This window comes from Anomaloglossus baeobatrachus, chromosome 4 (genome assembly GCF_048569485.1).
Source record: "Anomaloglossus baeobatrachus isolate aAnoBae1 chromosome 4, aAnoBae1.hap1, whole genome shotgun sequence".
NCBI classification, from domain to species: Eukaryota; Metazoa; Chordata; class Amphibia; order Anura; family Aromobatidae; genus Anomaloglossus; species Anomaloglossus baeobatrachus.
In genome coordinates this window covers 655,262,845-655,334,933 of record NC_134356.1, presented here as the reverse complement: position 1 = coordinate 655,334,933, position 72,089 = coordinate 655,262,845, and the positions used below count along the sequence as shown (strand labels likewise).

The 72,089-nt window shown below is 45.9% G+C and overlaps 2 protein-coding genes across 2 annotated transcripts in view; one reads left to right on the top strand and one right to left on the bottom strand.

The window, feature by feature from the left end:
• ZGLP1 (zinc finger GATA like protein 1) overlaps positions 1-21,124 on the top strand; it is a 36,588-nt gene extending 15,464 nt beyond the window's left edge. Inside the window, exon 4 of the mRNA XM_075343093.1 lies at positions 21,013-21,124. Coding sequence (XP_075199208.1) covers positions 21,013-21,124 — 112 coding nt within the window. The remainder of the gene's footprint in view (positions 1-21,012) is intronic.
• Positions 21,125-24,816: 3,692 nt separating this feature from the next.
• Positions 24,817-67,376, bottom strand: LOC142304275 (lachesin-like). Its single transcript, XM_075346497.1, has 5 exons — positions 67,165-67,376; positions 42,030-42,305; positions 34,061-34,294; positions 30,301-30,573; positions 24,817-25,010 (listed from the first exon to the last, which is right to left on the bottom strand). Exons 1-5 carry the CDS (start codon positions 67,226-67,228, stop codon positions 24,895-24,897), a joined length of 963 nt encoding a protein of 320 aa, XP_075202612.1. The 5' UTR covers positions 67,229-67,376; the 3' UTR covers positions 24,817-24,894.
• Between the last annotated feature and the right edge of the window lie 4,713 nt (positions 67,377-72,089).

Sequence of the window (72,089 nt, the reverse complement as noted above, 5' to 3'; positions counted from 1 at the left end):
TAATGTTCTACATGAGGCTGTTGTTGCGTTTCTGCCGCTAATGTTCTACATGAGGCTGTTGTTGCGTTTCTGCCGCTAATGTTCTACATGAGGCTGTTGTTGCGTTTCTGCCGCTAATGTTCTACATGAGGCTGTTGTTGCGTTTCTGCTGCTAATGTTCTACATGAGGCTGTTGTTGCGTTTCTGCCGCTAATGTTCTACATGAGGCTGTTGTTGCGTTTCTGCCGCTAATGTTCTACATGAGGCTGTTGTTGCGTTTCTGCTGATAATGTTCTACATGAGGCTGTTGTTGCGTTTCTGCCGCTAATGTTCTACATGAGGCTGTTGTTGCGTTTCTGCCGCTAATGTTCTACATGAGGCTGTTGTTGCGTTTCTGCCGCTAATGTTCTACATGAGGCTGTTGTTGCGTTTCTGCCGCTAATGTTCTACATGAGGCTGTTGTTGCGTTTCTGCCGCTAATGTTCTACATGAGGCTGTTGTTGCGTTTCTGCCGCTAATGTTCTACATGAGGCTGTTGTTGCGTTTCTGCCGCTAATGTTCTACATGAGGCTGTTGTTGCGTTTCTGCCGCTAATGTTCTACATGAGGCTGTTGTTGCGCTTCATATATAAGGTTTTGGGCTTTCGGCCATGGAGGGACCTCACCCCTCACCTTTCTTGTATTTATGACTTGTTGATGCCTCTACAGAGATCTGTCTCCAGTAATCATCATTTCTCGTGCCGCTCCTACCCACACAGTGTTTCCACACGGCGCTGGACATCCTCCCACATTCCTCGGCGTGCACGGGAATTCCCATCCAGCACATATGCAACTAACTTTTTCCACTGAATTTGTAATGAAATGTTGGAAAACATCTGCAAAACAAAGGCCGATGTCAGATCAGAGCCTCTTCTTCTTTATATTTTTATCGCTTTGTACCTAAATCCTAATATAATGCACCACAAAGCAGAGCCGGTGTGAACTGATTCAGCTCTGCCAGAGTTATGATGTAGCAGAGCTCGGTTTATCATGTAGTAATAATAATAATAATAATAAAAATTTATATAGCTCTATGAATTCCTTAGCACTTTACATACATTGGCAACACTGTCCCCATTGGGGCTCACAATCTAAGTTCCCTATCAGTATATTTTTGGAGTGTGGGAGGAAACCCACGCAAACACGGGGAGAACATACAAACTCCTTGCAGATGGTGGCAGTTGAACCCAGGACCCCAGCGCTGCAAGACTGCAGTGCTAACCACTGAGCCACCATGATGCCCATAAGACAGAATTGGTCCGCAGTAGAGCATAGTTGCTCAGCGATGTAGCAGAGCTCGTTTTATTATAAGGCAGAACTGGTTAATAGTGTAACATAGTTACCCAGAGATGTAGAAGAGCTTGGTTTGTCATAAGGCAGAACTGGCCAGTGGTGTAGCATAGTTACTCAGCGATGTAGCAGAGCTGGGTATCATTAACACTAGAAGTCCCAGAAATGTCCAGCTCTGTGTTCCAAAGGTATAAATGTTAAATGACCCCTCTCTGGGACTTCTAGTGTTAAGGCAGAACTGGCCAGTGGTGTAGCATAGTTATCCAGCAATGTAGCAGGGCTAGGTTTGTCGTAAGGCAGAACTGGTTAATTGTGTAGTATATTTACACAGCGATGTAGTACAGCTTGGTTTGTCGTAAGGTAGAGCTGGTTAATGATGTAGTAAAATTACACAGCGCTGTAGCAGAGCTTGGTTTGTCATAAGGCAGAACTGGTCAGTGGTGTAGCATAGTTACCCAGCAATGTAGCAGAGCTGGGTTTGTCGTAAGGCAGAACTGGTTAATGGTGTAGTATAGTTACCCAGCGATGTAGTAGAGCTGGGTTTGTCATAAGGCAAACTAGTCAGTGATGTAGCATAGTTACCTAGCAATGTAACAGCTGGGTTTGTCAGAAGGCAGAACTGGCCAGTGGTGTAGTGTAGTTACTCAGAGATATAGTAGAACTTGGTTTGTCAGGAGGTTCTAAGCAGGGCAGGCAAGCAGCCGGACATGGTAGTAGCATAGGTGCTGACTACCAGGATACACAGCCTGAAACTGCCTAGAAGGCCTGGGACGGTGTTGTCAAAGAAGTGCATCAGGTTGAAATTGCAACCTGAAGTGCGGAGGAACAGAAAGAAGAAGCAGCAGAAGAAGGAAGACTTAGCTCCTGGTACTGGATCCAGAGGAAGGGAGCAATAGTTTCAAGGGTAATCACATTTAAAGGGGATGTCCCCATCTAGGACATATATGACAAATTGATAGCATATAACATAAGTATCCCATCAGATGTGAGTCCTGCACCTATCTAGAGAACAGGGCCTCGGTACACACTTCATTGTAATGTATTGTGTACGGATATGCGTGGACCTTTCCTCTAACTTGAGACGGTGATGAAAATTACTCATTGCCGATACCCACATCAATCACACATTTATGACCTGTTCTATCGTAGAACATAAAGGGGTTGTCCAGTTTGGAACGTTTATGTCAGAATCACAGAATATGCCATAAATACCTGAAATTCCACCTGAGATCTGCACATCTCGGAAGATTAGGGATCTGTTGACTCTTCCACCAATTTTTGGCCACCAAAGTTGCTATAGAGTTCAATATAAGCTACATTGAAATCTATGGGAGTTATGGTAAGAGAAAACTCACCTAGATTAAAAGTCTCCCATGGGCTGTAACACTACTTCCTGGGCTGCTCATTAACCCTCATATATATTCACTGCTTCCCCCGCCCACCATCAGTCTCGGCGTGTGATTAGTTGTACTCAGACCGCGCCTCCACCCTATGTGATGACTGCGTTTGTGATTGTTTGTAATCACACACAATGTCTGCATCCCTATAGTTTAAAATAAATTGGTATAGGGTCCCCCATATTGTGATACCCAGCGCAGATAAAGCATATGGCTACAGCTTCAGCCCCCAGCCATGTAATTATCTTGGCTGTGTATCAAAATAAGAGGGACCCCTTGCGGCTTTTTTAAAAATTATTTAAATAATTTTAAAACCTGGTATGCGCTCCCCAATTTTAATACCAAACCATGATAAAGTAGACAGCTTGGGGCTGCTAGTCTCAGGCCGGGAGTCCCATGGTTATTGGGCCCTCCCAGCCTAAAATTAGCAGACTGCAGCCGTCCAGAATTATTGCATTGCATCCATTACATGTGATAATCCCGACACTTTACCTGGCTTTTCCTGATTGCTCTGGTGCAGTGGCAATCGGGGTAATAAGGGGTTAATGACAGCTCGCAGCTGCTACTAAGCCCTAGATTAGTAATGGAAGGCATCTATAAGACCCCTCCATTATTAATTTGTAAGTGAAAACAAATAAAAACAAACAGCGGGCGCGGGAAGAAGTGAATATGTATGAAGGATACTGAGTGGCCCCAGAAACAATGTTACAGTTGATTTGTAAGTATACCGCGCCTGCTTTGTTCCCTACTTTTTTTTTTTATTTTTTTTTTATTTTTACTTATCCGGGTGGCCAAATCTGAATAGTTACAAGGAAGTCCCTGAGAAATCCGTGCTGGGGGTCGGTGCACGGATATTAGGTATCCGGTATGGACCCGGAACGTTACGGTTCAGGTTCGCCCGTATAAATGTAATGTCCTGAATTAATGTAATATTGGTATTTATACTCTCAAACGCAGTGAGATAAATTATTACATTTCCCATAATTACCTCTTATGACAGGACATTTTGAATTCTGTATGTTCTTACTGGAAAGAACCCTAAAGGAGGACTGAAAAATGAAGTAAAAAAAAAATAATTTTTTTTTTAAAATTATAGATCTAAAAAATATAATAATAATGATTAAATTCCTCTATCTTTCCCAATTTAAAAAAAAAGAAAACAAAGAAAGAAAACTCAGATTTATTTATTAAAAAAAAAAAAAATAAAAAAATGAAATTGATACATCTGTATGGTGAACGTCGTGAAGAAGAAAAAAAGTGTAAACTTTTTTGGCATTTATCTAAAGAAAATGAAATAAAGGGGTTAAAACTATTATGTCAGGGGAACTGATGGGTCCAATGTACTGTGAATTCAAGGAAAGCTGAATAATCCTGTATGCAGTAAGCTCCCCCTAGGGGCGACTGCAAATATCCACTATACGTCTTTTTTTTTTTATTGTGACTTCATTACTTTTCAATATTTCCGTTTATGCATAGATCATACCGACGCTATGTATGGGGAAGTACCACTCGTTCAGCAACAGGGAAGATAATCCCTGTGTCTAGGGAAGGGGAAATGGTGATCCCTGATCAAACCTACTGCTGGTCTCTGGCTTTCCTCACCCCCTAGATAGGTTCCACACCTATGCGCCGAGCAGGATACCTGACCCTGAAGTAGACCATGGGTAAGGAAAGGATGGGATGAGCACTAGGTCAACCTCACTAAGCTCTGAAAAAGCCACAGGGAGCACACAAATGGGAAAGTATACGAAGAACATATCTCCAGGATGACTCGGGGAGAAGAACAGCAACACACAATAATGTTTCTTCAGCCTGCATCCAAGGCCTGTATAGGAATAGAACTCTATCACCAGCAAATACCAAGGAGAAGTGTGAGTATTTAAGGACCCAAGGGGAAGTGATGATGATTAGCAGCTGAAAGGTGAGGAGGTCGGCAGGGTCCTAAAAGGAAAAAAAATCTTTATTAAATCTTTATTTTTATATAGCGCTAACATATTCCGCAGCGCTTTACATACATTAGGAACACTGTCCCCATTGGGGCTCACAATCTAAATTCCCTATCAGTATGTCTTTGAAGTGTGGGAGGAAACCGGAGTACCCGGAGGAAACCCACACAAAGACGGGGAGAACATACAAACTCCTTGCAGATGTTGTCCTTGGTGGGATTTGAATCCCTTCGCTGCAAGACTGCAGTGCTAACCACTGAGCCACCACAAGACTGCAGTGCTAACCACTGAGCCACCGTTCTGAAGGAAAATGATTAACCCCAAGCAGAGAAGATACATAGGATACCATTTACACCACAGCAGGAAGAATAGAATGTGAGGGAGCAGGTTGTGTTGCCAAACACTGCGACCTTCTACAGCCAAACAACACAGGACGGTCTGTCAACCATGACTCACCCGTGACACATACAGTACTTGGCGATCTTTCGGATTTTTGTATTTTTTTTTTTTATGCAGGCATTGACATTACTCTTGTGTCCAGGGCTTCCTCCTCTGACTCCCTCTTTCATAGTATGGAGTCATGCGCTGTGTCCTTATTTGCAGCCTGCATTTTTTTGTATTCTGGATGAGTTATTGCTGCGCCCATGGGTTATTTTTAGCGGCCGACCGCTCCTGGGAAGATCTGAACTGTTCCAAGTTTTCTTTTTTTTTTTTTTTTTTTTTTTTTTACTTTTGTACATCTCCAAGTGAGTCTTGGAAATTGCTTTGTAAAACAAAATATTTTTAATCCACATGTGTAGCAGGGATTTGTAGAAACCGCTCTCATTATAATAATTACTATGTGCCGAGGGTCAGGATCCATTTATGTAAGGTATAGATGTTATGTTATTCTTTATTTATCAGGTTATTATTGTGTGGGCGGCATGGTGGCTCAGTGGTTAGCACTGCAGCCTTGCAGCGCTGGGGTCCTGGGTTCAAATCCCACCAAGGACACCATCTGCAAGGAGGACCGTGTTTGCATGGGCTTCCTCCGGGTTCTCTGATTTCCTCCCACACTCCAAAGACATACTGATAGGGACTCTAGATTGTGAGCCCCAATGGGGACAGTGTTGCCAATGTATGTAAAGCGCTGCAGAATATGTTTGCGCTATATAAAAATAAAGATTTGATTTTGATTTGAAACGCGTTACCTTTGGTTTTGCGTAAATATGTTGAGAAATTACTTCACTGTATTACATTATGTAAGCTAAAGTGACCATATGTCCTTTTAAACCCCTTCACCACCTGGCGATTTTTCGTTTTCGTTTTTTCCACCCTTTCTTCCAAAAGCTATAACTTCTTACTTTTTCCGTCAATAGCCATATGAGGGCTTATTATTTTATTTATTTTATTTATTTTTTTTTGTGGGACGAGTTGTACTTTTGAATGACGCCATTCATTTTACCATATAGTGACCTGGAGAAACAAGAAAAAATTCCAAATGTGGAGAAATTGTGAAAAGTTGAAATTCCATAATGGTTTTTTATTTATTTATTTATTTTTTTTTATTCACCGTGTTCATTATATGGTAAAACTGATGTTTTGGTGTGATGCCTCAGGTCGGTGCGAGTTCGTAGATAACAAACATGTATAGTTTTACTTTTTATCTAAGTGTTGAAAAAAAATTCAGATGTTTGTCCAAAAAGAGAATTGCGCTCTTGTCGCCATTTTCCGAGACCCGTAGCGTTCTCATTTTTCGGGATCTGGGGCTCAGTGACGGATTATTTTTTGCACCTTGAGCTGGCGTTTTTAATTATACTATTGTTGTATAGATGTGACGTTTTGATCGCCTGTTATTGCATTGTAATGCAATGTTGTGACGACCAATAAAATGTAATTTTGGTGTTTGGAATTTTTTTTCTCGCTTCGCCGTGCCCCGATCAGATTAATTGATTTTATATTTTGATAGATCTGGCATTTCTGAAAGCGGCGATATCAAATATGTATATTTTTTTTTTAGGCGTTTTTAATTGTTTTATTTTCAATGGGCAAAAGGGGTGATTTGAACTTTATTTTTTTTTTTTTTTTTTAACTTTTTATATATTTTACTAGTCATTTATTTATCACTGCACAGTCCGATCGCTTCTCGTGATCAGAGAGCTGCTGCAACAGAAATGCTGATTTCCTGCGAGTGCTGTGCTCTGTCGGCTCTCAAAGGAAGTGACATATGGCATAGTCAGGGGTCATTATCTGACCCCGCGTTGTCATGGTAACACATTAACACCCCGTTATCACGTCACTTGGGCCACCGATGGCAGTGGGGAACAGCGCGATCCCTGTTGTGGCGTTTTATATCGTGCTGTCAGTGTTTGATAGTGTGAGCTAAGGGATTAAATGGCCCACCCATGCCTGTTACCCGCACATGTCTGCTGATGAGATCCACAAACGTCCGGGGATTACCGCGGGCTCATCACTGGGGGAACACAACCAATGACGTAGTAATACGTTATTGTTCGTGAAGGGGTTAAAGGGGGTCATGTGACCAGGTTAAGGGTCCAGTTTGTGCTCTTATTTTATTTTTGCCACTTTTTTTTTTTTTGTTTTTAAAACACTACAAGTACAGAGTCGTGGGCCTTTTTATCTAGTATTAATTTTACCATCCTTTTTATATAGGGGCGTGTCTCAGGATCATCTGAGGGGCATGTCTCACAGGATCCTCTGGGGGGCGTGTCTCACAGGATCCTCTGGGGGGGCGTGTCTCACAGGATCCTCTGGGGGGGCGTGTCTCACAGGATCCTCTGGGGGGCGTGTCTCACAGGATCCTCTGGGGGGCGTGTCTCACGGGATCCTCTGGGGGGCGTGTCTCACGGGATCCTCTGGGGGGCGTGTCTCACAGGATCCTCTGGGGGGCGTGTCTCACAGGATCCTCTGGGGGGCGTGTCTCACAGGATCCTCTGGGGGGCGTGTCTCACAGGATCCTCTGGGGCGTGTGTTATGATCTATGTGTGGAGTGCCAGCTACTGAGCATGCTCGGGCAAAATCTCCTTAACCAGAGTCCAAGTCTGGAAACCTGCTCACTGAGGAGCATGTGCGAGACGTTTCCACGCTCTCTGAGGCTAAGTCCGGAAATGACTTAACTGAGCATGTCTGTGATGTGGCGGATCCTGATTGTGTCTTCTACATCAGCTGCCCTGCTGATGTGTCAGTTGTTGATTTGTCGCAGGACGCCCGCCTTCAGGATTATTATACGTGGTCATCTGACGATTACTGACGCCCTTGTTTGGGGCGGTGCTGTGATTGTTTGGGGTGGAGCTAAAGTTATTTAAGGCTCCCACCGGCGCACATGGGTGGGCACTTTTCAAAGATATTACCTCGTGTGTGGATGTCAGGCTGGACGCCATTGCTGTGACCTGGGACTGTGAAGGATACTCCACGTCTTAGTCAGGTCACCTAGGCAGGTACTGCTTTTACCGTGGCCCGATGCTGTGAGAGGGCTACTCCACATCTTCTGTGGGTTACCTAGGCAGGTACTGCTCATGCCATGGCCTGGTGCTGCGAGAGATTCTCCGCACCTTATGCAGGCCACTTAGGCAGGTAGCTTCGGACACGGTCTGTTGTAAGCACAGCATGTTCAAGGTCCTCCACAGACATTCCCTTTGTGTGCATGCCGGATGGGTATGTCGCACTCCACTGCCACTCCAGAGTCACTGAGTAGTGTTCTGAGTGTGGGTGTGTACATGGGGTTTTACTTTGAGTTGTTGAGTTGCGTAGCCTCTGTGAGGATAACATTGGTTATAGTGACTATCCTAATTTAATTTGTATAACCTCTGGGATGTGAATACAGGTTATTGTGACCCACTATATAGTACTGTGTGCTGTCAACACAGCCTATTGGGTTTATGTTTATTTTTACTTATAAGCTGTTGTGTCCACCTTGTCCTCTGGACTACTAGCAGCAGTATGCCATCTCTGCATGGTGGACCTCGGGTTGCGATTGAAGCCATTATATTCTCTTCAATCCGTTAGCCCCTAACAGTGTGTCTTACAGGATCCTCTGGGGCGCGTCTTACAGAACCCCTGGGGGCGTCTCGCTGGGTCCTCTTGGGCGTGTCTTTAGGCTGCTTCACATAATTACCCAGTGAGCCACGCCTACTTGAAAAGATCATAAAAAGTAGCACACAATAAAAAGGCCGATATCTCTGGAAAGGTATGGATGATTTAATAACACAGAAAAACAAAACATTGAAGAGGGAATAAAATATGAGCAAAACTACCCCCTTTTTTGATCTGTTGACAGGTCCTCTGTAAGTTGCAGTAGATACTGTACTGTTAGATGAGTGACAATTGGCCCCCTATGCCACGTTGTTGGAAGACACAGTCATGGATCCTGATGTGGGTCTCTATAAGCGGTAGTATTTGGGTGTGAGTCTGTAGATCTATTGTGACCCCCCTTGTTGGAGAATGCCCTATAGCTTTGTATGTGGCAACATAGGATGGGCTACGGTGACAGCAGAGAGTTGTCCATTGTACGAGCAGGTCTAGATTCATAGGCTGTACACCAAGGAACTCAAACACACGGCCTCCAGCAACAGTTGACCCCTTGATTCTTCACACCTGTCCTCGGCTCCCTCAGCATCCTCTTTTCTGCACATGCTGCGCATAGGTACCATAGACCCCTTGACGATTTGGTCCATGTGGTCAGTGTGGCGCCCTGGACAAGCCAGGGGCCACAGAGAACAACACCAACACACCCCACACTCCCGGTCAGGCACACCAAGGTCAGACACAAAACCCTTGTTGCCTTCCTCCAGGGGCTGATGTTCACATCAGGGGGTGGGCCAGGCGGTTGGCCCCGCCCACCGAGGAGTTCACAGTCCTGGAGGCGGGAAAAGCAGGTGTAACGCCCCTGTAAACGGGTCGTTACAGGGTATTAGATGTTGCCCTATTTTTCCCGGGCAGGAGGAAGAAGGGTCCCCACAACACACACTAACATCACACTGGCAGGAAGGAGTTAACAGCATTTGCAGAAGTTTGTTCTGAGTCCATGACTCATCCTGTCTCCTCAATGAGCAGGTGGCTGGACACAGGCAGGTCCCCATGACAATCAAGGGGAGGGGGGGCCTGAAGGAGTGAGTTTAGTGCAGAGCACACAGAAGTTTTAGGCAGAACGTCAGAGGCTGCAAGGGAGTGCAGACGTCCAGAGAACCGCTCCTGTTGAGGAGATGCCACGAGACCAGGGCTGATAACACCTAGAGGAGGGGAATGGAGCTGAGGACTGGGGTTCCCTGAAGAAAGTTGTACCCGGTGGCGGTTGGTGTTGTACGCTACCGGGGATGAGAGAGACAGAGAGGCGGCGAGTTCCCAAGATGCTCTATGCCACGGGGACGGCACTAACGCACCGAAAGGGAGAGACCCCCAGAACACCTCACCGGACACCCCTTCCTCCTACCTGCCCGGGACCGACCAAAGGCTACAGGCGGCGAGGACCAGCACCCGGGTGCGATGTGAAACGGACTTTAAATAAAGAACAACTGGAACCGCACACCGTGACTGCTGTGAGTAATGCCGCCGCACTGTGCCCCGGTGTCCCTGAGGACTGTTGCCCTGGGTCTCATTAACCTCCCGAGGCTTCCCCACTCCACCCGTGGGGAGCGATTTCATCCGGCTGCCCGTAACACCTGCCCCGGAGAGAGACCGCGCAGCGGCGGCTTAACACCTGACCGCAAACCACGGGTGGCGCTGCAAGCACCCCCCGTTCCCGTCCCGTACCATTTCCTGGGGAAGAGCGATGGCAAGCCCCCCCCCAGGGACCCCGTTACCCTCCTTTCGTCCCCCTTGTAACACCGGACTGACGGTCGGACTTTCCTTTTATTGAAACCCGCCGGGGGTCACGGAAGTCGGGTCGGGCCACTCACAGCCTGACCCCGAATACCACCGGCCCGGTGACCGTGTGAGCCCTGCAAGCCCCGGCGTGGGCGTTTCACAGGCAGATCAGTTTTGAGTAGAGTTGAGAGATGAGTTAGGGAAGTGAAAGGAAAAGAGGAAGTGAAGTGGCAGTTAAGCAGCCTGAAGTTGGTCCGGGTGTGTGGCCCGGACGGATCAGCAAGGTTGGCAGACGGTGGTGACCGTCTGCAGGATTGGCCTATCCGAGTTTGCTGTAAGGACCGTGGACAGGCGGTGGCCCGGCGGTACCGGACCGGTACACAAAGAGAAGTCAGCACCATCTGGCAGGGGCTTACGGACCCCGGCAAGGCTAGGAGTCGCCGTGAATTTGCCAAATCCGTCAGCGAAGGGAACCTCCTGGGTTTCCCAGCAGCCAAGTCCCGACAGAAGGCAATCGTCCAACCGAGAGAGGGAAACACAGTCACCACAAAGGCTAAAGTTCCCAGGGCCAGAGCCTGCGGGCAAAAGGGGCTCCTCCAGCCCATATCCAAGCTGGGGAGCGGGTTACCGGTGGGAGCCCATTGGAGCCGTTTACAGTACATAGGTGCAGGGAAAGGCAGTCACCATCAACTTGCCGGGAGAAACAACACCGCAGCCGTCTGTGGGACCCGTCCATCCAGTCGTGTGTTTTACCGAGAACTGTGTCCTCATCATTGGCTGAGTGAGTACCACCGTGCCGTACGGCACAGCGCTGCCCCCGCGACCCTGCACCTCACCAGGCCCCGTAACCCTCCTGCCATCCATCCCTACCCCATCACCGGGCCCCGGGACAACCAACCCCCTACCCACGGAGGGGAGAACTAACATCAAAGCTGCTCCCTGTCACCGCTCCCGGGATCCCCGTCCAGAGCAGCGGTGGTGTCACAACTTCACCACAACCGTGGGTGGCGTCACGGACAATATCAAATCCCCACAATCAAATCCCCCCCATTTTCACTCACGGGCGAGGAACGCCGCTCGAGTTCCTGGGATCCGGCCTACCGCTCGAGCCACCACCGAGCAGCAGCAGCCGGACCCGAGCAGTGGGGAGAGCGCAGCGTCCCCTCCTCCGCCCGCGACATCAGCAAAGTCAGTTCTTTATTTCAGTTGAATGTGCATCCTTAGGTGGGCTTTGGACGTTGTGACATCGCAAGCCGATGCTGCGATGTCGCACGCGATAGCACCCGCCCCCGTTGCAGGTACGATATCTTGTGACAGCTGACGTAGCGAAAATTATCGCTACGCCAGCTTCACATGCACTTACCTGCCCTGCGACCGTCGCTCTGGCCGGCGATCCGCCTCCTTCCTACGGGGGCGGGTCGTGTGGCGTCATAGCGACGTCACACGGCAGGCAGCCAATAGCAGCGAAGGGGCGGAGATGAGCAGGATGTAAACATCCCGCCCACTTCCTCCCTTCCGTATAGCTGCAGGCGGCAGGTAAGGAGATGTTCCCCGCTCCTGCGGCTTCATACACAGCGATGTGTGCTGCCGCAGTAACGAGGAACTGCATCGTACCTGTCGCGGCAGCGTAATTATGAAAAAGTCGGAGCCTGCACCGATGATACGATAACGACGCTTTTGCGCTCGTTAATCGTATCATCTAGGATTTACACGCAACGATGTCGAAAGTGACGCCGGATGTGCGTCACTTTCGATTTGACCCCACCGACATCGCACGTGCTATGTTGCAACGTGCAAAGCCCGCCTTAGACTCACATTCAGTTCAAATGTATGGCCGCACAGAGACAAGCTCTCTACACAGCAATATCAATGGCAGTCGCTGGCCAATCACAGGGCTGCAGCTGACATCAGTGTGCCGATGTGTCGGCATATGACGTCACTGCCATGGGCTAACTTGTTGACGTCACCATCTTGCATTGGTGTTATGGTGCAGAGAACTTGTCTCTTCACAGAAATACATCTCAATTGATTGTGTGTCCAAGGGCGCACATTCAACTGAGATAAAGCACTGATATCGGCGGCCACCTGGACCGGATCATCAAGGGGTCTACAGTGCATGCGGGCCACACGTGCAGGAAAGAGGATGCGGCGGTAGAAGAGGACGGAAGAATTTTTATTTTTTTTGTGTATGTGAAGAATCGCACAATAGGAGACATTACTAAAAGGTGGGGACCCATTATACATGGTACTTGAGCTGCACCCAACTGCTCATTAAGAGCATCGAGCACCCGAGAATGGTAGTGCTCGCTCATCATCTTGTACGAGTACTGAGCACCCGAGAATGGTAGTGCCCGCTCATCATCTTGTACGAGTACTGAGCACCCGAGAATGGTAGTGCCCGCTCATCATCTTGTACAAGTACTGAACACCTGAGCATGGTAGTACCCGCTCATCACTAGTTACGAGTACAGAACACCCGAGCATGGTAGTGCTCACTCATCACTAGTTACGAGTACTGAGCACCTGAGCATGGTAGTGCTCGCTCATCACTAGTTGCAAGTACCAAGCACCCGAGCATGGTAGTGCTCACTCATCACTAGTTACAAGTACTGAGCACCCGAGCATGGTAGTGTCCGCTCATCACTAGTTACGACTACTGAGCACCCGAGCATGGTAGTGCCCGCTCATCACTAGTTACGACTACTGAGCACCCGAGCATGGTAGTGTCCGCTCATCACTAGTTACGACTACTGAGCACCCGAGCATGGTAGTGTCCGCTCATCACTAGTTACGACTACTGAGCACCCGAGCATGGTAGTGCTCGCTAATCACTAGTTACAAGTACCGAGCACCCGAGCATGGTAGTGCTCGCTCATCACTAGTTACGAGTACCGAGCACCTGAGCATGGTACCATAGTAACAAACAGCAGGGCATGCTGGGAGCTGTAGTTTTCTGAAACCCCCCCCCCCTCCTGTGATTTAGCCGAGTCACTGGTACTTCGGCTGCTGAGCTCTTTGCTTTCATTAATTCTTGGCATCGGCACAGAGCAGGATCCGCGCGGTGAGCTCATTCCTGCCTTCTGAAGTCTGGTTTCTTCTGTAAATCTCTGTTTATAGTAACTGCTGTGTGTTTTGTGGTCGTCAAGAGCCCGGTTCAGGATTTCACATAGTTTTTAATCTGTGTTGCCCAAGCAGTTCATTTCCAAATATAAATACATAAGTCCCCAAAGTTGTCTGCATGGGAAAGGGACATACAGTGGGCACCATTACTACCACACTGGTGGGTTTACATTAGTGGATGCTGTATGTCACCATAACCTAATATTTCATAATATGCATCCTTAAAGGGAAACAGTCATTTAATTCCTGCTGCCCGAGCTAGGAAATAGTCTGGTTGCTTTGCATTGTTGCAGTCAGATTTATTCTGAATCTTCCTTGTAGCAATGAATCCAACCGCTGTAATTATCAGTCCCTTAGATAACTGTATGGTTTACTCACTCTACCGCTTCCACAGATAGTGTTAACGCAGCCCAACGATGACTTGTAGGAAGACAAGGAGAAACGCTGTAGTTTTCTTCTAGAATCTTGTATTAAGTACAAAGTAAAAGCAGGTGAAAAGGAATAATCTGTACAGGGTTGCAGACATGTCTCTTCAGCAATGGTTCCTCTAGACTAAACTGAAGGAGAAGGGAGGAGCATTCTATACAGAAGCCAACTAAGGGAGGTACATAAGGACAAACTTCATACAGTCTAATCTACCTAGTAACAATAAAGGAATTTCCTGTTAGGAGGAAAAATATGCAATGCAAGAATTACATACAACAGGTTGTTCCCATTCATGGGACACAACACTCCCCGTCTGAAATCATATGATTTCACAAGTCCTTCTACGATGTAAGGAGTAGATCCTGTCCCTCGATGTCACGAAACCTGTAACGAGATAAGAGACAACACAAAAAAATGCAACGTAATGCACTGAATTCAAGTCCATGCTTGGTTGATGACGCGTTGTCCTTGCGTAAAAAATGAAAAAGTAGAAAAATGTTAAACATGAATTCAAGTTCAACAAACCCATCTTCAGATTGGGGAAGCCGCAAACATGCCAACTCTTCCTCCAACCCAATAATCCAACGGTAAAGTTTTAATCCAAAGGAAAAGTTCAAGGTTCAATTGGACACGGACAGTTGTGTCTCCGTACAGCAGGGGTAAGGAACGGTACGCTCCCCGCCGTGGCAGTGTCCAACGACAAAGTTAGTTCATGTAACGTCCTCCTTTGGTAAAAGTAGCACGAGTTCGGTGACTGGACGAATCACACACATGTGCCAGCCGTGGCACGTTGAAGACTTGTAGTTGGTGAAACAGTGAGCAGTGTGAACAAGACAAGCTACGGCTCGTACCTCAGATGACCAACTTGAGAAGCACTCGAAACGATGAGATCTCAACTTCTGTTTTGATGTCACTGAAGTGTAGCGAGCGGAGACGACCGGTCTAATTTCCTTGTCGGATTCTGGTTCCACCAGCTCGTACATGTTGCCGGCGTAGTTATCGCAGGTCTCCTCGTATAAGATACTTGGAGGTGTCAGCCACATGTTATCGCCGAGTTTGGACGCAGCAGTGAGTCTCGTTCCTCGGTCGGTTGGGTTTTGTTCGGTGGGAATGTGGTGCCACTGTTCAGCATGATCTCTGTCGAGGATATTTTGCGTAATCTCGACAAAGCATTTCTCCATCTCTGGTTGTCTTTCCAAAGTGCGTTTTAGAGAGGAGGACCTTGCGGTTGCTTGCTGGGAGTTGTTTGGCAACCTTGGCCTTGGAGACCGAAAGGGTAATGGGGCTACCCAACTGTTAGAGTCGTTTTGAGAGAACTCTTTATCCATAATCTTTATGAATTCTTTGTCTTCTCTCATCGAAGCCAATTTGTTGTCTTCATTTGTAGACTCGAACGCTGTTGACCCGAAGTCGTCATCCCAGGGATGATATGCGTTTGCGCAGTCGGGAGGCTGCTGTCGCCACCTGGTGTCGCTCAGCCTCTCTTTCACCCCGTAGTGATGCGGACATGATTGAAAGTGAGTGCCGCGACCGTTTGGGAGGATGTGCGTCTTGTAGGAGGAGATCGCGTCGGGACTCTTCACTTTGCCTACGCAGACGTTTCCTATGATCACCCAGCCTAAGTCGTAGTGCTGAGCGAATGGCGCCTCGTGTGGCCCGTTGATGTGTTGGCGTACTTTGTGTAGCCGGAGGATGTCCCTTTCAATCAGAATCAGGATTTTTGCACTATGATCAAGAGGTGGGATCTTGCTGGCGATAGTTCTCAGGTGAGGGTGGTGAAGAGCTGCCTCTGGTGTTGGAATCTCTTCCCGGTTAGCCGGTATCTGGTTGCACTCGACGAGTGTCGGTAGAGGTATCTCTACGGTATTTTCCAGAGATGTTACCACGAGACCACTGGCTCTTCTTCCGCAAGCTTCTGAGATGCCGCTGCAAGTACCTAGTGTGTAAGTGTAGGCATTTCCTTTTAAACTGAACAAGTCGAAGAGTTCAGACCTGGCGAGTGACCTGTTGCTCTGGTCATCCAGGATGCTGTACACCTTCACGGCCCTTTCTGGGTGACCTTTGGGATATACCCTTACTAGGCATATTTTCGCACAAGACTTGTCCCAGAGATCTTCTCCGCAGACTGCGGTGCACGAGGAGGATACTGTGAGGTGGTTTGCAGCTTGGCCTGTACTCTCACCGCCATGACTTGTGGTAGGAGAAGGTGTAGGTGCAGGATCAGGCTGAGATGGGTGCAGCGCTTGTACGTGATCTGTGCTGTCACACTCCATACACTTAATTGTAACATTACAGTCCTTGGCAAGGTGTTCTGTAGAGGCACAACACCTGAAACATACCCCAAACCTTTTCAAGAGTTCTTTTCGTTCTTGAAGGGGTTTCTTCCTGAAGCCAATGCACTTCTTCAGGGGGTGTGGCAGATTGTGAATTGGACACTGGCGGTTTGGATTTTCCGCCTTCCCGCCTTCATTGCCCTTGTCTGGTGCTGACGTTGGTGTAGGTGGTAGAACATCGGTCTTTTTGACTGATACTGGGCCCCTACATTTTCTGTCATTTTGATGAGGGCTCTCGTACCTGGGAGCTGGTGAAGTGGAGTCGGTGGGTTCTCCACAGGTGAAGCTGGGGTCTGCCTTACGTTCCGTGATGCCATTGATGAACTCACAGAAGTAGGAGAATGGAGGGAAGGAGACTTGGTGCTCTTTTTTATAGTTTGTTCCTACCGTAGTCCACCTTTCCTGCACGTTGTAAGGTAACTTGGCGACTATGGGTTTCACCCCACGAGCGGTGTCCAGGTAGCTGAGGCCAAGTAGGTGTGTGTCTGTTTTGGCCAGCTGGAGCTCGGACAGCAGGTCGCTGAGTTCCTGGTACTTTGAAGCATCCTTGCTAGATATTTTGGGAAGGTCGTATAGTTGTTTCAGCAATGCATCTTCAATTGCTTCAGGACTGCCGAAGCCTTTCTCTAGCCTGTCCCATGCGGTTGCGAGACCAGTTGTTGGGTCGCTGATGTAGACGGATCTGAGTCTCTTGATTCTCTCAGTAGACCGTGGCCCTAGCCACCTGATTAGCTAGTCCAGCTCTTCAGCAGCTGTAATGCCGAGGTCACGCGTTGCGGTTTTGAAGGCACACTTCCACCCTCTGTAGTTTTCGGGCTGGTCGTCAAACTTTGTGAGACCGGTGTTGGTGAGTTCTCGGCGGATCATGTACCTCGCAAAGTCGGACATATCTGATTTTTCCGACGTTGGGGGCACATTTGCTGACTGTGTGGTGCTGGTTGCGTGATTCGTAGCTTCTTGGTTCGGGAACATGGGAAAGTATGGAGTGGCGTAGGCGTTTAGACCAGTGATCGGTTTGGTGTGTACAATCTCTGTTGTATACGGGGCTGGAACTACACAGTTGTTGGGAGTGTAGCGCCTTGCCAGCATGTTAGGTTGCATGTAGACATGGGCATACGGAGGTTGCTGATGCGCAGAGTGTGGCTGTGCATTGGAATATGAAGCTGGTTCAGGCTTAAAAGTCTGAGGTGCATTGGACTGACCTGGAAGGCTGGAAGCTGTAGGTGGATCAGTGTCTTGAGGCTCTGGAGAAGTGTTAGCACTGACGAGAATGTTGATGGTAGTTCGCAGTTCGTCGGATTGGCTCAGCACGTAATCTCTTGTACGCTTAAGTGAGTCTTCTGTGTCGAGATCACACAAACTGGCGCTGCCTTCTTGGCTCCCACCCAGAGCTTGCTCAAAGACCTTTAGCCTTGCCATGGCCGCCACATGTTCACATTCCTTCTGTAGGGCTTCAATTTCTGCTTCCTTGCGTGCAGATTCTGCTTTCATCTCTGCTTCCTTGTGTGCAGATTCTGCTTTCAGCTCCGCTTCCTTGCGTGCAGATTCTGCTTTCATCTCTGCTTCCTTGCGTTAAGATTCTGCTTCCTTGCGTGCAGATTCTGCTTTCATCTCTGCTTCCTTGCGTGCAGATTCTGTTTTCATCTCTGCTTCTCTCTGGGCGAAGATGGCGTGTACTTTTGTTGTTTCTGCTTCAGCGCGCGCCTTTATGAGCTGCTCGCTGAGGGTTGAGTACCTTGATGAGCCTGATTTGAGTGAGTGCCTTGAGCTCTTAATGGACCTGGATTTGTAAGATGCCGCTCCTGACATTTGCGCAATTCTTGCTTCAGTCTCGCTCACAATGTCGCGCACGGTGCGGTCTCGTTCAGCATTAAGCTGTTGGAAGTCCTGTAGTTCTTTTTCAGACTCAGACGTATTTGCTCTCAGCAGGGTAGAGGAATATTTTTTACAAATCTCTTTGTAGGACTGGTATGCTGAGTACAGTTGTTCCAGGGCTCCCATGAGCACCGGGCGCAGATAAAACAGTCACTTGTTTTTGCACTCTTTGCCACAATAATGCTGTCTGGGTAAACAGTTCACTTCTGGCTGTTTCTAGGTTCTCTTTAACCTTCCATGTTGGTTTGGTCAACCGCTTAGATCTTTCACTGTAATGTAAGTGTGAGACCATGTCTTCCTCTTGTTGCTTTAAAGCAGGTAGGGAAATTTGTTCTCTTTGACTCCATCAGGAAGGGTAAATGCTGCTCTGCACTGGTTGTCATGGAGATCAATACAATGTTGCAATCTCTGCAGTCTGTTTTGCAGGATGTATTTGCAGAGTCTCTGGCTGCAATTTACAATTAGCTTATGGGGGATTCTAGGTTTATAGCTGCACACAGTTCTGATAACAGGTTAATACTTTACAGGGCACTTTGTCTGAAGCTGCTATAAAGTTTTATGCTGTGGCTTGTTATCAGCCCCTTCGGGTAAGGCTACTTTCACACATCTGGTTTGAGCAGTGCGGCTCAATCCGGCTGTGAAAACTATGCAACGGATGCGGCGAAAACACCGCATCCTTTGCATAACTTTTTACATGCGGCCCGTCTGTTTTTTTTCCGGTTGCGGCATGCTACTGAGCATGCGCAGTGGAAAAAACCGCATGCGGCATCGCGCCGCATCCGGCTTCCATAGGTATGCATTGAAAAATGCGCCGCACCAACCGGCCATACACGGTGTAAAAACGCAAACTCCAGATTTCTGCATCCCGAGGATCGGGCAGCATGAATTAGATGACCGGTTTCTTTTAATTGCATCCATGTATGTAGCCATTCAGTGAAGCTACTCTCTCTTCCCCTATCACAGCAGGAAGTCACAGCACAACCCCAATATACAGTTGTGATTTATGAATTATTTTTGATCTTAGGTTGATCTGATCTTTTGTTCCTTTTATAGCAAATACCCCTCTCTCCCTATGAAAATAAACCTGCTGTAGCGCTAGCGTCTCTGCAGAGACGCTGACTTACTTCCCACCGCGGCCGGGTCATATCCTCACCCTGCACTGTCCTGGCCATCCATGTGTGCTTCTGCCTCCTTCCCCTCCCAAGCCCTATACATGGCACTAGTGTTCCTGGGAGTGCAGCTAAGATGGGCGCGCACACCGGCCCTCCTTTTTTGGCGTATAAGCTGCAGCCACCACCACCGGGCTCTTATATACAGCATTCTAACATGCTGTATATAAGAGCCCAGGCCGGGAGTATAACCTAAAAAACACTTTATAATACTTACCTAACGGTCGCGCGGTTGGCCAGATGGGCGTCTCCGTTGTCCGGTGCCGGCACCGCCTCTTTCGGCCATCTTTGTCCTCCTTCTGACTCCTGTGTGCAGAACGCGTCTACGTCATACACACTCGCCGGTCCTGCGCAGGCGCACTACAATACTTTGATCTGCCTTGCTCAGGACCTGAATGCTGGCGAGTGTGGATGACGTCGATCACGTCATGCACCGCGGCTAGAGAAGGAGGAGGACGAAGATGGCCGAAAGAGGCAACGCCGGCACCTGAGCACGGAGACGCCCATCTGGCCAACCGAGCTACCGTTAGGTAAGTATTATAAATATTATAAAGTGTTTTGTATGTTCTCACAGCGGCCTGGGCTTTTATATACAGCATGTTAGAATGCTGTATATAAGAGCCTGGTGGTGGTGGCCACAGCTTATACGCCAAAAAAGTGGTGACCGGTTCCCTTTAAAGAGCTGGCGTGCTATTTCCAGGAAATGCCTCCTAGCCTATGGCTGAAGGGCACTGTGTAATTAGGGCATCCTCCCATTAGGGGAGGTGCCTGCACAACGCATCTAGTTAGTCATTCTTCATTAGGTAATGAAATAGGAGTGTTATTATTTGGCCATGCAGTGAATGGCGGCACAAATATGTGGGGAAGGGTACTACGAGGTAACATACTAATATTTAATAATAAGTATATCACTGTTTTTGCTGTTGTGTCTATGTTTTATTTATTTCTTTATTTTATTAATTTAATTTATTTTTATTTATCTGCAGTTTATTATATCCTTTTTTGTTGAAATGGGTGATCCAGGGCTGTGTGAGTGTCTTAAATTGCTGCAGTCAATCAGCAGCGACTGACTGGTTGCAGTGTTCACATTTCATCTGAACTGGAAGGACAATGTGGCCCTAATTCATCAAGACCGGCCTTGTTCTTGATAAGAAGTCATGTGGGAGTAATTTTATAGGCTCATGTGTCTGCTCCTTGCCGCAAAGCTTACTGATGTCCGGGACTGGAGCCGACTGTAACTGTCGTAAAAACGCTTTGAGAGGTTGCAAAATGTTTGCGCAACAAAATTTTGAGACTTTTCAAATTTTTTTTTACACCAGAGGCGTTATCGCTTTAATGAATCGAGGCCTCTTTTTCTTCTGATTGGACAAAGTGTTAATTCTGTAGCTGCTCATTGGCTGTTCCATTTGTGTAGCTCCTCCCCCCCTGTTTATCAATTGCCAGGAGTTGATACCAGCAGGATTTGCATCTTTGGGTATGGACGAGTGGTCCAGGATTATCATCTTTTTATACTTTTTTCAAATTTGAAGGGGATTTCCAATAATGGATAATACTTTTTTAACTTGACTGTTTACTTTTCATCATATTTAACAATGTCACATAACTATACACACACTACTGCTTCTGTAATCTTTCAGGTACAAAAAATATGGTCTGAAATGTGGCCAATGTTGGAATATCCCAAAAAAAGATGGGAAATCGTGCTACAAATACTGTGGATGTGGTGGCACATTCGGAGGACCTCTATAATATCAGGTAACTTTTGTTTTCTGTACCCGAGCCCGTGCCGTACCCTAGAGATTATGCAATAGCAACTCAAAGAAGACCATAGTAATTTTTTATTAATTTTATTTAGGTGTCAGACATTTTATCTTATTGGATGTTTCGAAGACAAGCCAGTGCAGCATACAAGGGGCAGTGTCTTGTATAACAATATTTCTGAAGGCAACCTATAGTTGTCTGTACTGAGAAGGTCATAATGGTGTTCAGTTCTGTAACCTACTTTGATATTGCAAGTGCTGCCTGAAACCATATATCATGAGACGACTTTAAGACCCCCACACCAATGATCAGAGAGATGTTGATGTCTGCAATGACCTTTCATCAAGTTTTTCATGTTAAAGATTAAAGAATTTGGCCTCTCCATTGTTGAGATATGAACGGTCAAAGTATTTAGCACCTAACCAGTTAATTTTTTTACAGTCAAAGTGGGCGTTACCAGAGAGATTTCACTGGGGGGCGTGTACTTCTGCCTCTGTCTGACTTTGACCAATCATAAGTAGGCAGTAACACACTGTAGAAAGTAGAACACGCCCACACAACAGGACTGAAAACACTATGCTCTACCCACTGTGGAGGGGATGACATGCCAGAGAATATAATTGTGATTAATGGACAACTTTCAGCTCTCATTTCTTGCCGTCCGTATAGGGGGAGGGGCAGTACTGCCGAAATTCAATTTCATTATAGATAATGATGAGTGAATAGTAACTATTCGGGTTCTGATTATTTGTAACGACTCCCAAAAGTGCTATTCCAGTATTCGCCATGAATAATGGACCTAATGCAAGTCAGTGAGGATCCCAAGTATCTTCACGAAAAAGGGTCGGTTTCCCCATTGTCCAAATCCAAGTGTGAGTTACCAGAGAGATTTCACTGGGGGCGTGTACTTCTGCCTCTGTATGACTCTGACTAATCATAAGTAGGCAACAACACACTGGAGAAAGTAGAACACGCCCCCACAATAGGATTGAAAAAAAATCTGCTTTCCCCACTGACGTGTCAGAGAATAGCACATCTGAGTGTGATTATGGACGACTTTGAGATCTCATCTCTGGCAGCCCGTGTGGGGGGAGGGGCAATACTGCAGAATCTGAGTTTCATTATAAATAGAGATGAACGAACACTAACTATTCGGGTTCCGGATTATTCATAATAAATCCCAAAGTACTATTCCAGTACCTAATGCAAGCCAATGGGGAACCTGAGCATCTTCAATAAGAGTGCTCGGGTTCCCCATTGACTTTCATTAGGTTCTTTATTCGTGATGAGTCCCGGAATATTACTTTGCGATTTGTTACGAATAATCCGAACACGAATAGTTAATATTCGCTCATCGCTAATTATAAACCCTACTAGTAGCTCTCCTCTCAAATTCAAATGAGCTTTATTGGCAGCACCAAATGCACATTAGCATTGCCACAGCAAGCAAAGTGCTACCAACAATGCCTTCCTGCCCCTCCCCCCTCACTGCCTGCCAAAGATTATTATTATTATTATTATTATTATTTATAGAGCACCATTGATTCCATGGAGCTGTACATGAGAAGGGGGTTACATACAGAATACATATATAAGTTACAGTAGACAGACTAGTACAGAGGGAAGAGAACCCTGCCCTTATGGGCTTATATTCTATGAAATCTATTAATCACACTCAGGTCTGCTGCGCTCCAACACACATCATCACTGAGTGAGGAGTGAGGAGAGCAGACTGTTTATCAGTACTATTACATGGGCGGGTTCTTCTTTCCCCAGGATGTTGCTGCAGCCTATCAGCATCAGAATCAGGAATAAGTACACGCCCTCAGTGAAATCTCTCTGGTAACGCCCACTCGTACTTAAAAAAAATTAACTGTTTGAGTGCAAAATGCTTCGATTGCTAATATCTCTGCAACAGAGAGGCAAAATTTAAAAAACAAAATGTAGATGATAGCTGTTAATCAGGGCAGTGAGGAGAGCAAAGTGTTTGTCAAAGCTGTTAGGGGGCGTGTTTTCTTCCCTCAGTGTGTTGCTGCAGCCTATCAGCATCAGAATCAGGAATAAGTACACGCCCTCAGTGAAATCTCTCTGGTAACGCCCACTCGTACTTAAAAAAATTAACTGTTTGAGTGCAAAATGCTTCGATTGCTAATATCTCTGCAACAGAGAGGCAAAATTTAAAAAATGTAAATGAAAACTGTCAATCACACTCTGTTATGCTGTGCTCCAGCACATCATCAGTATAGTAAGGAAGGCAGAGTGTTTGTCAATGCTAATATTGGGCGAGTTCTTCTTTCCCCAGAATGTTGTTGCAGCCTATCAGCATCAGATAGAGGAATAAAAACACGCCCCCAGTGAAATCTCTCTGGTAACACCCACTTGTACTTAAAAAAAAAAGTAACTGTTTGAGTGCAAAATGCTTTATTTTTGCTAATATCTCGTTTTATTCTCTGTGGCTACTATTATATCGTGTGTCCAGTTCAACATGAAAAATTTGGTGGAGGATCCTCTAGAGGCAACATTTGCATAATTGTAAGGAAGTACTCCATCTTATTGATGATCAAAGAGTTTAATTAGTAATTCTGAGTGGAGTCTTCCACTCAGATACAAAAAACAGGACTTAAAGGGGTTGCCCACTACTTTTACATTGATGTCCTATCCTTGAGATAGGTCATCAATGTCTGATCAGCTGGAGTCTGACAGCCGGCACCCCCGCCGATCAGCTGTTTTAGGTGCCGGAGGAGGCAGTAGGAAGTGCTCAGTTCTGGGGCTGCCCTGCCTTCTGATACCGGTCGCCGGCTGGTACTGCATATCTGCCTCCTATTTATTTGAATGGGGGGGGGGCGGATGCGCAGTACCCGGCCGCGGCCACTATCAAAAGATGGGGCAGCTCTGGACCTGAACACTTCCCGCCTGCAACGAGGACGGCTGATCGGCGGGGGTGCTGTATGTTGGACCCCGACCGAACAGAGAATGGATGACCTATCCTAAGGAGAGGCTATCAATGTAAAAGTAGTGGGCAACCCCTTTTAACATGTCTGTGTTATTTTCCATATTGTGGCTCTGCAGGATAGTTGAACACCCGCTTCCAGCTCCCCCCACAAATTGATTGATAAAGGGCACAGGACCAAGATGGGGGACATTTTTTTAGCAAGTGTTGTCTAAAGTGAACCATTTAGACCTCTGGGTACTTCTCAGTAGATTTCTATATACCCCGCTATAATCCACTATTGTAAAAAATGATCTTTCTTTTTCTGTCTTAGGAACATGATGGCTGCCGGGAACTTTTGAGGCATGATTTGTGTTCTCTTGCTGCTGTTTTACGTATGTTTACAACAAAAAAAAAAAAGAGGAAGAAAAGAAATAACATGGCAAAAAAAATAAGTAAATAAAAAGTTTCATATCTGTTAATTCTACAAATAAAGTTAATTTATATTGTTATAAATCTGCTTATTTTTCTTCTGTTCGGACACCAAAAAAACAGAAATATCACCCTGCTAAGTCATGGGCCATGTTTAGGAATTCAGCTCACCCCTATTCCTTAAATTGGACCCCGCTGCAGTAAAAAAAAAAGTCAATTTTTTTAACCTCCTGCAACCCCCCCCCCCTTTATATCCAGAATTTATGCTCCACAGATCAATACTGTTCTTCCCATACGCGAAAGAGAATCTTGCAAAACATTTTAAAGGAACGTTTAATTCCATTTTGTAGAAATAGTGCACATCGCTCCGTATGTCAACCGATCATAACACAAAGGATTAAAACAAATAATAGACGCTTGTATATGTCAGCACCGCTAAGAGTCCAAAATACTCCGGCCTCGTCTTCTCAGCGCCGCTTGGTTTGGATACTTTACCAAGGTCGGTTTCTGGAACTGAAATATAATGAATACATTAGAATTTGCACTGTGAGAGAATACAATCCATTTTGTTCTTATAGAAACCATCTGGTCTTATAACTGGATGATGTTATAGGGCTCAGCTAACACTGATGGGCGGGGAAGTTTCACATTTCTACACACACCTCTGCGGCTCTTATTGGTGCATAGTTCTGAGGAGTAATTTCTTTATTTGGGGTACTATATAAACTGGTCACACAGTGTAATAAAGCAGAAGCTTTCAGTACACCACAAAGCATGTGTGCTGTAATGATTTCCCGAGCGCTCATAAAACAAATCTTACTGTCGCTCACAGCAAAATCTAGTTGTCTGCCACTCTGTACTCCTCCAGGTTTCAGTGTATGTTATTCCTGCATCCTCTCCACTATTTCTTGCATTTATTATATTCTGCAGCTACATTGCTTCTTGTGCACACATCCGCATTATCTTACTGTTTGAAACAAGTCTGTGTAGCAAGATGGGGCAGTCTACTGCACAGCAAATAGAACTTTGTGTAAACACTTTTGTAAATGATGCTACATGTATGGGTCTGTACTGTGTATTATCCCTGTACTGTGACATCACTGTGTGTATTATCCCTATACTGTGACATCACTGTGTGTATTATCCCTGTACTGTGACATCTGTGTGTATTATCCCTGTACTGTGACATCACTGTGTGTATTATCCCTGTACTGTGATATCACTGTGTGTATTATCCCTGTACTGTGATATCATTGTGTGTATTATCCCTGTACTGTGATATCATTGTGTGTATTATCCCTGTACTGTGATATCATTGTGTGTATTATCCCTGTACTGTGACATCACTGTGTGTATTATCTCTGTACTGTGACATCACTGTGTGTATTACCCCTGTACTGTGACATCACTGTGTGTATTATCCCTGTACTGTGACATCACTGTGTATTACCCCTGTACTGTGACATCACTGTGTGTATTACCCCTGTACTGTGACATCACTGTGTGTATTACTCCTGTACTGTGACATCACTGTGTGTGTTATCCCTGTACTGTGACATCACTGTGTGTATTACCCCTGTACTGAGATATCACTGTGTGTATTATCCCTGTACTGTGACATCACTGTGTATTACCCCTGTACTGTGACATCACTGTGTGTATTACTCCTGTACTGTGACATCACTGTGTGTATTATCCCTGTACTGTGACATCACTGTGTGTATTATCCCTGTACTGTGACATCACTGTGTGTGTTACCCCTGTACTGTGACATCACTGTGTGTGTTATCCCTGTACTGTGACATCACTGTGTGTATTATCCCTGTACTGTGACATCACTGTGTGTATTATCCCTGTACTGTGACATCACTGTGTGTATTATCCCTGTACTGTGAAATCTCTGTGTGTATTATCCCTGTACTGTGAAATCACTGTGTGTATTATCCCTGTGCTGTGACATCACTGTGTGTATTATCCCTGTACTGTGAAATCACTGTGTGTATTATCCCTGTACTGTGACATCTCTGTGTGTATTATCCCTGTGCTGTGACATCACTGTGTGTATTATCCCTGTACTGTGATATCACTGTGTGTATTATCCCTGTGCTGTGAAATCACTGTGTGTATTATCCCTGTACTGTGATATCACTGTGTGTATTATCCCTGTACTGTGAAATCACTGTGTGTATTATCCCTGTACTGTGACATCTCTGTGTGTATTATCCCTGTGCTGTGACATCACTGTGTGTATTATCCCTGTACTGTGACATCACTGTGTGTATTATCCCTGTACTGTGACATCTCTGTGTGTATTATCCCTGTACAGTGACATCTGTGTGTATTATCCCTGTACTGTGACATCTCTGTGTGTATTATCCCTGTACAGTGACATCTGTGTGTATTATCCCTGTACTGTGACATCACTGTGTGTATTATCCCTGTATTGTGACATTATTGTGTGTATGATCCCTGTACTGTGACATTATTGTGTGTATTATCCCTGTACTGTGACATCACTGTGTGTATTATCCCTGTATTGTGACATCACTGTGTGTATTATCCCTGTATTGTGACATTATTGTGTGTATTATCCCTGTATTGTGACATTATTGTGTGTATGATCCCTGTACTGTGACATTATTGTGTGTATTACCCCTGTACTGTGACATCACTGTGTGTATTATCCCTGTATTGTGACATTATTGTGTGTATGATCCCTGTACTGTGACATCACTGTGTGTATGATCCCTGTACTGTGACATTATTGTGTGTATTACCCCTGTACTGTGACATCTCTGTGTGTATTATCCCTGTACTGTGACATTATTGTGTGTATTACCCCTGTACTGTGACATCACTGTGTGTATTATCCCTGTATTGTGACATTATTGTGTGTATGATCCCTGTACTGTGACATCTCTGTGTGTATTACCCCTGTACTGTGACATCACTGTGTGTATTATCCCTGTACTGTGACATCACTGTGTGTATTACCCCTGTACTGTGACATCACTGTGTGTATTATCCCTGTACTGTGACATCCCTGTGTGTATTATCCCTGTACTGTGATATCACTGTGTGTATTATCCCTGTACTGTGCCATCACTGTGTGTATTATCCCTGTAATGTGACATCACTGTGTGTATTATCCCTGTACTGTGACATCACTGTGTGTATTATCCCTGTACTGTGACATCACTGTGTGTATTACCCCTGTAATGTGACATCACTGTGTGTATTACCCCTGTACTGTGACATCACTGTGTGTATTATCCCTGTACTGTGACATCACTGTGTGTATTATCCCTGTAATGTGACATCACTGTGTGTATTATCCCTGTACTGTGACATCACTGTGTGTATTATCCCTGTACTGTGACATCACTGTGTGTATTATCCCTGTACTGTGACATCACTGTGTGTATTATCCCTGTAATGTGACATCACTGTGTGTATTACCCCTGTACTGTGACATCACTGTGTGTATTATCCCTGTACTGTGACATCACTGTGTGTATTATCCCTGTACTGTGACATCACTGTGTGTATTATCCCTGTAATGTGACATCACTGTGTGTATTACCCCTGTACTGTGACATCACTGTGTGTATTATCCCTGTACTGTGACATCACTGTGTGTATTATCCCTGTACTGTGACATCACTGTGTGTATTATCCCTGTAATGTGACATCACTGTGTGTATTACCCCTGTACTGTGACATCACTGTGTGTATTACCCCTGTACTGTGACATCACTGTGTGTATTATCCCTGTACTGTGACATCACTGTGTGTATTACCCCTGTAATGTGACATCACTGTGTGTATTACCCCTGTACTGTGACATCACTGTGTGTATTATCCCTGTACTGTGACATTACTGTGTGTATTATCCCTGTAATGTGACATCACTGTGTGTATTATCCCTGTAATGTGACATCACTGTGTGTATTATCCCTGTACTGTGACATCACTGTGTGTATTATCCCTGTACTGTGCCATCACTGTGTGTATTATCCCTGTAATGTGACATCACTGTGTGTATTACCCCTGTACTGTGACATCACTGTGTGTATTATCCCTGTACTGTGACATCACTGTGTGTATTATCCCTGTAATGTGACATCACTGTGTGTATTATCCCTGTACTGTGACATCACTGTGTGTATTATCCCTGTACTGTGACATCACTGTGTGTATTATCCCTGTACTGTGACATCACTGTGTGTATTATCCCTGTAATGTGACATCACTGTGTGTATTATCCCTGTACTGTGACATCACTGTGTATTATCCCTGTACTGTGACATCACTGTGTGTATTATCCCTGTACTGTGACATCTCTGTGTGTATTATCCCTGTACAGTGACATCTGTGTGTATTATCCCTGTACTGTGACATCACTGTGTGTATTATCCCTGTATTGTGACATTATTGTGTGTATGATCCCTGTACTGTGACATTATTGTGTGTATTATCCCTGTACTGTGACATCACTGTGTGTATTATCCCTGTATTGTGACATCACTGTGTGTATTATCCCTGTATTGTGACATTATTGTGTGTATTATCCCTGTATTGTGACATTATTGTGTGTATGATCCCTGTACTGTGACATTATTGTGTGTATTACCCCTGTACTGTGACATCACTGTGTGTATTATCCCTGTATTGTGACATTATTGTGTGTATGATCCCTGTACTGTGACATCACTGTGTGTATGATCCCTGTACTGTGACATTATTGTGTGTATTACCCCTGTACTGTGACATCTCTGTGTGTATTATCCCTGTACTGTGACATTATTGTGTGTATTACCCCTGTACTGTGACATCACTGTGTGTATTATCCCTGTATTGTGACATTATTGTGTGTATGATCCCTGTACTGTGACATCTCTGTGTGTATTACCCCTGTACTGTGACATCACTGTGTGTATTATCCCTGTACTGTGACATCACTGTGTGTATTACCCCTGTACTGTGACATCACTGTGTGTATTATCCCTGTACTGTGACATCACTGTGTGTATTATCCCTGTACTGTGCCATCACTGTGTGTATTATCCCTGTAATGTGACATCACTGTGTGTATTATCCCTGTACTGTGACATCACTGTGTGTATTATCCCTGTAATGTGACATCACTGTGTGTATTATCCCTGTACTGTGACATCACTGTGTGTATTATCCCTGTACTGTGACATCACTGTGTGTATTATCCCTGTACTGTGACATCACTGTGTGTATTATCCCTGTAATGTGACATCACTGTGTGTATTATCCCTGTACTGTGACATCACTGTGTGTATTATCCCTGTACTGTGACATCACTGTGTGTATTATCCCTGTACTGTGACATCACTGTGTGTATTACCCCTGTACTGTGACATCACTGTGTGTATTATCCCTGTAATGTGACATCACTGTGTGTATTATCCCTGTACTGTGACATCACTGTGTGTATTACCCCTGTACTGTGACATCACTGTGTGTATTATCCCTGTACTGTGACATCACTGTGTGTATTATCCCTGTACTGTGACATCACTGTGTGTATTATCCCTGTACTGTGACATCACTGTGTGTATTATCCCTGTACTGTGACATCACTGTGTGTATTATCCCTGTACTGTGACATCACTGTGTGTATTATCCCTGTACTGTGACATCACTGTGTGTATTATCCCTGTACTGTGACATCACTGTGTGTATTACCCCTGTACTGTGACATCACTGTGTGTATTACCCCTGTACTGTGACATCACTGTGTGTATTACCCCTGTACTGTGAAATCACTTACCGATCTCCATTTCATTCACGACAATTTTCTGTTTTAGCATCTGGATTCCGTGCTTGTTCTGAGCGATGCAGACATAGAAGCCGTCATGTGCCCTCTTCACGTCCTTTATCTGTATGGTCCGGTTGTCCTGCTCATATTGGAGCTGGGCTGTGGGAGTGTGCCAGCTGTAGGACGGAGGGGGCACAGCGTCCGCCTCACAAATCAGAGTCAAATTTTCCCCTTCCGCTACAGAGGCCGCTGGCTGAACGATGATTAGCGATATTCTGGGCTCATCTGCGTGTAGGAAATATACAAGACAATGTTATAACTGAGGAAGGGGCCCAGAAGAAAATCTGTCATTCTCTTTTTACTCCTTTTATAGACCCTCTACCCTTGTAACACTCTAATGTAAAATAGTAAACAGGACATCGGTAGGAGGGAGATGAAGCTGCAGATGTAGTTTTTCACTAAGTGCTACAATGCAACAGCACAAGGAGGTAGTGATCTGGAAGAAGAGAAACCATCAGAAGGCAGGAAACAGTATTTCTGGTCATTATAGGACATGTACACTACTTTTTTCACCAGTATTCCACTCTGCAGACTCCAATCTACAATTTTCAGTTGCCTCTGAGCTGGTGGGTGGAGACTACCTGTTATGATGTCTTCCGTACACAGTACACACAGACTTCTGTGGTCATTATAGGACATGTACACTACATTTTTCACCAGTTTTCCACTCTGCAGACGCAAATCTACAATTTTCAGTTGTCTCTGAGCTAGTGGGTAGAGGCTACCTGCTATGCTGTCTCCCATATACAGCACACCCAGACAAGAGGGATTCCTACTCTCCTGTCTCTTCTTGACACACGTTCAGGAGACTGGAGGACAGTATACAGCATCTAGCTATGATCCCAGGACTGAAGTGAGATAAAACACTTACTAGAAATCAACAGCACAGATCTATGTGAGCATCTGCACTTCACCTTGTGCCCTCCATTCCTTCGTTGACTGTAATCTGATCCCTCAGTGACCTGACAGGCCCTCTTATTTTGAGTAAAACTTAGCCATATTTTTTTTTTTTTTAGCGTGAATGATGAGTTGAAGCGGCGGAAAGAAATGGCTCATAAGTGGAGAAAGAAGCTGATTTTTTTTTTTTTTTTTAGCAGATATATTACAAAAATTTCTCCTATTTGTTTGTATTATTGATGTATTTAAAAGACAGTGACCATTGGAATATACCGTGTACATACCATGGTCTTATTTTACTATTCGGATATGTGCACACACTGCATATTTGGTGCAGAAATTTTCTTCCTGAAATCTGCACCTTCTGGCTGAAAAAAGTACCAAAAAAGACATGCGTTTTGGTGCTTTTTTTGGTGCGCTTTTGTGACATGCTTTTTTTTAAATTCAGTCAATGAGTGAAAGTGCTAAAAAAACCCGCACAAATGACACACTGCTTATTTTTTCCTTGCACATTTGCTGCAGAAAATAATCTGGAAAGTGTGCACAGGACTTCAGAATTCTCATTGTCTTTCCTGGCATGAAGATAGACGTGCATATTTGGGCCACAAACTACACCAAAACTGCACCAAAATCGTAGCTTAAGGCTATGTCCGCACTTTGCTTTTTTACCTGCTTTTCCGCTGCTTTTTCAACTGCAGCGTTCAGGCTGTGTTCTCAAGTTGCTTTTTTCCCCATGCTGTTTGAAGCGTTTTTGCTTGCAGATTTGTAACAAAACTGCAAGCAAATGCTGATGGCAGCAAAGTCAATGAGAATCCTGAAGTGTAGTGCACACGTTCAGGCTTTTTTCCTTGCAGATTTGGTGCAGAAAATAATCTGCAGAATGTCAATTTTTTCTGCATTTCTGACTGTTTTTTACCATTGAAAGCAATGAAAAAAAAAATGCATAAAAAAACAAGTTTTTGCAGCTGCATTTTTCCTCCCAAGAGATGTAGATGTGGTGCAGAAATTTTTGCTACATGTACACAGACCCTGAGGGTTTTTATCTCCTAATCCTAATGTAGTACCCCTGAAGCCATCAGGAGCTACAAGGTACTGCATCCTGTCAAAGATGCGGGGTCTACTCCCAGGGACCCAGAAGACCAGTGCCGGTAACAGCAAAACACATATATAATCTCTGTTTTTCCCCATTCCCAAAGACTAGTGCCAGACTAGGGTTGGACCCAATGGATGGACACCTAGGGGTGGAGCCGATCCAGTCCACTAGACTACAACCAGGGAGGAGGAGTCAGAAAGTCAGTAAGTGGAAGTGAGAGGAGACCGACGTAACCGCACTAACAGGAGAGTGTAACGGTGACCTGAGGGCCCAGGCGGTTGGTTGCCGGTGGAGTACGGTGGAGTATTCCCGGAACCATAGCACCAACGGGGTACAGGACCCTAGGTCAGGAAAACGCTCCAGGCAGACCTGATAAAATCTGCACAGTGAGGGGACCATCCAGGACCTCACTGTCAGACTGACACAGTAGCAATGGGAGAACCGGGGAACAGGACCAGAGAAACCATCCCCACAGGGTTCACACTATCTGTTATATGGACTAAGGGGCACTTTGCACACTACGACATCGCAGGTGCGATGTCGGAGGGGTCATGTCGAAAGTGACGCACTTCCGGCGTCGCACTCGACATCGTAGCATGTAAAGCCTAGATGATACGATTAATGAGCGCAAAATCGTCGTAATCGTATCATCGGTGCAGCGTCGGGGAATTCTATAATTACACGGCTGCGACAGGTACGATGTTATTCCTCGTTCCTTCGGCAGCACACATCGCTGTGTATGAAGCCGCAGGAGCGAGGAACATCTCCTACCTGCGTCCGGCAGCTCACGCCGGCTATGCGGAAGGACAGAGGTGGGCGGGATGTTTACGTCCCGCACTTCTCCGCCCCTCCGCTTCTATTGGCCGCCTGCCGTGTGACGCCGCACGAACCGCCCCCTTAATAAGGAGGCGGGTCGCCGGCCAGATCGACGTCGCAAGGCAGGTGAGTCCATGTTCGCTACGGCTGCAATCACAAGATATCGCTGCTGCGACGGGGGCGGGGATTATCGCGCTCGGCATCGCAAGCATCGGCTTGTGATGTCATTGTGTGCAAAGTGCCCCTAAGACTGAAAGAGAACCAGGAGGGAACCCCCCACGAGACGCTTCAAGCCACGGGGACCCACCAACCAGAGACAGGTGCAGGAGAAAGAAGCCACCAGGTCACCAAACCGGCACTGGGACTAAGGGGACCAGTGGTCAGGACCAGCCTTCCTCGGGTGACCAGCCATAACAACGCTGTGAGTAAAGCAACCAGTTACACTGCAATCCCTTGTGTGGCCTAAATTCTTTCCGCGCCCCACAACATCATCTATACCCTGGGGCCTGGCCCTACTTGCAGAGGGCCCAACATCCAGGCTGTCACCAACACCAGCCCCAGCGGTGAGAACTGTGCAGCGGCGGCTCCACTAAATAGCCACAACCCGCAAGTGGCGTCACGACAAAAACTTTTATTTCATCTCTCCTGTAAATATTCCCCCTTTTAAAAGCGACCCCCAGGGTCACGAAACCGGGCAACGACCACCAAGTGACACCTCCTCAGCAATACATCGCCCGGGACCGAGTACCCCATAGCCCTAGGGCGACACACTAACAGTATTGCATTTTGGCATTTGCCATAAGTTGAGTGACTGGAAAGGAGACCCATAAGGATTTAGGTGAGGGTGGGTGACACATCTAGATGCCCCCCTCGCCCATAGCCCATTTCCTTCTTGCAGACACTCACATTGCACGGACACCGTCACTCTCTTAGACACCATGTCAAAGTTTGTGGCTCTGCAGTAGAATTCGCCGGACATGTTTGAGAACGCGGTGAACGTCTCTCCTTCCATGAATGCCATGGAGTCCTTCACACAGGTGACGGTGGGAGGCGGGTGTCCGGTGGCCTTACAGTGGAAGCTGTTTTCTTCTCCTTCTATCCAAACCACCTTATCCGGACAGTCGGTAAACTCCGGTTCAGCTGGAAAAAAAGAGAGAATAGGTAGATTAGAAGTGTTGTCATGGGGGCTTTAGAGCAAAAAAACCTTTTAAATATTATTGATGAGCGAGCACTACCATGATTGGGTGCTTGGTACTCGTTAAGAGCAGTTGGATGCTTGGATGGGCACGACTTGGGTACCCGAGTATAATGGAAGTCAATGGGGAACTAGAGCATTTTCCAGAAAATCATAGTGGCATCCATTTTTCTGTAGCACAGGACACTGTAAATGATTTTTCAACAATAGCTGCTGAGGAATACCAAACAGATTTCCCTCGTCCCATTTTTCTGGATGAGAACGGCACCGATAATTTATGCGTAAAGTTAAAGGAAAACGCAATCCAAAATTTTGGAATGCCTCCAGAATCACCGGTAATAACCCAAAAATGCCAGTTTTTGGGCATTTTTTTTCATATATATATATATATATTACATATATATGTATAAATATATAAGCAAGAAAGTCCCAGTAAAATTGGTACCAATGACCAGTATGTCCGCTATGCTATTCTTCATGCAACTAATAAGTAAAACCTCAAATTCCACATACAGTTTCCTATATTAACAATTGTAACGGACCGTGAAAAACGCAGGACATGCGGGTGTGATCCTCTTTTGCACACACAACTTATTTTCGGCGAGTCTGATCTGAAATATGGATCTAAGTAGTAATTGCTGCAATTTTTGTTTTAAGCGCAGACCATTGGGGCATGTATAAAAACGTTTGTGAACTGCCAGATTGACTTCCATCGGTCCTTGTTGCAGTTCATATGCTATACATTTTGTGTACAGCATTCGGACTGATTACTACGCTCATCTGAATCAGCCCTAAGAAGTGAGGGAATGGAAGGTTCCAGCACTCATGGTGCTGGCAGAGTGCTGAATAAATGGAAATTCCTACCCAAAGAGGATGGCAAGTTACATAGCAGGAGAATTGGGGCTGTTCCTGGTAATAAATTCCTTGTACAATCCCTTTTAGGCAGAAGCTCATCATAGGCTCTTCTGCTTCGGGGACCCTTCATTTGGACTGATTAATACTTTAATACACTTGTCTGAAACAGTCCTAAGAAGTGAGGGGAAGGGAGGTTTCAGCACTTATAGTGCTGGCAGAGTACTGAAAAAGCGAAAATGCCTACCCAAAGAGAAAGGCAAGTTACAGAGCAGGATACCATAAATTGGTGCTGTTCCCGGAAATATATTCTTTCTACAATCCTTTTTAGGCAGAAGCTCATCATAGGCTCTACTGCTTTGGGGACCCTCCATTCAGACTGATTACTACACTTGTCTGAATCAGCCCTAAGAAGTGAGAGAAAGGAGGTTCCAGAACTCATAGTGCTGGCAGAATGCTGAAGAAAAGGAAAGACCCATTCAAAGAGGATGATAAGTTAGGCTAGTTTCACACATCCAGCTTTTTGCCGGTTTGTCGTATTCGGCGCACGCCAGTACAGTGTATACAGTACAATGGCAGCGCCGCAACTTCCGAGTCACATGCTCCGGTCACATGACAGCATGTTACCGGCTCTTGTCGCGCTGCCATTGTACTGTATCACACTGTACTGGAGTGCACCGAATCCGGCAAAACGGCGAAAAGCCAGATGTGTGAAACTAGCAATCGCGTACAAGATTTCTCCCGTGCCTCCCCCATACTCTGGAACGCTCTACCTCAGCATATCAGACTCTCCCCTACCGTGGAAAGCTTCAAGAGGAAACTTAAGACCTATCTCTTCCAACAAGCCTACAACCTACAATAGCCCTCAGTCCAGTACCCCACTGCACAACCAGCTCTGTCCTCACCTATTGTACCATCACCCATTCCCTGTAGACTGTGAGCCCTCGTGGGCAGGGTCCTCTCTCCTCCTATACCAGTCTGTTATGTACTGTTAATGATTGTTGTACGTATACCCTCTTTCACTGTAAAGTGCCATGGAATAAATGGCGCTATAAAAATAAATAATAATAATAATAAAATAATAACTAGCCTTACAGAGCAGGAGACTCAGGGTTTCCTTGTACAATCCCATTCGGACTGATCACTACACTTGTCTGAATCAGTCCTAAAAAGTGAGGGGGAGGGAGGTTACAGCACTCATAGTGCTGGTAGAATGTTGAATAATTGGAAATGACTACCCAAAGGTTCCAGCACTCATAGTGCTGGCATAATGCTGAAGAGGAAATGCCCATTCAAATAGGATGGCAAGTTACAGTCCATTCGGACTGATCACTACACTTGTCTGAATCAGTCCTAAAAAGTGAGGGGGGAGGGAGGTTCTAGCACTCATAGTGCTGTCAGAATGCTGAATAATTGGAAATGCCTACCCAAAGAGGATGGCAAGTTACAGAGCAGGAGAATCAGGGCTATTCCCAGAAATAAATCCTTTGTACAATCCATTTTAGGCAAAAGCTCATCATAGGCTCTTCTGCTTTGGGGACCCTCCATTCAGACTAAATACTACACTCATCTGAATCAGTCCTAAGAAGTGAGGTTCCAGCACTCATAGTGCTGGCAGAGTGCTAAAGAGGAGGAAATGTCCATTAAAAAAGGATGGCAAGTTACAGAGCAGGAGAATCAGGGCTTCCTTGTACATTACAAATTTTACACTGGGGCGCAGGATTAATGTTTGGATCTGGTACAGATTGTACAGCATGGTGTCCCCCCTCATCGTGTCAAGTGACGTCGTCTGTTCTTAATCCAACCACCTCATCAAAATCTTTACAAGGAAAAGCCGAGTACCCGGTGAGTCTTGGCCTTTTTCGGATACAGCGAGCTTTCTCCACACTGCATGTGAACTAAAGAAATCCTAAAATAACAAAAAAAAAATAAAAAGTCTGCAACAGATGAGAAACTGGTCTGCAAACGAGTTGTGTATGAGTCATGTACTCTGCTCCTGCCAAGATTCCCCCACACATGGGCCGCTGCCTGGCATTGTAAGGGCCCGGAGCAGAGAATAGCAGCGTTGTGCGCGACCTAAGGGGGAGCGTTCAGGGATGGAAGTAAAGGGGGGGCCGGAGCATCAGTCACACCCTAGCCTGATACCGTAGGGGCCCCAGCCGCCCCTCTGCCACACACATAGAAGTCATTATTAGAAAAGGTTAGATGACCTGTTCTAAATATGCACAACGCAAGCCCATTGATTTCAAAGTGAGCAATGCAATACTTAATTTCTCCTGTGGTGGCGCTGCAGAGGCATTTCACACTTACCAATCAGCCTGGGCTGCACAGTATAGATGTGCACAATGGTTCCCAGCAATGGTTAATACACGTGCACCCTTCTACATGAGGATTTCCATAACAGAGAATGCCTAAAACCCCAAAACAGGTGTTTTTGTTTTTTCTCTTTGTGCTTTAGTTTTGTTTTTTTTTTCTTTCTACCAAGAACCATAACTTTTTTTTTCTGAGGTCTTGTTTTTTGCTGGACGACCAGTTTTGAATGACACCAGTCATTTTACCATATAATTGTGCTAATAACGGGCTAACAAAAATTCATATGTGATGACATCGTGGTGGAAAAAATGCAATTCCGCCATTGTTTTTTTTGTTTTGTTTTTATGGTGTTTATTGTACTGTGAAATTGACCTGGAAGCTTAAAGGGAATCTGTCAGCAGGTTTTTGCTACCTCATCTGATTCCAACGATGTATTATATAGTTTACTGGGTGTAGTGGTGATGACAGAATCAAAGGTTTTAGATTTAGTTCTGTATATACAAAGTCTATAAACAATGAGTTGCTAATCAAGCAGGGGGCGAGCCGGACTAGCTGACCTAGTCTGGCAATTATAATCTCCTACAGAATCATTTTAGGATTCACTTAGAATACTGGGTGCAGCGGTGATAACAGAATCAGACTTTGCAAATTTAGCTCTGTATATACAAAGTGTATAGACAATGATTTGCTAATCACAGCAGGGCACAAACCGACTAGCTGACCTCTAGCTGACCTAGTCCGGCAATGATAATCTCCTACAGAATCATTTTAGGAGTTACTTAGTTTACTGGGTGTAGCGGTGATGACCGAATCAGAGCATTCAGATTTAGCTCTCTATATACAAAGTCTATAGACAAAGAGTTGCTAATCACAGCAGGGGGAGAGCCGGACTAGCTGACCTCTAGTTGACCTAGTCTAGCAATGATAATCTCCTACAGAATCAATTTAGGAGTTTCTTAGTTTACTGGGTGCAGCGGTGATGACAGAATCAGAGCTTTCAGATTTAGGTCTCTATATACAAAGTCTATAGACAATGAGTTGCTAAGCCCAGCAGGGCGCGAGCCGGACTAGCTGACCTCTAGCTGCCCTAGTCCGGCAATGATAATCTCCTACAGAATGATTTTAAGTTTTGGAAGATTGGACTTTTAGCATGAGACGATACCAAATATACTTTTCTTTCGATTCTTTATATATTGTTATTCCTTTTCTGCATTTACCTTATTGTTTTGTCCCTTTAGGTGACTTTAACCTGCAATTCCACAATATTTTGGTTTCATATAGGAAAAATGATGTTCTCTTATGAGGCTCAGCCTATTGCTGGGCATGAAGGGAAGTATAAAATGGCAGTAACAGGGGTCTTTAGGAGGGTCAATGAGAGCGAGCAAACAGAACCAATAGGAGGGTCGTCACAGGGGGCTAATGAAAGCACGCACACCAACAGTTATGTTATTGAAATGTCATGGTCAATGATTGACAGCAGCATTTAAATGGTTAAAAAGCGGCAATTGGAGCAAGCGCCATTCATTGCTGTTAAAGGCAGATGTTGGCTGTGTAATACAACTGGCATCTCTTGGCTATGGTGCAGGCTCACCTCCTGAGCCCGCTCCATATATACGGACCTAGTGTAAAACATACTATTATCGTCTCTGTTTGGAATGCATTTAATAAGTTGGAATTGGAGCTGCCTCTAATTGAAACAGATACTTGTGGGTTCCAACAGAATAGCACAGCCACGTTACTGTTGTATGGGGAAGGCTCATCTCCTGAACCCGCTTGATACATAGGGACCTAATGTAAAACATACAGTTTTACTCTATGTTGGGAATGGGTTTAATCAGTTGGAATCAGAGCTGGCTGTATTTGATGCAAATACTTGTGGGTGCCATCTGTATAGCACAGCCACATTACTGCTGTATGGGGCATGCTCACCTGTTGAGCCCGCTACATACATGAGAACCCAATGTAAAATATGCTATTGAGTTCTATGTTGGGAATGGGTTTAATCAGGTGGAATCGGAGCTGGCTCTAATTGAAGCAGATACTTGTGGGTGTCATCTGTATAGCACAGCCGCATCAATGCTGTATGGAGCAGGCTCACCTCCTGAGCCCGATCCACACATAGGGACCTAATGTAAAGCATACTATTATGTTCTATGTTGGGAATAGGTTTAATCAGTTAGAATAGAAGCTGGCTCTAATTAAAGCAGATACTTGTGGGTGCCATCTGTATAGCACAGCCGTATCTTTGCTGTTTGGAGCAGGCTCACCTCCTGAGCCCGCTCCATACCAACACTGTGCTAGATGGCCTGTATGTGATCACTTCTGCTGGGCATCCTTGAAAAGCAAAATACTTCGTGGGACCTCAAGGTTGACATTTATTTTGGAAAAGGTCTGTTCTAATATATATATATATATATATATATATATATATACAGGGTGGTCCAAAAGTAGATGGACAGTATGTGTGGGTTATGAAGGGGGAGATTTATCAAGCATGGTGTAAAGTGAAACTGACTCAGTTGCCCTTAGCAACCAATCAGATTCCACTTTTCATTCTTCACAGACTCTTTGGAAAATAAAAGGTGGAATCTGATTGGTATTTTTAAATATAATTTTATATATAAATCAAAGTAAATGTTATTGTTTTCTGTCCACCTACTTTTGGACCACTCTGTGTGTGTGTGTGTGTGTGTGTATATATGTAATACATACATATGCATATATATATATATATATATATATATATATATGTGTATGTATATGTATGTATATATATCTATATCTAATATACAGTATAAGAGACAGACAGACAGAGACAGATGGGGAAAGAGACAGACCGAGACAGACAAAGACAGACAGGGAAAGAGGCAGACAGAGAAAGACAGAGACAGACCTGGAAAGAGACAGATGGGGAAAGTGTCAGAGTTCCGGGATTTCCAGTTTTCTTTTGAAGGATCTTGCCCTTTGTTAACATGGAGTTTTCTGTTCTGTTGCCCTACTTCCTGTTCATCTGTTTAAAAGCCCGCCCCTAAGCTTTGTCTAGTTGCCTGAGTATACTGCTTCCTGTGTACTCCTGCCCTGCTGCTCTCATCTCCTGATTGCTGTTTGGATCCGGTTGAAACACCTGACACCAGCTCTGGACTTCACCTCTCATCCAACTGTGCTCGGACTCCGTCTGCCGTCTCTGGTCGGCACTTCTGCCCGGTCCCTTCTGTTCATATCCACCCTAGGACTCACATCACGTACGGACATTTTTTGGACTATACCTGTTGCCCTTTTGTCTCCCGGCTGCTGTACATTTGGGCCTTCTGGGGTGATTGCCAGACAGCCCCTGTATAGGGGTTCGCTCCTGGTGGTCTCCCTGGGGGAGTCCAGTGCGTGGCCCCGGGAAGTCCCCTTTGCTCTGAACCCAGCATGTATTTACTGTGTTTATGTGTATATTCTGTTCTGTGTACATATTGCGGTTACATATTATTGTGTATATTCTGTTCTGTGCACATATTGCGGTTACATATTATTGTGTATATTCTGTTCTGTGCACATATTGCGGTTACATATTATTGTGTATATTCTGTTCTGTGTACATATTGCGGTTACATATTATTGTGTATATTCTGTTCTGTGCACATATTGCGGTTACATATTATTGTGTATATTCTGTTCTGTGTACATATTGCGGTTACATATTATTGTGTATATTCTGTTCTGTGCACATATTGCGGTTACATATTATTGTGTATATTCTGTTCTGTGCACATATTGCGGTTACATATTATTGTGTATATTCTGTTCTGTGCACATATTGCGGTTACATATTATAAAACGTCTTTTGCACCAAGAACCCGTCTCTGGTTGTCATTGCCCTAACGCAATCGAAATCCTCAGTACATACAATAGTATTACAGAAAGAGACAGACAGAGGGACAGAGACAGACAGGGAAAGATGAGACAGCCAGAGAGACAGACAGATAGATGGGGAAAGAGACAAACCTTGATAGAGACAGATGGGGAAAGAGACAGAGAAATAGAGACAGACAAAGAAAGAGACAGACAGGACAAGACACAGACAAAGAGATGGACAAAGACAGACAGGGAAAGAGACGGGAAAAGAGATGGGGAGACAGACGGGGAAAGAGACAGACCCGGAAAGAGACAGATGGAGAAAGAAACAGAGGGATAGAGACAGAGAAAGAAAGACAGAAAGAGACAGGCAAACCTGGAAAGAGACAGACGGGGCAAGAGACAGACAGACACAGAGATAGAGACAGACTGATACAAAGACAGACAGACTGCGACACATAGACAGAGACTGGGAGAGAGACAGACAGACAGTTACTATCCTGGGCAACTACTGGGTACTACAGCTAGCATATATATATTAGGGGCGAAGAGGGAAGTAAGGGCATGTTGCCATCTTTGTTTTGGGCACTTAATAATCTCCCCATTACAGAATGGTTGATAGTAGTATAAGTGGACATGGACCACACGGGATCCTCCTCCGCTTGGGTTACATACTCTGAATGTTCAGCCGCTGGGGTTTGCTCTTGGTCCTGAAGTGCGCCTCGCATGATACCTCCACCTCGCGCATGTCTTTGGTGACGTCCAGTGTGCAGGTGACATTCGGTAAATTTCCCGTGTGGGAGACACAGTTTGTGAGATTCTCCTTGGCGATGATCTTTAGTTCCACCTCCATACATTGGCACTCGCTGGCTGGCAGCATGCAGGTCACCTTCGTCTCATTACTGGTTTTTGTCCTGTCTTCCAAGCCTACTATGGGAATGGGAAGTAAAGCTGTTGGAACAAAAAAAAAATAGATATAATGAACATAAAGTAATAATACTAAAAACAGCTCCGTAAAATCGAATTCTATTTAGTGATTAAAAAGAATCTGTCAGCAGGTTTTTTCTATGTAGTACGAGAGCAGCATATTGTATGGACAGGGACCCTGATTACAGCGATGTGTCACTTACTGAGCTAGGTGCAGCAGTTGTGAGTTTCCTCTTATGCAGAGCTCGGAAAGCTGAGCTGTGTATAACTCCGCCCACACCACTGATTGGCAGCTTTCTGTGTACTCTGTATACTGACATAAAGCTGCTTATCAGTACTTGTGGGCAGAGTTGGACTAGCAGACACAAGACACCATACTGTTTTTATTGAAACAGCAAAACATAGACAAGTAAGTGACACATCGCTGGAATCAGGGTCTCTGCTCCTACATAATGCTGCTCTCAGATTACTCTGCCACATTCTAGGCCATTTTTGCTCTTTTACACCCAGGGACATTTTCATTTTTTTTATAACTTATGCAGATTTTAAAACTATTAAGATTCAAATTTCTTTTTGGCTACTTTTTTTTTCTTTACATTTTTTTTATAGCACCAGGGGTTATATTATATTATAATTGCATTTTAAAATAATGGGAACCTGTTAGCACCAATAAAAAAAGGCATTCATCTGCAGATAATAGTGGCAATCTGTAGATAAATACCATTTTAAACCTGTGCAGCATTGTAATTGGAAGTGCAGCTGCAGGGAGAAAATTAAGTTATAGTCTCCTTGCAGCTGCTAATGGGAACCTGTTAACACCAACAATAAAAGGCACTCACCTGCAGACCTAGTATTTAGTAGCAAACTGCAGCTAAATACCATTGTAAACCTGTGCAGCATTGTAAGTGGAAGTGCAGCGGCAGTGAGAACATTAAGGCTATGTGTCCACGCTGCGGAAAATGTGCGGATTTTGCCGCGGATTTCTCGCGGAAAAGCCGCGGATTTTCCGAAAATCTGCAGCAGCGGCACTTCCAAGCCATTTCAATGGCATTTTGGAAATGCTGTGTCCATGCTGCGGATTTTTCCGCGGCGGATTTGCCGCGGATTTTGATCCGGAAAAATCTGCAGCATGTCAATTATTGTTGCGGATTTTGATCCGGATTTTGGCTTCAGAATTGGGGAAAAAATAAATCCGCATCAAAATCCGCGGCAAATCCGCGGCAAAAAAAAGGTGCGGATTTGCCGCGAAAGTCGCGGATTTTCATGCAGAAAAATCCGCAGCAACATTCTACCGTGGACGCATAGCCTAAAGGGAACCTGTCACCACTTTTTTCGACTATAAGCTGCGGCCATCACCACCACCGGGCTCTTATATACAGCATTCTAACATGCTGTATATAAGAGCCCAGGCCCCTGTGAGAACATAAAAAACACTTTTTATAATACTTACCTAACAGTCGCGCGGTGGGCCTTATGGGCGTCTCCATTGTCCGGTGCCAGCGCCTCCTCTTTCGGCCATCTTTGTCCTCCTTCTGAAGCTTGAATGCATGACGTGGCTACGTCATACACTCGCCGATCCTGCGCAGGCGCACTACAATACTTTGATCTGCCTTGCTCAGGGCAGATAAAAGTGCGCCTTCTCAGGACCTGAATGCCGGCGAGTGTGTATGACGTCGGACCCGTCATGCACCGCAGCTAGAGAAGAAGGAGGACAAAGATGGCCGAAAGAGGCGGCGCCGGCACTGGACAATGGAGACGCCCACAAGGCCCAGCACGTGACCGTTAGGTAAGTATTATAAAGTGTTTTTTATGTTATACCCCCGGCCCAGGCTCTTATATACATCATGTTAGAATGCTGTATATAAGAGCCCAGTGGTGGTGGCCACAGCTTATAGCCAAAAAAAATGGTGACAGGTTCCCTTTAAGTTGTATTCTCCTTGTAGCTGCTAAGGCCGGTTTCACACATCCGGCTTTTTGCCGTTTTGCCGGATGCGGCGCTCTCCCGTACAGTTAATACAGTACAGTGACAGCGCAACAAGCGCCGGTCACATGCTGTCATGTGACCGGCGCATGTGACCCGGAAGTTACAGCGCTGTCATTGTACTATATTCACTGTACGGGAGAGCGCCGCATCCGGCAAAACGGCAAAAAGCCGGATGTGTGAAACCGGCCTAATGGGAACCTGCTAGCACCAACAAAAAAAGGCATTCTCCTGCAGACATAATAGTGGCAATCTGCAGGTAAACAACAACACAAATCTGTGCAGAATTGTAATTGAAAGTGCAGCTACAGGGAGAAAATTAAGTTGTATTCTCCTTGCAGCTCTAATGGGAACAAAATTAAGGATTTCACCTGCAGACATAATAGTGGCAATTTGCAGGTAAATACCATTATAAACTGTGCAACATTGTAAGTGGAAGTGCAGCTGCAGGGAGAAAATTAAGTTGTATTTTCCTTGCAGCTGCTCGCTTGCAGTCATTTGGGCGGCAATGTGGAAGTGAATAGTCAGTGCTCGGTGCACATTGAGTGCGCTGTAATCACTCCCTTGACTGTGTGCTGAGCAGAAGAAGGGATTACGGCCGTCATCCGGCTCAGTGCTCCTGTCTGGACCCTCTACCCCTATTTCCACGAACACCATGGCTGCTTTTTATTGACATACCTGGATGAATAAAAGAAGAAAACTTTCACGACTGAAGTGTGCCGCTGTTCTTCTGTGTTGCTGAATTGATGACTGTGTGTCATTACAGCTACCTGCACCACTCTGATGACTGGAAGCCAACGGCTGCAGGGAGAATATAACTTCATTTTCTCCCTGTAGCTGCACTTCAAATTAGACACCTGCACATATTTTAAACACTATTTACCTGCAGATTACTACCATAACTGTAGGTAAAGGCTGCTTTGTTTTATGATTGGTTATATAGGTGATATATGGTTGTGTCATCAATTACGGGATTAAAAACTGTGCATTGGACAAGCAGTGGTGCAGTCTTCTTTCGTTTTGTTTCCTCTTTGGCTTTTTTTTTTAATTTTTTAAATGCTAATTAGACCAGTTACAGGGGAACACGTTTCTTCATCCTTTTATGGTTTCCTAGGTTGTGGGTACACAACCCCCACCAGGTGAGCACTCAGTGAATTCAGCAATGTTGCTTTCCTTACAGACCTTATAGTGTTTGTCTTTTTTTTTTGTGTCTTCCATAATCTATATATATAGCACTTACTGAGCAGTGTGGATACACACCAGGAAGGGTGAAATCTTAAAAGGAACCTATAGTGGGCAGTGGTTGTCTGCGTACACCCAGCACTGACTGACAGCCAGGTCTACTGTGTCGACTGTCAGTCGGTGCCAGGGGATCGGTTACAGCTGCCACTCACTATACGTGCTGGTGACACCCAGATGGATGGAAACCAAAACACTGCCGGCCGCGGGGCTCGAAGCCCAGGCGCCAGAATATTCGAAACACTATTAACCTGCAGAATAACTCTATATCTTCAAGTTAATAGGGTTTTTTTCACCCGACGGGTTTTAAAGGGAGCCTATCTCTGCCCCCTCTGTCTCTGCTCCCTGCTTCTGCAGCTACAGATCGAGTAAAGGGTACTTTACATTGTGCGACATCGGTAGGGATCTCGTTAGCGATGCGAAAGTCTACTTTCAAGATCGCACATGCGTAAAATGACCTATGTGCGATCTCGAAAGATCGCACTTGCGATCTAGAATTTCACATCGCTAACGAGATTGCTAGCGATGTCGCAGCATGTAAAGTACCCTTTAGGACATTCATAAACACCCTTGCGGAGTCATGTGTTGACCATCTAGACATCTAAAGAACAGGTTTGCTCAGTTAATTCGTTGTCATAGCCCCACATTCCTTGCAACATAGTACTACATGTCAAAAGAGGTTTCCACACACCAGCTGTATTTGTAATTCCAAATTTCTTTATAGATTCAGGAGGATATCCCATTTCATAAAGTAGTGATTGATGTTCACACCCAAATACTCCGCTATACCATACGATACGTTTTCCAGGGCATTGCCAGGACTTGTTAACAGAGAAGGATGGTTACACTGCCTCTGTCTTATTAAAACCATGCACTAGACGAGCCCTCGGGTCAAACATATCGTTACCGGTAGAGTCTTGTTATACCCAGTGATACATTTGATAACTAGCTCTACATAATAGCATCTTCTTATGTATGGCGTCATTGATTTGCTAGGTTTTGATGTACCCATGGATGTCCCATGCTCTTCGTTAGTGTATCTAATTAGTTCTGCCTCTCTGACACACATTATGACCCCATAACTTATTAGGGCTGGGGTGACAGACAGTTCTGTGGTGTCCGGCTATAGAAGGTCGCAGCGTTTGGCCGCGCAATCTGCTCCCTGACCTTCTATTCTTCCTGCTGTGGTGTATATGGTATCTTGCGTATCTCCTCTGCTTGGGGTTCATCCCTTTCCCGTTAGGACCCTGCAGAGTTCCTCACTCTTTCAGCCGTTTTTATCAGCACTTCCATTTGTGTCCTTAAATGCCCTCATTTCCTTGTGGTCTGTGATGGTGATAGCTCTAACTACCTACAGATCCTGAGTGCAAGCAGTCAGCTTGCATTCATCTGAAGTAACTTTGTTGCATGTTGGAGTCCCTCTCCCTGAATCTTCTTGGAGATAAGCTGTTTGTTATTTGCCCTTCTTTGTTTTTCCTGTGTGTCCTTTAGCTCCTAGTGGGATTGACTAAGTACTCATCCTATCCATTCCCAACCTAGGACCCAAATCAGGGTCAGCCTAGGCTCAGGTATCCTGCTTGGCGCATAGGTGCGGAACCAATCTAGGAGGGTGAGGGAAGCCAGGGCCCAGTCGTGGACTTGGTCAGGGATCACTATCTCCCCTTTCCCTAGACACAGGGTTTCCCTTCCGTTTCACCATTAGCTGGTACTTCCCCGTACCTAGCATGATAGCTGGCATGATAGCTGGTGTTTGGATCTTGGCAACATGCTACTAGGATTTCGAGGGACCATGTTCTTGCCCAAGGTCATCTTTTATAGTGTAGTTTCTTGCAAATTATGATGGCATTGTGGCTCACAGTGTGACATTGCTATCATCTAAAGCTATGGCAGCAAATTTTACCAAAACCTCCATGGAGTATGTATGTTGCCACAAGGTATATGGGTGGGGGGGTGGGGAGAGGGTTTCCCCTGTGGTACTGTAAGAAATTTCCCCTAATTAGTGAAATTAATATAAAAGTTGTAATGGAAACAAGACTTGAGTCAAGCCTAGGAAGGCTTTCAACATATTTAAGAAGAAAATTACTTATTAGGCATATTTTTAGAAATAAATACTTGCAGAATTAGTTACGTGACAGAGCATTGAACATTTTTCCCCACAATTTTATATGAATCAGTGCCAAAAAAACCTTCAATGGAGCTAAAATTGGAGACATATGGCAGTATAGTATAGTGGCACAACATCAATCTACGATAAGGCTTAATATGCACATGATATTGCTGAAACTAGAGTTTAAATTTTTCCCAGATCTTTTCCCAGATAATACCTCCTCACAGTACCATTAGCTATTGTGCCCATAAAAGACCATACTACTGTGTAATGTTGATAGATATAAGAAGGATACAAATGATTTTGTAAAAAAATGAGGTCTCCATGGCACTAGAAATTAGTAAGCATAACAGACTGAGTCGTAACATGGAAACATTTACAAAGCCATGCTAGATTTTCCCAGAATAAGGTATATGAATATCCTGGATTTCTATTTAAATTGCTGTGGAATAATGGAGACATGATCCATCCATTGTTTATGATGACAGATTTCCACTGCCTGACTCACACCAATCACACACTGTTATATCTTCCTATCACCTGTTCCAAGCAATGTCCAAAAGGGTTGGAACAGACCCCATTGCGGTCCCTTTTGAATGTAACTTGATACTTTTCATATTTTGTTAAATTCCAGTGTTGAACTTTCCCTAGAAGATACAAAGCACACAAAAGGAAAAAATCAGGGATGGACTGAGTGTGATTTAGATACTTTGGCAATAAAACTCATGGGCCTTAAACCAACCATAATAATCGTGACTCAATGAAGAGAGGTTGTGCTGGAACAGGAGTTTTTATATAAAAGTGCTGCACCTACATTATAACAAGTGCTGAATCTTACCTAACAGTTGTGATATGGGCTTATTTCCATCACTAAGGAAATCCAAATTGGTCAGTATGTACATCTGTCCCTAATGTTCCCGTATTGGTTTCCTGAATGCCAGATCTCAGTGAGTGTGTTTATAATCTCATGTGACAATGTGACATAGTTTTCAAGTGGATTTTCTAAATTTGGAAGCAAAGACCTCAAATGAGTTGTCCAACAAAGGACATTTATTACTTATTACCACAAATTGGTAATGTTTGATTACTGACTGGGTCACAGTTGGGCCCTGCATACATCACTAAAACAAGGGCTCTCAAAACCATTTTTTTCCACCCAACACAGCTAACGTGAGGAGGGGTTTCAATGCAGTAGTAGTCATGTATTTGTGACGCCCTGGCCTATCAGGTCGTCACAGGGTATTGTACAATCTGCCATCCTGTGCAACATCCACCTCCTCCTTGGTTAAGGGTCCCTAACCATTGGTGTTGCCAAGAACAGCTAATCAAAATCCTAGGAACACTCTGCACCACACCCACCCGACACACCAGTGGACAGCCTGAGTGGAATAGGGTCGCCCACTTGGGGGGTTGGTTAAGGGAAGGTCAGGAGTATCAGGAGACAGTTAGTTGGAGAGTTGAGTCTCAGAAGGAGAGGTCACAAGGGAGTTGACCAGTGACTCTCAGAAGGAGAGGTCACTGAGCGGTGAAGTGTTGGAGGAGAGAGAGAGGAGAGGACAGGAGCTGGGCTCCTTGAGACTACTAGGTGGCAGACATCAGTCTGGTCCTGGTAGGAGCTGGACCCCGGTCACAGGGGATCGTGATAAGGGGCACGGACTGTCGAGGAGGACATCCGGCAGCCTTGTGCCATCACCAGGCAGGGGCCAGGGCACGATGGGGTACGTGGACCCTAGGTCAGGAAGAAGCTTCAGGCATCTTGACAATTTACCCGACGAGGACGGAGCCTTCAAGATTCGTTCTCCACCCGCTCCAAAATCGGCATAATAGCGCAACGAGAGGGATAGGACTTTCCACTCCTACGGTCCAAAAAATCCCAAGCGTGAACCCTGAGAGCAAGCTCACCCAGTTACCCATACTGGTGAGCGGGACCCGACCAGTTTCACACTGTATGAACCAAACAGAGAAAGAGGTGCCAAGGCAAAGGTCACAGACTAACAGGCAACACCAACGGGTAAGGGATTCAGGCGTGCTCCCTCCAAGTGGCAGCGGTGTCCAGAACTTTGGTTTACCACAGGTGTCGGTGTCAGTGTTATTGGACTGAGTACACAAACAACCCCCCTACCGTCCCAACGGCACCTCCCCGTCGCCTTCATCGAGTCCCGAGGCATTCCCCCTACCCGTGGAGGGGTTAAACATCTGGCTGCCCACACCACCGCCACCGGGTGCTCGCAACTGCAGCAGTGGTAGTCCACATTACCACACACCACGGGTGGCGTCACGAACTTCAAACACACTCCCCCGTGTAAATATCCCCCTTTAATTCCAAGTGGTCGCGCGACCCCGACCCCTGGGTTTGGAGATCACTCGAGCCACCGTGGATCCGGATCCGAGCAGCCAGGCTGCTGACGCGGGGCGGCACATATTTACCCTGCTAATCCATCCAATATCTAGGGGGCTGATGCAGCCGAATGCCCAGTACTGTTTCCACTACTTCCTCAGGCCTCCTTCATTAGTTTTCATACGTATTCATACGTTCCAGAGACACTGACATATGCAGACCCATTAAAATCAATTTCATCTTCTCCATCATGGTTGCTATCACTGTCTGTCATTTTTGTTCACTATGATTCACTATGATTATTATTAATAAAAACATTTCCATTTGGATTATTTATTTCTCTGGTCCCCTTTTGTTCAGTGGTTCCTCGTATTTATATGTATGTATCTTTCTGGGGTAGTCACTGAGTTTTTTGTTTTTCCATTAAAATCAATGGGTCTGTGTATATATCCATATTTTTTCATGGGCGTGTGTCCGTGTTCATTTGTTCTGCTCAGAGACAAGTCCGATTTTCTCCGGCATCACTGATGTCACATAGACCACACACTGATGTGCTCCGTGTGACATCAGTGTGACACGTACCAGAGAAAACACGTGTTTTCGAAATAATATTATTTTTTTATACTCACCTGTCTCCAGCGATGCTGTCTTCGGTGCTGCTGTCATGTGATTCCAGACCCTCTCATTATGCTGATGAATATTCACTGCACTGTGGACCCGGAAGCAGCAGCAACGGAGACAGGTGAACAAAAGGTTCCTGATCTCCGAGTGCTATCACAGAGAACACACATGTGCCTTCAAAACAGACAGTGAAAAACGTCCTTTTTTATCATGGATGTGTGAAGGGGGCCTCAAACATTGAATTGAACAGTGGTGCTAATATGTCGTCAAGGTGCAATTCAAACTCTGTGGTGAGGAAGTGTGCGGGGATCTCTATTCAGCCATTTATCGCCTAGCTGGGGGACAATCGGACCTCAATAGAATGACACAGAGGGGCTAATTTGGGCATTTCCTCTGAATAAAGGGAATATCTGTCAGCTTCAGCATTGGAAATGCAACATCCAAAATACAGTTTGTCATTACCACCCCCCCCCCCTTATATTGTGGCTACATTATCAGTGCCCCCTTTAAAGGTTTTATTTACAAATTTAGTATAATCTCTTTATAAATGACAATTTCTACACCTCTCTGATATATTTAGGTATAATGCATCATTATTTTCAAGAAATTTGTTTGCTATCAGTGAAGACTTGGGCTATATTCACATGTTGAGATATGAGATAATCAACCGATATGTACGCCAAATTAATTAATGCAATTCCCAAAAATAATATAGAAAACTTATCAAAGAAAGGGGAGACTTTGTTAAAGAAAAAAATACAATTGTATTGGAAAAGTTGTATAATTTTCTACAAGAAAGGCTCCTTTTTCTTTGATAAGTTTTCTAAAAGCTATGAGATTTCACAAAACTCATGCATGTATTTTTCTCTTTATAAGACGCACCCCATATTTAGAGGTAAAAAAGGTTAAAAAAAAAATAAAAATGGGATCCGTCTTATACTCCGGTGTTGTCTTAGTGTTGTCTTACTGGAGGGGGGCAGCAGTGGTGGTGGGTCACAGGAGGCAGAGGTTCTGCTGGCACACGCGGCGGGTCAGTGGCTGCAGGTGCGGTGGGTCAGTAGCGGCAGGTGTGACGGGTCAGTGGCGGTAGGTGCGGCGGCCATACGTCGTGGCAGGTGCGGCGGGTCAGTGGCGGCAGGTGCGGCGGGTCAGTGGCGGCAGGTGCGGCGGGACAGTGGCGGCAGGTGCAGCGAGTCAGTGGCGGCAGGTGCGGCGAGTCAGTGGCGGCAGGTGCGGTGGTCAGTAGTGGCAGCAGCGGCGGGTGAGTGGTGCAGCAGATCAGTGCGGTGAGTGTCCCAGTGTGTCCGTGGTCCCGATTCAAATGATGGCGCCCAGAGCGGCGCATGCGCAGATGGAGCTCTCATCCTAGGGCTCCATCTACGGTATTTGTTTTTTTCCTCCCCTTGTCTTTGTTTTAAATCTGCATCACGTCGATTTTTTTCAGCATTTTTCAGTTTTTCTTTTTTTCTTTTTTTTTTCCTGACTGAATTAAAAAATGGCAGTGTTTTGGTTTTTTTTTAGCTCTGCAGCACGCCCATTCTTTCAGCATTTTTTCACCCCTAGGCCCTGTGCGCACTAGAAAGTGCCTTTTTCTTAAGTAAAAAACGGACCCTCTGAAAGAATCCCACACCCGCGTTTTTGCTGCGGATTTTCAGCAAGTTAGTCCCCGCGGTTTTACCATTATCTATGGCAAAAACCGCAAGTACCTTAGGAAAAGAAGTGACATGCTCATTAATTCCGCAGCGGAAAATCCGCGGGTAAATCTGCGGGTATAAAAAAACGCAGTGTGCGCACAACATTTTTTAAAACCCATACGATTTGCTGGGGAATGACTGCAGCAATGTTAGACACATTTTCTGCAGCAATTCCGCGGCAAATCTGTGGCAAAATCCGCGGCAAATACGCAGCATGCGAACAGGGCCTAAGAAAACAATGAGAAAAAGAAAAAAAAGAACCATGCATTTTTGGTGCATAGAACAAACATACTATAGACAAGGGACATATATAATCTGCACCCAGAAAAATGCAAAAAATCATGGATTTTTGTAAACTGATTCTTTACTGCCAAGACGCCAGGTTTTGCCTGCAAGAAAAAAAAAAACGCTGCAAAAACCCAACATGTGAACATAGCCTTGTATATTTTCATAAGCTGCAAACTCCTATCTGATCCTGCTCTCTGCTGAGAAATGGATGCCGCTGTCTCCAATCTGGACAGTATTTTTTGCTACATTGGCAACAATTGTACTACTCTCTGATATTTGGCTGCAATGTATCATCTCTGAGTCCAACTCCATTGACTGGATACATATGTATCCACTTTTCAGCTTAGACATGCAGGACTGTGCAGGGTTCCCTGTCTCTGAAATTAAAGGGAAATTGCCATTGGATTCATTCAGCCTGAACCACGGGCAGCATGGATCAGAGTCGGCAGCCAGATACATCATACTTCGAAATGCTGCAGTATTTCAGAGAAAAAATTGTTTGAAAAGTCGGCTGAGAGCTAGAGTGACACAGACAGAAGAGGGCCGCTGTGCAAGAACAGTATATGCGCACTTTGGAGTCCAATAACTCATCATACTGCACAATTCCACCTGTTTTGGAGGTGAATATGGACCCTATTCTCTTTTGGGCCACTGTGCGGCTCCATAGGTGCACCAATGATATGTCCACCCCTGAGTGGGAGACCCGACTAGCTTGGTGCAGACCCCGCTCACCTTCAGTTGATTGTCCAGTATCTCCCTATGTACATGTGCCGCCCCCGTGCCAGCAGCAGGGCTGCTGGGATCCGGATCCGCAGTGGCTCGAGAGGTCTCCGGACCCGGGGGTCGCGCGGCCAATCGATGTAAGGGAGGGACTATGTACAGGGGGAATTAGAAAGTTCGTGATGCCACCCACGGTGTGTGGTAATGTGAGGGACCACCACTGCCATTGGGGAGCCCGGTGACGATGGTGCGGCAGCCTGATGTTTAACCACTCCGTGGGTAGGGGGTTTGTGTCCCGGGGCCCGTTGATGATGGATGGTGAATGGGTGCCACTGGGGTAGGAAGAGGGGTATTTCAGTGTACTCACTCAGTCCAGGAATAGCAAGACCGACAGCTTGTAAACCAGAATTCTGAGCACCCCTGCAGCTTGTAGGGAGCACGCTTGCTTCCGTGCCCTTGGTGTTGCTGTTAGCCTGTGGCCCTGTCCTTGGTACCTATGTCTCTGTTGGACCAGTGGGTATAAAATTCTTCAGGTCCCGTTCACCCGTATGGTTAACAGAGTAAGCTTGCTCTCAGAGTTCACGCGTAGGATTTCTTTGGACTGTATTGGGAAAGTCCTATCCCATCGGTGCGCTAGTACCCCGATTTTGGAGCGGGTTGGGGATGACTCTGGAAGTCTTCAACACCGTCGGGTAAATTACCGGAATGCGTGAAGCTACTTTCTGGCCTGGGGTCTAAGTACCCCGTCGTGCCCTGGCCCCTGCCCGGTGATAGCTCAAGGCTGCCGGCCGCCCTCCTCAGCAGTCCGTGCCCCCTGACACTACCCCCTGCGACTGGGTTTCAAGCTCCTACCAGGCCCAGACCAACGTCTGCCACCTAGTACACAGAAGCTCTGCTCCCTGCCTGTGACCTTTCCCTCTCAGAGAGTCACTTCACCTCCTCTCCTTTCACTCTCCACTGCTCAACTCAACTGTCACTTTCCTCACTTTCCCTCACCAACCCCCCAAGTGGGTGGCCCTATTCCCTTCAGGCCCCCAATGGTGTGTCTGGTAGGTTAAAGTGGGAAGTGTTCCTAGGATTTTGATTGGCCAAGCTGTTAGCAACACCAAAGGACCAGGATCCATAACTAAGGAGGAGTGGATACCGTGCAGAAGGGCAGATTGCACAATACCCTGTGACGACCTGATAGGCCAGGGCGTCACATACATACATGAGAGAGAACTGAAAATCTGCTGCTGCCGAGTGGGGAGTGTGAGAGAACAGAATCCATTTTGGGCTCAGCTAACACTGATGGGGGGAAGTCTCACATTTCCGTTCACACCTCTACTGCTCTTATTGGTTCATAGTTAGGAGGGGACTTGTCCTTTGTCTGTGATCCTATATACGAGTAAACTGGTCACCTGTACTAATAAAGGAGAATTCTTTGAGTACACCATACTAAGCAGTGTGTGCTGTATTGATTTCCCAAGCTCTCGTAAGAGAAATCGTAATAATTTGGAGATCAAGAGGCAAAGGAGTATGTTACGCTCACAGGAGAAACCCAGCCGGGGCCACATCTAACTATAAGTCTCTCCCTATATTTCTCAACTGGCTTTTTAAAAACGATGATTCTGATTCATTAGGATTGGCATTGCACACACCAGTTTTAACGAAGGGGCTTGCTGGAGTACAATGTGCCGAATTCAATAAGAAGAGCACGCCGCTTAATGAATTTGTTGGATTTTTTCAGTGGATGGTGTCTCCATGTGCCTCGCCAGAAATGCTACGCCAGTGAGTAACTCTTGATGAATTAAGCGGGCGGGCGTCACCATTCACCATCCCACCCATTCTAGTGGAGCTGGCAGGGACTGGAGTGAAAATGCCAAGAGTCATACATTTTTGGGGGGGAACTTTGTGCTGACTTTGATGAATCGGCTTCTATGTTTTCTCTGAAACTTTGCAATACAATATTTCCTAAAAAAACCCATACCAGCCTGCAGTCACGTAGTCAAGGTCATATTCATTCTGCCTGTATTTCGGGCAGCACAGATCTAATCATAGGATGTCTAAATAAAAGTGTTCTCATCCTCTGAATACAAACTAATATCATTAAAATGGCGAGGAGTTAAAGGGAACCTGTCACCAGAATGTTCGCTGTTAAACTAAAAGACTCCCCTTCTGCAGCTCCTGGGCTGCATTCTAGAAAGGTTCCTCTTGCTACTGGCCCCCCTTCAGACCTACATAACAACTTTATAAAATATTAACTTTTGCTATGGTAATGAGGTTTGCTGGCCCCGTGGGCGGGCTGTATTTCGTCTGTTATCCCCCTCCTGCCGCTGTTCGCCGTCCCCCAGTGTTCATTTACATAGATGAAGCCGCCGCCCTCATCTTCCGCAGCGCTTTGGGAGTCTCGCGCATGCGCAGTGGCACTATCGCGGGACTGACCACTGTTTTCAAAACGCGAGCGCCGGTGATGTTATTGTACAAGCGCGAGATTATGGGCAGCGCTGTGAATGTCATCACCAGCGTCATCCAAGCACCCGTCCATAATATCGTGCCCGCGCCTTTACCTCTGCCTCTACCGTTATGCGCTTGCGCTGGCCATTGCTTATTTTTATCATCCCCGTTTACCTTTTTTTGAAAACAGTGCTCAGTCCCACACACTATGACACACAGATGGTTTTTCGACTTTGTTGTTGGTAGGGTCCATGGAGACCATTATTAACTTGAAAAAACCCATTATGCTGGCCACATATGTATGTGGCCAGCATAATGGGTTTTTTCAAGTTAATAATGATGTCCTATAAAAACCACTGTCTCTGTGTCGATACAGGGCATCTATACTTAAAGCGATGCCCCATATGGCTAATATGGGGGAAAAGATACAAGTATGGTGTCATCTCAATTTATATGATTGGTGAGAAGCTGCACTGTGGGGTGATCTCCATGGACCCTACCAACAACAAAGTCGAAAAACCATCGAAAAGTCGTCCCCCCAGTGAAAAGACCATACTCAATAAAGGCAACTAGTCTGTTCTATACAGAAGAGATTAGTCAGGAGAAAACATGTCTACTACGAGTCCGAAGAAGGGATTCTCAAACCTTCATGTGACAAGTGTGTGGTGCCCCTCTAGTGATCAACAAGCACTACCATGCTCGGGTGCTCGGTACTTAAAACGAGCAAGTTGGACGTTCGGATGGGCTCTACTCGAGTACTGAGTATAATGGAAGCCAATAGGAGACTTGACTATTCTTTCAGAAAAATGCTGAAGTTTCCCATTGACTTCCATTGTGCAAAGTACTCTAGTCAATCACGTCCGAGCGTCCAACCTGCTCGTTTTGAGTACCAAGTATAATTGAAGTCAATGGGAAACCCCGAGCATTTTTCTGGAAGATCTTCCATTCCACTCGGTACACGAGTCAAGCTCGTCCGACTCTGACCTGCTTGTTTCAAGCACTGAGCACCAAAGCATGGTAGTGCCTGCTCATCACTAGTTACTACTACCGAGCAATCAAGCATGGTAGTGCTCGCTCATCACTAGTTATGAGTACCGAACACCCAAGCATGGTAGTGTTCACTCATCACTAGTTATGAGTACCGAGCACTCAAGCATGGTAGTCCTCGCTCATCACTAGTTACAAGTACCGAGCACCTGAGCAGGGTAGTGCACACTTATCACTACTTACGAGTACAGAGAACTCAAGCACGGTAGTGCTCACTCATCACTAGTTACTAATAACGAGCACCCAAGGATGGTAGTGCTCACTCATCACTAGTTACTAGTACCGAGCACTCAAGCATGGTAGTGCTCGCTCATCACAAGTTACGAGTACTGAGCACCCGAGCATGGTAGTGCTCGCTCTTCACTAGTTATGAGTACTGAGCACCTGAGCAAGGTTGTGCTCGCTCATCATTAGTTATGAGTACCGAGCACTCAAGCATGGTAGTCCTCGCTCATCACTAGTTACAAGTACCGAGCACCTGAGCAGGGTAGTGCACTCATCACTACTTATGAGTACAGAGAACTCAAGGACGGTAGTGCTCACTCATCACTAGTTACTAATAACGAGCACCCAAGGATGGTAGTGCTCACTCATCACTAGTTACTAGTACCGAGCACTCAAGCATGGTATTGCTCGCTCATCACTAGCTACGAGTACTGAGCACCCCAGCATGGTAGTGCTCGCTCTTCACTAGTTATGAGTACTGAGCACCTGAGCAAGGTTGTGCTCGCTCATCACTAGTTATGAGTACCGAGCACTCAAGCATGGTAGTATGGCGCCCCTGAGGCTTCCGTCGCCACAGAGGTGCTGCACCTCATCCAGAGGTGTGGTATCCCTTCCCAGGGTAAGGAAGGGGTCATTCACCGGTACACACGACACACGCTCACAGACTCATCACAACACTCCACTAAACCGTGGTTAGTGCCTAGTGCAGCTGGATTTGTATAGTGGCTAGCACCGTCCCCGAAGCCAGTCTGGGGGTGGAGCTTAGTGGGTGAGGTGTCTGAGGTGAGTGGGCGGAGCTGAGTTGACAATTGTAAGGGTTAGTAAGTGGTGTGGCGAGGAGGCGACCGGAGAGTAGAGACCTGGGAGTCCTGCTTGACCAGGGTGACACAGAAGAAGGGATCCTAGAGACACGGGAGTGTGGGAGGCACCCGTGGGCTTGCTCCACAGAACACCGGGTGGCAGGATCTAGCCGCAAAACGGGGACCCGATCCCTAGACTGAAAGAAACTAACATACTCTTTAGGAACATCGGGGGCCTGGGTGGCTATAAACATCCAGGGCCGAAAATCAGCACACAAATCCGCTGGAAGGGGGCCACAGAGGATCAGGGGGCCAAGCAGGCAGAAAACCCATTGAAGGTCCGTGGCCCCTGGCTCAGGGCACTGTGTGCGGAGGCGCGGGAAGGAGGGCGAGAGTCAGCGTAGTATGGACGACCAGGAAAGGCATATCTAAGGAGTGCACCGGTATTGACCTCTGAGCTGCCCAAGATCGGCGGGAGCCCATCACGCTGGATCCCAGCATACCGCGGGTGATTGCCGGCTTTCTGTACATCTGTGGAACTGGTATCGTGAGTAAGGACTTTGACTGCAACCCCCAGTGTCGTCTACGTCCTTCCTGCGCCCTCTCATGATCCCGAGGCATCAAGCTCTACCTGTGGGGAGCAATATCACCTAAGCTGCGCCATCAACTTCTGCCCTTGGGAACACACAGCGCAGCGGCAGCCCACATAGCTGCAGTACCACAGGTGGCGTCACGAACTTATACTCTTAATTACAACTCCCATCATCACAATCATCATCCTTTTATTGAAGAAAGACACCGCCAGGGTCACGGAACCGGGCCACGCCGCCGTGACATCATGGGACTAGTCCGGCCCTGTAACGAGGCCCTGGAGCTGGGCATGTCAGTAGTGCGTACTGATCACTAGTTACGAGTACTGAGCACCCAAGCATGGTAGTGCTCACTCATCACTAGTTACGAGTACCGAGCACCTGAGCATGGTAGTGCCCGTTCATCACTACCTACCATATCAAACTTATGCTGGACCACCAGAAAAACATTTGTGGGCCCAGGCTTTGGCATGTGGAACAGTAGAAGACAGTCCAGGTGGAAGCTGAATGTGCTTCATTTGCTGCTGCTGAGTGTCTTAATTATAATAAAATCAAGAGGTAAGGGATCTAAAAGTAATTTCCTCTGGTTGGCCCAAAGCTCCTCACTCTGGGGCCAAGTTCACATAAACGTATTTCATGGTCTGTATACAAACTACAATGTCGGGACTGACTGCGGGTCTCAGAACTAGAACTTACAACCTAATACTGTAGACTCGTATGAAGCTGTAAGTTTGGGTTAGGAGAACCACTGTCAGTCTGTTCCATATACAGTCCATGAAATACGCTCATGTGAGTTCGGTTGACGCTGACTGCATACACTAGTGTTGGCTTTTTGTGAACCTAGTGCACCAAAATAGAAGGAAAATACATTTTTCTGCAAAACGATGGACAAAATAAGGGCTCATTCACACATTAGTTTTTTCTTGAGTGCTATAAATTTTTTCCCATAGATAGCACTCATACCTGTGATAGTCTAAGGGGCTGTTCACATGTCAGAGATTTTTTTTTTTGCTGACCAATGCAAACTCATGGAGACATGTCCAATATTGACCCGATTGATGGCTCAAACTCGGCCTGTGAAACAATCCGACCACACTTTGAATCCATCCAGGTGTTTTCCACTTTTTTAGTGCCTGATAGACAGGATAAGGCGGAGAAACTTATTTTTTTCCTCATCAGTGAAAAAAAATTGTGAAACTCTGAAAAAAATCATTGGTGAAATTCGGTTCTTTTTTTTCGAACGTCAAGAAACTGAAAGAGGCCTAACTCATACAAGCCAACTCAGAAACCCATCTGAAGGCTGCAATGTTTCAGGGTTTTTGCCCCTCATCAGTTCAGAGCAGAGAACTGGTTAACCGAATGAATAGCTGACATTCTTCTAACCCATCCAGATTTTTTGGCCCCTATTTTCTCAAAACTTTTTTAGACAAATACGGGGGTCAATCAGCCTGAGAAAAATGCTGCCAGAGGTTATAAGAAGTGAGCTGACTATTCTTCAGGCTTTTTTTGCTGGGAAGATGTTACACAAAATATAATACATGTCAATAGTAAAGATCAAAACACACCACGAAAAATCCTCAAAAACCAAAACACCTCAGAAATGACCAAAAAACATACAAAAGACACTTCGAAAAAATTAAGGAGGATGTTTCATGAAGTGCCTTCTTGAGAAACTGGGAAGGTTTCTCCACCCAAAAAAGAAATTGTGAGCACACATCCTAGGGGGTTCCACTTGGAATCCTCCTGAAAAAGGGGTAAGAAAAAAAAGCTCCAAAGAATGAACATAATGCACAGCAAGGTCAAAACGATTTGTTGTGCATATATTCTTTTGTCACTTCTTTTAACCTCTTAGGCTATGTGCGCACGTTGCGTCGGAGTACCTGCAGTTTATTCTGCACGTTTTCCTTCCCTTGGTTTTTGACCAAATGGCTTTTGACCATTTTTTAGCGCTAAAAACGCATGCGTTTTTACCGCGTTTTTAGTGCGTTTTTAGCGCTTTTTACCTGCGTTTTCACCTGCGTTTCTGCAGATGCGTTTTTGAGATCAAGACACTGAGAAATAAAGTTGAATTAGTCAAAAAGAATGAAAAAAGAGAAAAAAAGTATAAAATTAACTTTCAATAAAACTATATGGGAAATTATCATTTTTAATGAGAAAATAGTCGTTATGCACATTTTATCAGAAAAATAGGTAAAGTTTCTAATTTTTTAACATTTAAATTTTCGGTTATTGTGTGTGTAAAGGAACATTAGAACCCATTAAATTTTGTCCAGAAAAGCATGCGTTTTTGGAGCCAAAAACGCAGTGGAAAATCAGGTAAAAAGCATGAAAAACGCAGGAATTTTGATTTTGGTTGTGTTTTGCCATTTCTCATTGACTCCAATGTTAAGGAAACGCTGCAGAAATGGCAAAAACAACTGACATGCTGCTTCTTTTTCAGCATGGTTTTTGACCACAAATATGCAAATTAAACGCTGCTGAAGAAAAAGCAAAGTGCAGACAGGATTTCTGCTTTTCCCATAGACTTTGCTGGCAATCAAAAACGCATGCGTTTTAGCGCAAAAACGCTGCTGCTAAAAACGCTGCAGAAACGCGCAAAAAAATGCAACGTGCGAACATAGCCTAAAGGTCATGTTCACACATTGAGTATTTGGTGAGTTTTTACCTCAGTATTTGTAAGACTAAACCAGGAGTGGGACAAGCAGAGGAAAAGTATAAGGGCTGCTTCTCACTTGCGAGTTTCTCGCAGTAGAGCAATGCGAGAAATTCTCGCATTGGAATCGGACACGTTAGTCAATGATTCAGCTCACATTTGCGATTTTTTCTCAGTCCAAATCGGACTGAGAAAAAAATCGCAGCATGCTGCTTTTTTGCGAGTTTCTACTGCGAGTCTCTCCAATGCAAGTCTCTGGGAGCGTATAAATAATCGCATGTCACGGGACGGCACTCACACCATCCTAGTGACATCCAATTTCTAAATACATTTCTCGCATGTTTCCTAAAACACTGGAAATGAGTGATGTCTCACAATGTCTGTCAATCACTATTCTCTGTCAGTCGGTCTCTCCCTCTCGGTCTCTATTCTCTCTCTGTCGGTCCGTCACTATCTCTGTCCCTCTCTCACAGTCTGTCGGTCATTTTCCCCTCCTCTCTCATACTCACCGTTCCCCGATCCCCGGCGCGGCGCTGCACGGCATTCACACTGCTGCGGCGGCTTTTACTATTTTGAAAAAGCCGGCCACTCATTAAACAATCTCGTATTCCCTGCTTTCCTCGCCCACAGGAGCCTATGATTGGTTGCAGTGAGACACGCCCCCACGCTGAGTGACAGGTGTCTCACTGCACCCAATCACAGCAGCCGCTGGGCGTGTCTATACTGTGCAGTGAAATAAATAATTAAATAATTAAAAAAAACTGCGTGCGGTCCCCCCCAATTTTAATACCAGCCAGATAAAGCCATACGGCTGAAGGCTGGTATTCTCAGGATGGGGAGCTCCACGTTATGGGGAACCCCCCAACCTAACAATATCAGTCAGCAGCCGCCCAGAATTGCCGCATACATTATATGCGACAGTTCTGGGACTGTACCCGGCTCTTCCCGATTTGCCCTGGTGCGTTGGCAAATCGGGGTAATAAGGAGTTAATGGCAGCCCATAGCTGCCACTAAATCCTAGATTTATCATGTCAGGCATCTCCACGAGATACCTTCCATGATTAATCTGTAAGTTACAGTAAATAAACACACACCCCCGAAAAAATCCTTTATTAGAAATAAAAAACACTAACAAATTCCCTCATCATCACCAATTTAATAAGCCCGAAAAAGCCCTCCATGTCCGGTGTAATTCACGGACCTCCAGCGTCGCTTCCAGCTCTGCTGCATGAAGGTGACCGGAGCTGCAGAAGACACCGCCGTTCCTGTCACCTCCACACGGCAACTGAAAACAGCCGCGCGATCAGGTGAGCTGTCACTGAGATTACCCGGTGGCCGCCACTGGATCCAGCGGTGGCCGCGGGTAACCTCAGTGACAGCTCAGCTGATCGCGCTACTTACCTCATTTGCTGCGTGAAGCTGACAGGAGCGGCGGTGTCTTCTGCAGCTTCGGTCACCTTCATGCAGCAGAGCTGGAAGCGACGCTGGAGGTCCGTGGATTACGCCGGACATGGAGGGCTTTTTGGGGCTTATTAAATTGGTGATGATGAGGGAATTTGTTAGTGTTTTTTATTTCTAATAAATGATTTTTTCGGGTGTGTGTGTTTATTTACTGTAACTTACAGATTAATCATGGAAGGTATCTCGTGGAGATGCCTGACATGATTAATCTAGGATTTAGTGGCAGCTATGGGCTGCCATTAACTCCTTATTACCCCGATTTGCCAACGCACCAGGGCAAATCGGGAAGAGCCGGGTACAGTCCCAGAACTGTCGCATCTAATGTATGCGGCAATTCTGGGCGGCTGCTGACTGATATTGTTAGGTTGGGGGGCTCCCCATAACGTGGAGCTCCCCATCCTAAGAATGCCAGCCTTCAGCCGTATGGCTTCATCTGGTTGGTATTAAAATTGGGGGGGGGGACCGCACGCCGGTTTTTTTAATTATTTAATTATTTATTTCACTGCACAGTATAGACACGCCCAGCGGCTGCTGTGATTGGGTGCAGTGAGACATCTGTCACTCAGCGTGGGGGCGTGTCTCACTGCAACCAATCATAGGCGCCTGTGGGCGGGTAAAGCAGGGAATACGAGATTGTTTAATGAGCTGCCGGCTTTTTCAAAAGAGGAGAAGCCGCCAGAGCAGTGTGAATGCCGTGCAGCGCCGCGCCGGGGATTAGGGAACAGTGAGTATGAGAGAGGAGGGGAAAATGACCGACAGACTGTGAGAGAGGGACAGAGATAGTGACGGACCGACAGAGAGAGAATAGAGACCGAGAGGGAGAGACCAACTGACAGAGAATAGAGATTGACAGACATTGTGAGACATCACTCGTTTCCAGTTCTTTAGGAAACATGCGAGAAATGTATTTAGAAAATCGCATGTCACTAGGATGGTGTGAGTGCCGTCCCGTGACATCCGATTTTTTACACGCTCCCATAGACTTGCATTGGAGAAACTCGCAGTAGAAACTCGCGAAAAAGCAGCATGCTGCGATTTTTTTCTCAGTCCGATTTGGACTGAGAAAAAAATCGCAAATGCGAGCTGAATCATTCACTAACGTGTCCGATTCCAATGCGAGATTTTCTCGCATTGCTCTACTGCGAGAAACTCGCAAGTGAGAAGCAGCCCTAATAGAAACACGGGCACCATTTCTGCATCTTATACCCATTACTGGTTTAGCCTTACAAATACTGAGGTAAAAAACTCAATATGTGCAGGTGGCCTTATAAGCATATCTCCCAATTTGTAGGCCATGTGCACACATTGAGTATTTGGTGAGTTTTTTACCTCAGTATTTGTAGCCTAAACCAGCAGTGGAACAATCAGAGGAAAAGTATAGCAGAAACATGGCCACCACTTCTGGATTTATTACCCACTCCTGGTTTAAGTTTACAAATACTGAGGTAAAAACTCATCAAATACTCAACGTTTGTATGTGGTGTTATAAGCATACCTCTCAATTTATAGGCCACGTGTACACATTGAGTATTTGGTGAGTTTTTTACCTCGGTATTTGTAAACCAAAACCAGGAGTGGGTAAAATATTCGGACATAGTGCTCGTGTTTCTATTATACTTTTCCTCTGATTGTTCCACTCCTGGTTTTGGCTACAAATACTGAGGTAAAAAACTCACCAAATACTCAATGCCTACATGTGGACTTATAAGCATACCTCACAATTTTTTGGCCTTGTGCATACATTGAGTGTTTAAAGCATTTTTTACCTCAGTATTTGTAGCAAAAACCAGGAGTGGGTGATAAATCCAGAAGTGGTGTCCAATTGTCCATATTTCTATTATACTTTCCCCCTGATTGTTCCACTCCAGGCAGTGGCTACAAATACTGAGGTAAAAAAAATCACCAAATACTCACCGTGTGTACATGGACTTAAGGTCCCAAAGCCATGGAGCCATAAATGACCGGACTATTCTTCTGGCAGCTTCTGCATGGAAGCCACCACTATTTATAAGGCCTCTTTCACACATCCATGTCTCCGGTACGTGTTTGGTCCGTTTCCTCACGTACCGGAGACACGGGCACATGTAGACCCATTAAAATCAATGGGTCTGTGCTCACGTGCGTGTTCTGCCATCGACCGTGTGTACGTGTGGAGCATACGTGTGTACGTGTGCTCCACACGTCAATATGTCCGTTTTTCTCCGGCATCACGGGTGTCACGCGGAACGCAAATGGACCACAAGGAGGTGTTCCGTGTGACACGCACCGGAGAAAACACATGTGTTTGAGGGAAAAAAAACAACCTTTACTCACCTTCTACAGCCCTGCTGTCTCTGCCGCTGCTGTCACTTGCTTCCGACCGCCGCTCATTATGCTCATTGAATATTCACTTCACTGCAGCAGAGGGGAGTTGGCAAGACCGGAGACCGAAGATCAGCACCACGGACAGCGACACCTGGGACAGGTGGGCAGAAAGTTCCCGTTCTCCGTGTGTTATCACGGATAACACACGGAGAACACACGTGTGCCACAAACACGGCTCACGGAGGGCAAAACGCACCTCTGACACGTCCTTGAAAAACGTGCGTGGTTTTTCATGGAAGTGTGAAAGAGGCCTTACATAGAATGTGGAAAAAAGACACCACAAAAGCGTCCAAAAAATGTAAAAAAAAAGATGTTTGAGGAAAAAACACTGAAAGCATTTTCCAGAAGTGTCTTATGCTTCTCCCAAAAATGTGAGTACACTTATGTTTACTGGGCACCCACCCCCTGAAGATTAGGTTCCCGCAATGAGTTTTTAACGCCATGAATTTTCATTGCCCAAAAAAGCGTGACGTCTTACAGTTCTAGCAAAGTGGATGGGGTTTATAGAAATCTTCAGACCACTGTCTTTCTTTTCGTAAACTGACCTGCAGTGACTGGAGTGCACAGCGTGTCAGCTTCTTTTACGAATATGTTGAATTTTATGTGGGATTTGTCCCATAGACTTCCATTAGCTGAGGAAAATTCGCAAGTAAAAAACACATATACCGTATTTTTTGTTTTATAAGATGTACTGCATTATAAGATGCACCCCAAATTTAGAGAGAGTAAAAAGGTAAAAAAAGGGGTCCATCTTACAATCCGGTGATGTCTTACGCGGGGGGGGGGAAATGGCAGCGGTGGTGGAGCTGGGTCACAGGAGGGCAGGGGCAGTGGTGAAGTAGGGAGGTACGGACTTCAAAGAAATGGCGCCCGGAGTCAGCGCATGTGCAGATTGAACTATTGGCTCAATGACAAGCCAAGATCTCATCTGCGCACGCGCCATTTTCCTGAAATCTGGTGGTGGGAGATCAATGGGCCAGAAGTGGCGCGTGTGCAGAAGAGATCTTGAGCCAAGAGCTCCATCTGCGCATGCGCCGACTCCAGGCGCCATTATTTGAAGCTCGCACTGCCAACAGAGCATCTGGGGCAACCGCCGCACTGCATCGCTCTACACCACACCACATAGCAAGCACAGCACCCACAGCCAACACAACACCCATAGCCAGCACAGCGCCCGCAGCCAGAACAACCACCCGCAGACAGTACAACCCCCCACAGTCAGCACGCCCCCCCGCAGCCTGCACAGCCCCCCGCAGCCTGCACAGCCCCCGCAGCCAGCGCAGCCCCTGCAGACAGCACAGCCCTCCGTAGCCAGCACAGCGCCCGCAGCCAGCACAGCACCCGTTCTCCACTTCCCGGTAAGATACATTCGGATTATAAGACGCATCCCTCATTTTCCTCCCAAATTTTTGGGTGAAAAAGTGCGTTTTATAATCTGAAAAATACGGTAATCCACACAGGACTGTATAAAAAAAGTTTTATCAAAGTAAAATAGCAGTGAATGTCAAAAAACAAGACATAGCAAGAAAAGACAAAAAAAGAGTGAGAAAATGTAATAAAAATGCACTGAAAACTGCAATGAAAAAAAAAAAATCAAGTAATCTAATTGGTACAGAAATGCTGCACAAGATTTGCAATATCAAAAACTCACCAAATACTAAGCATGGGAATACAGCTCAAGAGTTCTGGAGGAATTTTTTTTCTTAAGTGTTTTGTTTTTTTTTTATTTTTTTTTTTATTTTTATTGAACAGTGCCTAGTTTGGAGAGGTTTCCCTTCGGATCTGCTTTGAACTGATATGCACTTTCCTCCTTTTTTTATCAGCAAGCACTTTTCAAGCATAAGAAACCCTGAAAAAACTTCTGATATGAAGAGAAAAGTTTTTTCTCAAGCATTTGAGAAGCAAATCAGCTTTAAAAAAAAAAAACTCTTTAAAAAAATACTTGGTGTGAACATTGCATAAAGATGTTATAAATAATTGGAGTCAGATCCCTGGATGAGTGTCATTGATGGTCTGACTAGGGTGAGTACTAAGTGGAACCAGCCATGTACCAGGGAGGTTTCTTTTTTACTTTAAGCCAACGTCGGCTTTTTTCATCTTTTTTTTCCTCATTCCCACAAAACAGTCTTTTAAGAAACTTGAGAAGTTTCGGAATTTCTCGTTCATAGCTGTACAGACTGGGAAAGACCTGCAGGATTAAGAGGTTCCGATACCACAAAGTTACCAAACAGATCGAAACCTGCTCATCTGTCATCTGGAAAATTATACTCCCATCATAAAGTAACCCCATAGGCTCTGCAAGCCAGAAAAAAAACCTACCGTGTATTCTGCAGATCCTGAGAATGGAAATAATGATCAGGGGCCAGAGACAAGACACCTCCATGGTGAGAAGATTGTAGAATGTCTAGAATGTCAGACGAGAACCTGTTTGATGGCCGTCAGAGGTCGATCAGGACGATCTGCTGGTCTCGGCGTATTCGGGAGGTTCCAGTGCTGCCGGCTACGGAATAAACTGCTAGTAAAACTGTTGGAAGAGGTTTATTATGACACGTGTTATGATGAATGGGTGGGATTGTTTAGAGCAACAGTAACCATTTATGGTACATAGACAGAAAAGCTAGAGGGAGATGTTGTGTAATGAGTCACATAGGACTGTTATATGGAGTATAAGGAGGAGATATAGGGAAGATATATGGAGTAGGAGGAGGAGATATAAAAGAGGCTATATGGAGTAATAGGGGACGATATAGGGGATGATATATGGAGTAATAGGAGGAGATATAGGGAGGATATATGGAGTAGGAGGAGGATATATGGAGTAGGAGGAGGAGATATAGGAGAGGCTATATGGAGTATAAGGAGGAGATATAGGGAAGATATATGGAGTAGGAGGAGGAGATATAGGAGAGGCAATATGGAGTAATAGGAGGAGATATAGGGGATGATATATGGAGTAATAGGGGACGAGGGGACGATATAGGGGATGATATATGGAGTAATAGGAGAAGATATAGGAAGACTATATGGAATACCAGGAGAGGATATATGGAGCGTCTCCTCGAGCAGTGGAGGCGCGAAAGCCAAAACCCCGCCCCTGTAGAGGAGGTGCCAGAGAGACACTAAGGGGGGGCGGATGGCGTCCGGCCGCATGTGAACCGCGGCTGTGGAAGCAGGGACGCCAGGACTCTGCAAGTATTTGGTTCCTGGAACACCGCTGCGCGAGATATCCCGTCCGTCCGGCACCGCTGATGACGACGGCCCTGGCAGTCCACCCGGCCGCGATGAAGATGACGACGGCTCCGGCAGTCCGCCCGGCCGCAACGGCTGCGAAGCACCCATCCCGTTAAGGAATCTGGGCCCGTTCCTGGACTGGGGTTAAGGGGTGCTGCCCACTTCTTGGGGGCAGCATCAGGGCCAGGTTATTTGGGTGGGTGACTGAAGGACCCGTTCCGTTGCCGTTATTAAAAGTGTTTTATTGCTGTTGCAACGGTTGAAGTGTTATGCCTCCCATATGGGAAGATTTGAAATGTATACTGTTTGGTGTTTGTTTTTATATCTTTTCAGTTTAAAAGAGAAAAATAAAACCGGTGATGGACGGGCAGCCCGCGGACGGTCTGCATTTTACTAAGGGGGAATGTGGCGCCCTGGACAAGCCAGGGGCCACAGGTAACAACGGACACACACCCCTTCCCCCAGCAGTTCACAGCAGACATCCCCAGTGAGACCTGATTCCTTCCCTCGGGTTCAGACAGACACACTAGGTGGGCGGAGTCAAGCAGATAGGCACGCCCACCGAAGAGTCTGGCTGGCCTGAGGCAGGAAACTAGAGCAGACAAGTCCAGGCAGAGGAAGAGAGAGGAGGTCTGCAGAGAGGCAGACGAAGAGTGGGGCCTAGGTTGGAGCCTAGGTCCCTCGTGTAGCCAGTGGGGCAGACGGTAGTGGCCGTCTGCAGGAGCCGGGAAGACAGTCTTGGTGGAACCGTAGGTAGCCGGGACAGGGTAGTGGCCCGTCCGGTACCGAACCGGGGAGCCAGCTGGAAACCGGAGCGCAGGAAGAGCGTACACGAAGGTGCAGGAAAGGACTTACACTACCAACCTGGGGTCACGGGAAAAACACCGCAGCCGCCTCTAGGACCCGTCCATCCAGCCGTTTGACCAGAGACTCCGTGTAAATTACTGAGTGAGTGGCTGAGTGAGTACCACCGTGCCGTGTGGCACAGCGCTGCCCCCGCGACCCTGCACCTCACCAGGCCCCGTAACCCGCCTGCCATCCATCCCTACCCCATCACCGGGCCCCGGGACAACCAACCCCCTACCCACGGAGGGGAGAACTAATATCCAGGCTGCTCCCTGTCATTGCTCCCGGGATCCCCGTCCAGAGCAGCGGTGGTGTCACCAATATCACCACAACCGTGGGTGGCGTCACGGACAATAAATCCCCAAAACCAAACCTCTTGTCACTCACGGGCGAGGAGCGCCGCTCGAGTCCCCGGGATCCGGCCCACCGCTTGAGCCACCACCGAGCAGCAGCAGCAGCAGCTGGACCCGAGCAGTGGGAGAGCGTAGCGTCCCCTCCTCCGCCCGCGACATAGTTACCAAGTTTATGTTCAGTAAAACTATGTGGTCTCCCTCAATGAACTGTGTACCATCTGGTCCTGGCCGGCCAAAACCATTGGCAACATGTGGCCTGCAAAGGTGTATCACCTCCGGAGTGCAGCACCACACACCCAGCCAGGACCTCTATTTTCATGTAGTATGCTGGGATGCAGCAGACAATTACCTCGCCCATGACTTCCACCCCGCGCCACAAAGGAGAAGTGACTTGAGATGCTGCCACACGGATGCTGCCTGGAACCATGGCAGAACGTCCTTGAATTTCTGTATGTGTTGGATTTTTTCATATGGAAAATCCTTCATTTGAAAGTACTTTAACTCTATGTTCACAATAGTTGGGTTTTTTTCTGACGTATTTTGAGCGGAAAGCGCCAAAAGAGTGATGGCAAAACACTGAAAAGAATGGTGTGCACGTATCCTAAAAAAAAGTGCACAAAACATCCTTAAGATGCTGAGTTTTCCAGTAGTTCTTGCGGCTGACCCTTGTCTCCCAAGTTTTTTCTCTATGCTTTCAATTATATATGTATACGGTAGTGGATGGCTTGAAAATGAAGCCGCCCCCAGAATGAACATTACTTCTTTTATTCACTTCAAGGTTTCCAAGTCCTGGAGCAGGTAAGGCTGCTTTCACACATCCGTTTTTTCCTGTGCGGCACAATCCAGCGCTTTGCAGAAAAACCGCAACCGTTTTTTTTTGCCGCCGGTTGCGTTTTTTTGCATAGACTTTCATTACTGCCGGATTGTGCTGCATGGGCTTGCGTTCGGTCCGGTTTTTGCCGTATGCGGCAGATTTAGCCGATGCGGCGGCCGGATGGAACGTTCCCTGGCACGTTTTTTGTGCGGCAAAAAAAAACGCATCGCCCGCATCCGGCCGATGTGGCGCATTTTCCTATACATGCCTATGGACACCGGATGCGGCACGATGCGGTAAAAACGGCATCCGGCCGCCGCATGTGTTTTTTTTCCACTGCGCATGCTCAGTAGTGTGCCGCAAGCGGCAAAAACCGGACGGGCCGTATGTCAAAAACATATGCAAAGGATGCGGTATTGTCACCACATCCGTTGCATAGGTTTTAGAGCCGGATTGGCCGGCTCTGCTAAAACCGGATGTGTGAAAGCAGCCTAAAAGACACGACAAAGGACGAAACATTTGCACAGCAACATCGTTTTGACATGGCTGTGAACTATGTTAATTTTTAGCAGTGCTTTTGCAGAATTCGTTTGAGAAAAAAATTATGATGTGTGCACATACCCAATGGGTTTCACACACAGAGTATATGGGAAAAACTCAACCAAAGCATTGTTTTTAACCAAAGCCAGGAGTGAATTCAATAGTAAAAAGAAGCGTAAAGAAAGGACTTCTTGTTGGAACCATAGTTAGCCATGATTCTGCGTATTTCTGGGTGCTACCAGTTGTGACGCTGTTCTGTCTTCTCCTTGGTTGTAAAATTTCATTTGTTGGGGCTATATCTGTGATATAAGCCCCTATACATCTTAGATGGATGTCAGTGGAGTGATGCCATCTGAACTGACTCTACCATACTCTTGTTCAGATGAGCACTTCTATCTTCCCTACAAGAAAGCCACCGACTGACACATTGGCTGGTAGCTTACCTCTGGGAGAACAAATCAATTGGCAGTCTGAAACAAGACATGTCTCATCAACATCTCTCTCGACCACCATTGGGTGGCGCCACCATACACCTTAGAGATTGGGTGATTCAACCATCATTGTGACATAGCACATTCTCAGTCTTGGGGTCATATTTGACACAGAACTTTCCTTTATTCCCTATATCCATTTGCTCACTCGCTCATGTAACTTGCATCTAAAAAGAACCTTTCCATAATTCGACCTTTTCTCAACTTTGAAACTGCACAAACTCTTACTGATGCTCGTATTGATTCTCATCTGGCTTATTACAACTCTACACTGACCGGTCTCTCTCTAACCAAACGTTCTCCTTTCCAATCTGTCCTGAATTCAACAGTCAGGATCATATTTCTGTCCAGCTGCTACACCAATGCCTTCACCTTGTGCCAGTCATTGCACTGGTTACCCATTTGCTGCATAATACAATACAAAGTTATCTCTCTCATCCACAAATCTCTCCACAATTCTGTTCCACCCTATATCTACTCTATCCTCTTTGTCTATCACCCTAAGGCGGGCTTTGCACGTTGCGACATCGCAGGCCGATGCTGCGATGTCGCACGCGATAGTGCCCGCCCCCGTCGCAGGTACGATATCGTGTGATAGCTGGCGTAGCGAAAATTATCGCTACGCCAGCTTCACACGCACTCACCCGCCCTGCGACCGTCGCTCTGGCCGGCGACCCGCCTCCTTCCTAAGGGGGCGGGTCGTGCGGCGTCACAGCGATGTCACACGGCAGGCGGCCAATAGGAGCGGAGGGGCGGAGATGAGCAGGATGTAAACATCCTGCCCAGCTCCTTCCTTCCGCATATCCTACGGAAGCCGCGGTGACGCCGGTAGGAGATGTTCCTCGCTCCTGCGGCTTCACACACAGCGATGTGTGCTGCCGCAGGAACGAGGAACAACATCGGACCGTCGCGTCAGCGTAATTATGAATTATGCCGACGCTGCAACGATGATACGATTACGACGATTTT

Bases quoted from the DNA above. Each gene is read 5' to 3' on its own strand.
- LOC142304275 (XM_075346497.1), bottom strand. From the start codon at position 67,228: ATGGAGGTGTCTTGTCTCTGGCCCCTGATCATTATTTCCATTCTCAGG. The intron at 42,306-67,164 runs GTAGGTTTTTTT...TTGTTCCAACAG, and splicing joins CAGGATCTGCAGAATACACG to CTTTACTTCCCATTCCCATA. The intron at 34,295-42,029 runs GTATGTAACCCA...CTTTTTTTCCAG, and splicing joins CCAGCGGCTGAACATTCAGA to CTGAACCGGAGTTTACCGAC.